Here is a 72,089-nt window from a genome sequence, read left to right as displayed (position 1 = left end):
CATCACATTTTTCCACAGAGAACAGAGGTGTTTTTTACAAAGTGCCTACCTGTGGATTATGGCCTCTAGCTGAGCCGGCACCTTTGGAAACCTAGCAAACCAGTGCATTTTTTAAAACCAGACACCTTGGGGAATCGAAGATGGGGTGACTTGTGGGGCTCTGACCAGGTTCTGTTACCCAGAATCCTTTGCAAACCTCAACATTGGGCCCAAAAAACGCTTTTTCCTCTCATTTCGGTGACAGAAAGTTCTGGAATCTGAAAGGAACCACAAATTTCCTTCCTCTCAGCGTTCCCCCAAGTCTCCCAATACAAGTGGTACCTCCCTTTTGTGGGTAGGCCTAGCACCCGCGAAAGGAAATGCCCCCAAAATACAACATGGACACATCACATTTTCACAAAGAAAACAGAGCAGTTTTTTACAAAGTGCCTAGCTGTGGATTTTGGCCTGTAGCTCAGCCGGCACCTAGGGAAACCTAGCACACCTTTGCAGTTTTCAAAACTAGACACCTAGGGGAATCCAAGATGGGGTGACTTGTGGGGCTCTGAAAAGGTTCTGTTACCCAGACTCTTTTGCAAACCTCAAAATCTGGCCAAAAAAACACCTTTTCCTCTCATTTCGGTGACAGAAAGTTCTGGCATCTGAGAGTAGCCACGAATTTCCTTCCACCCAGCGTTCCCCCAAGTCTCCCGATAAAAATGGTACGTCACTTTTGAGGGTAGTCCTAGCACCCGCGAAAGGAAATGGCCCAACACACAACGTGGACACATCACATTTTTCCACAGAAAACAGAGGTGTTTTTTACAAAGTGCCTAGCTGTGGATTTTGGCCTGTAGCTCAGCCGGCACCTAGGGAAACCTAGCACACCTTTGCAGTTTTCAAAACTAGACACCTAGGGGAATCCAAGATGGGGTGACTTGTGGGGCTCTGAAAAGGTTCTGTTACCCAGACTCTTTTGCAAACCTCAAAATCTGGCCAAAAAAACACCTTTTCCTCTCATTTCGGTGACAGAAAGTTCTGGCATCTGAGAGTAGCCACGAATTTCCTTCCACCCAGCGTTCCCCCAAGTCTCCCGATAAAAATGGTACGTCACTTTTGTGGGTAGTCCTAGCACCCGCGAAAGGAAATGGCCCAACACACAACGTGGACACATCACATTTTTCCACAGAAAACAGAGGTGTTTTTTACAAAGTGCCTACCTGTGGATTTTGGCCTGTAGATCATCCGGCAGCTTGGGAAACCTAGCAAACCTGCACAGTTTTGAAAACTAGACACCTAGGGGAATCTAATATGCGGTGACTTGTGGGGCTCTGATCAGGTTCTGTCACCCAGAAATCTTTGCAAACCACAAAATGTGGCCAAAAAACACTTTTTCCTCTCATTTCGATGACAGAAAGTTCTGGAATCTGAGAGGAGCCACAAATTTCCTTCCACTCAGCGTTCCCCCAAGTCTCCTGATAAAAATGGTACCTCACTTGTGTGGGTAGGCCTAGCACCTGCAAAAGGAAATGCCCCCAAAACACAACATGGACACATCACATATTTATGAAGAAAACAGAGCTGTTTTTTACAAAGTGCCTAGCTGTGGATTATGGCCTGTAGCTCAGCCGGAAACTAGGGAAACCTAGCAAACCTGCGCAGTTTTGAAAACTAGACACCTAGGGGAATCCAAGATGGGGTGACTTGTGGGGCTCTGATCTGGTTCTGATACCTAGAATCCTTTGCAAACCTCAAAATATGGCCATAAAAACACCTTTTCCTCTCATTTCGGTGACAGAAAGTTTTGGAATCTGAGAGGAGCCACAAATTTCCTTCTACTCAGCATTACCTCAAGTCTCCCAATAAAAATGGTACCTCACTTGTGTGGGTAGGCCTAGCGCCCGCATAAGGAAATGGCCCAAAACACAACGTGGACACATCACATTTTTCCACAGAGAACAGAGGTGTTTTTTACAAAGTGCCTACCTGTGGATTATGGCCTCTAGCTCAGCCGGCACCTTTGGAAACCTAGCAAACCAGTGCATTTTTTAAAACCAGACACCTTGGGGAATCGAAGATGGGGTGACTTGTGGGGCTCTGACCAGGTTCTGTTACCCAGAATCCTTTGCAAACCTCAACATTGGGCCCAAAAAACGCTTTTTCCTCTCATTTCTGTGACAGAAAGTTCTGGAATCTGAAAGGAACCACAAATTTCCTTCCTCTCAGCGTTCCCCCAAGTCTCCCAATACAAGTGGTACCTCCCTTTTGTGGGTAGGCCTAGCACCCGCGAAAGGAAATGCCCCCAAAATACAACATGGACACATCACATTTTCACAAAGAAAACAGAGCAGTTTTTTACAAAGTGCCTAGCTGTGGATTTTGGCCTGTAGCTCAGCCGGCACCTAGGGAAACCTAGCACACCTTTGCAGTTTTCAAAACTAGACACCTAGGGGAATCCAAGATGGGGTGACTTGTGGGGCTCTGAAAAGGTTCTGTTACCCAGACTCTTTTGCAAACCTCAAAATCTGGCCAAAAAAACACCTTTTCCTCTCATTTCGGTGACAGAAAGTTCTGGCATCTGAGAGTAGCCACGAATTTCCTTCCACCCAGCGTTCCCCCAAGTCTCCCGATAAAAATGGTACGTCACTTTTGTGGGTAGTCCTAGCACCCGCGAAAGGAAATGGCCCAACACACAACGTGGACACATCACATTTTTCCACAGAAAACAGAGGTGTTTTTTACAAAGTGCCTACCTGTGGATTTTGGCCTGTAGATCATCCGGCAGCTTGGGAAACCTAGCAAACCTGCACAGTTTTGAAAACTAGACACCTAGGGGAATCTAATATGCGGTGACTTGTGGGGCTCTGATCAGGTTCTGTCACCCAGAAATCTTTGCAAACCACAAAATGTGGCCAAAAAACACTTTTTCCTCTCATTTCGATGACAGAAAGTTCTGGAATCTGAGAGGAGCCACAAATTTCCTTCCACTCAGCGTTCCCCCAAGTCTCCTGATAAAAATGGTACCTCACTTGTGTGGGTAGGCCTAGCACCTGCAAAAGGAAATGCCCCCAAAACACAACATGGACACATCACATATTTATGAAGAAAACAGAGCTGTTTTTTACAAAGTGCCTAGCTGTGGATTATGGCCTGTAGCTCAGCCGGAAACTAGGGAAACCTAGCAAACCTGCGCAGTTTTGAAAACTAGACACCTAGGGGAATCCAAGATGGGGTGACTTGTGGGGCTCTGATCTGGTTCTGATACCTAGAATCCTTTGCAAACCTCAAAATATGGCCATAAAAACACCTTTTCCTCTCATTTCGGTGACAGAAAGTTTTGGAATCTGAGAGGAGCCACAAATTTCCTTCTACTCAGCATTACCTCAAGTCTCCCAATAAAAATGGTACCTCACTTGTGTGGGTAGGCCTAGCGCCCGCATAAGGAAATGGCCCAAAACACAACGTGGACACATCACATTTTTCCACAGAGAACAGAGGTGTTTTTTACAAAGTGCCTACCTGTGGATTATGGCCTCTAGCTCAGCCGGCACCTTTGGAAACCTAGCAAACCAGTGCATTTTTTAAAACCAGACACCTTGGGGAATCGAAGATGGGGTGACTTGTGGGGCTCTGACCAGGTTCTGTTACCCAGAATCCTTTGCAAACCTCAACATTGGGCCCAAAAAACGCTTTTTCCTCTCATTTCGGTGACAGAAAGTTCTGGAATCTGAAAGGAACCACAAATTTCCTTCCTCTCAGCGTTCCCCCAAGTCTCCCAATACAAGTGGTACCTCCCTTTTGTGGGTAGGCCTAGCACCCGCGAAAGGAAATGCCCCCAAAATACAACATGGACACATCACATTTTCACAAAGAAAACAGAGCTGTTTTTTACAAAGTGCCTAGCTGTGGATTTTGGCCTGTATCTCAGCCGGCACCTATGGAAACCTAGCACACCTCTGCAGTTTTCAAAACTAGACACCTAGGGGAATCCCAGATGGGGTGACTTGTGGGGCTCTGAAACGGTTCTGTTACCCAGACTCTTTTGCAAACCTCAAAATTTGGCCAAAAGAAACACCTTTTCCTCTCATTTCGGTGACAGAAAGTTCTGGCATCTGAGAGTAGCCACGAATTTCCTTCCACCCAGCGTTCCCCCAAGTCTCCCGATAAAAATGGTACTTCACTTTTGTGGGTAGTCCTAGCACCCGCGAAAGGAAATGGCCCAAAACACAACGTGGACACATCACATTTTTCCACAGAAAACAGAGGTGTTTTTTACAAAGTGCCTACCTGTGGATTTTGGCCTGTAAATCATCCGGCAGCCGCGGAAACCCAGCAAACCAGTGCATTTTTTTAAACTAGACACCTAGGGGAATCTAATATGGGATTACTTGTGGGGCTCTGACCAGGTTCTGTCACCCAGAATCCTTTGCAAACCTCACAATGTGGCCAAAAAACACTTTTTCCTCTCATTTCGGTGACAGAAAGTTCTGGAATCTGAGAGGAGCCACACATTTCCTTCCACTCAGCGTTCCCCCAAGTCTCCCAATAAAAATGGTACCTCACTTGTGTGGGTAGGCCTAGCACCCGCAAAAGGAAATGCCCCCAAAACAGAACATGGACACATCACATTTTCAAAAGGAAATAAGAGCTGTTTTTTTTACAAAGTGCCTAGCTGCGGATTTTGGCCTGTAGCTCAGCCGGCACCTATGGAAACCTAGCACACCTCTGCCGTTTTCAAAACTAGACACCTAGGGGAATCCAAGATGGGGTGACTTGTGGGGCTCTGAAAAGGTTCTGTTACCCAGACTCTTTTGCAAACCTCAAAATGTGGCCAAAAAAACACCTTTTCCTCTCATTTCGGTGACAGAACGTTCTGGCATATGAGAGTAGCCACGAATTTCCTTCCACCCAGCGTTCCCCCAAGTCTCCCGATAAAAATGGTACGTCACTTTTGTGGGTAGTCCTAGCACCCGTGAAAGGAAATGGCCCTAAACACAACGTGGACACATCACATTTTTCCACCGAAAACAAAGGTGTTTTTTACAAAGTGCCTACCTGTGGATTTTGGCTTGTAGATCATCCAGCAGCTGGGGAAACCTAGCAAACCAGTGCTTTTTTGAAAACTAGACACCTAGGGGAATCTAATATGGGATGACTTGTGGGGCTCTGACCAGGTTCTGTCACCCAGAATCCTTTGCAAACCTCACAATGTGGCCAAAAAACACTTTTTCCTCTGATTTCAGTGACAGAAAGTTCTGGAATCTGAGAGGAGCCACACATTTCCTTCCACTCAGCGTTCCCCCAAGTCTCCCAATAAAAATGGTACCTCACTTGTGTGGGTAGGCCTAGCACCCGCAAAAGGAAATGCACCCAAAACACAACATGGACACATCACATTTTTACAAAGAAAACAGAGCTGTTTTTTACAAGGTGCCTAGCTGTGGATTTTGGCCTGTAGCTCAGCAGGCACCTAGGGAAACCTAGAAAACCTGCATAGTTTTGAAAACTAGACACCTAGGGGAATCTAATATGCTTTGACTTGTGGGACTCTGATCATGTTCTGACACCCAGAATCCTTTGCAAACCTCAAAATTTGTCCAAACAAACACTTTTTCCTCTCATTTCGGTGACAGAAAGTTCTGGAATCTGAGAGGTGCCACAAATTTTCTTCCACTCAGCATTACCTCAAGTCTCCCAATAAAATGGTACCTCACTTGTGTGGGTAGGCCTACCGTCCGGGAAAGCAAATGGCCCAAAACACAACGTGGACACATCACATTTTTCTATAGGGAACAGAGGTGTTTTTTACAAAGTACCTACCTGTGGATTATGGAATCTAGCTCAGCTGGAACCTTTGGAAACCTAGCATACCAGTGCATTTTTTAAAACTAGACACCTTGGGGAATCGAAGATGGGGTGACTTGTGGGGCTCTGACCAGGCTCTGTTACCCAGAATCCATTGCAAACCTCAAAATTTGGCCCAAAAAACACTTTTCCCTCTCATTTCGGTGACAGAACGTTCTGGAATCTAAGAGGAGCCACAAATTTCCTTCCACTCAGCGTTCCCCCAAGTCTCCCAATACAAATGGTACCTCCATTTTGTGGGTAGGCCTAGCACCCGCGAAAGGAAATGCCCCCAAAACACAACATGAACACCTCACATTTTCACAAAGAAAACAGAGCTGTTTTTTACAGAGTGCCTAGCTGTGGATTTTGGCCTGTAGCTCAGCCGGGACCTAGGGAAACCTAGCACACCTATGCAGTTTTGAAAAGTAGACACCTAGGGGAATCCAAGATGGGGTGACTTGTTGGGCTTTGAAAAGGTTCTGTTACCCAGAGTCTTTTGAAAACCTCAAACTTTGTCCAAAAACACACTTTTTCCTCTCATTTCGGTGACAGATAGTTCTGGCATCTGAGAGTAGCCACGAATTTCCTTCCACCCAGCGTTTCCCCAAGTCTCCCGATAAAAATGGTACGTCACTTTTGTGGTTAGTCCTAGCGCCCGCGAAAGGAAATGGCCCAAAACACAACGTGGACACATCACATTTTTCCACAGAAAACAGAGGTGTTTTTTACAAAGTGCCTACCTGTGGATTTTGGCCTGTAGCTCATCCAGCAGATGGGGAAACCTAGCAAACCAGTGCATTTTTGAAAACTAGACACCTAGGGGAATCTAATATGGGGTGAATTGTGGGGCTCTGATCAGGTTCTGTTACCCAGAATCCTTTGCAAACCTCAAAATTTGGCCCAAAAAACACTTTTTCCGCTCATTTCAGTGACAGAAAGTTCTGGAATCTGAGAGGAGCCACAAATTTCCTTCCACTTAGCATTTCCCCAAGTCTCCCAATAAAAATGGTACCTCCCTTTTGTGGGTAAGCCTAGCACCCGCGAAAGGAAATGCCCCCAAAACACAACATGGACACATCACATTTTCACAAAGAAAACAGAGCAGTTTTTTACAAAGTGCCTAGCTGTGGATTTTGGCCTGTAGCTCAGCCGGCACCTAGGGAAACCTAGCACACCTTTGCAGTTTTCAAAACTAGACACCTAGGGGAATCCAAGATGGGGTGACTTGTGGGGCTCTGAAAAGGTTCTGTTACCCAGACTCTTTTGCAAACCTCAAAATCTGGCCAAAAAAACACCTTTTCCTCTCATTTCGGTGACAGAAAGTTCTGGCATCTGAGAGTAGCCACGAATTTCCTTCCACCCAGCGTTCCCCCAAGTCTCCCGATAAAAATGGTACGACACTTTTGTGGGTAGTCCTAGCACCCGCGAAAGGAAATGGCCCAACACACAACGTGGACACATCACATTTTTCCACAGAAAACAGAGGTGTTTTTTACAAAGTGCCTACCTGTGGATTTTGGCCTGTAGATCATCCGGCAGCTTGGGAAACCTAGCAAACCTGCACAGTTTTAAAAACTAGACACCTAGGGGAATCTAATATGCGGTGACTTGTGGGGCTCTGATCAGGTTCTGTCACCCAGAAATCTTTGCAAACCACAAAATGTGGCCAAAAAACACTTTTTCCTCTCATTTCGATGACAGAAAGTTCTGGAATCTGAGAGGAGCCACAAATTTCCTTCCACTCAGCGTTCCCCCAAGTCTCCTGATAAAAATGGTACCTCACTTGTGTGGGTAGGCCTAGCACCTGCAAAAGGAAATGCCCCCAAAACACAACATGGACACATCACATATTTATGAAGAAAACAGAGCTGTTTTTTACAAAGTGCCTAGCTGTGGATTATGGCCTGTAGCTCAGCCGGAAACTAGGGAAACCTAGCAAACCTGCGCAGTTTTGAAAACTAGACACCTAGGGGAATCCAAGATGGGGTGACTTGTGGGGCTCTGATCTGGTTCTGATACCTAGAATCCTTTGCAAACCTCAAAATATGGCCATAAAAACACCTTTTCCTCTCATTTCGGTGACAGAAAGTTCTGGAATCTGAGAGGAGCCACAAATTTCCTTCTACTCAGCATTACCTCAAGTCTCCCAATAAAAATGGTACCTCACTTGTGTGGGTAGGCCTAGCGCCCGCATAAGGAAATGGCCCAAAACACAACGTGGACACATCACATTTTTCCACAGAGAACAGAGGTGTTTTTTACAAAGTGCCTACCTGTGGATTATGGCCTCTAGCTCAGCCGGCACCTTTGGAAACCTAGCAAACCAGTGCATTTTTTAAAACCAGACACCTTGGGGAATCGAAGATGGGGTGACTTGTGGGGCTCTGACCAGGTTCTGTTACCCAGAATCCTTTGCAAACCTCAACATTTGGCCCAAAAAACGTTTTTTCCTCTCATTTCGGTGACAGAAAGTTCTGGAATCTGAAAGGAACCACAAATTTCCTTCCACTCAGCGTTCCCCCAAGTCTCCCAATACAAGTGGTACCTCCCTTTTGTGGGTAGGCCTAGCACCCGCGAAAGGAAATGCCCCCAAAATACAACATGGACACATCACATTTTCACAAAGAAAACAGAGCTGTTTTTTACAAAGTGCCTAGCTGTGGATTTTGGCCTGTAGCTCAGCCGGCACCTATGGAAACCTAGCACACCTCTGCAGTTTTCAAAACTAGACACCTAGGGGAATCCAAGATGGGGTGACTTGTGGGGCTCTGAAAAGGTTCTGTTACCCAGACTCTTTTGCAAACCTCAAAATTTGGCCAAAAGAAACACCTTTTCCTCTCATTTCGGTGACAGAAAGTTCTGGCATCTGAGAGTAGCCACGAATTTCCTTCCACCCAGCGTTCCCCCAAGTCTCCCGATAAAAATGGTACTTCACTTTTGTGGGTAGTCCTAGCACCCGCGAAAGGAAATGGCCCAAAACACAACGTGGACACATCACATTTTTCCACAGAAAACAGAGGTGTTTTTTACAAAGTGCCTACCTGTGGATTTTGGCCTGTAAATCATCCGGCAGCCGCGGAAACCCAGCAAACCAGAGCATTTTTTAAAACTAGACACCTAGGGGAATCTAATATGGGATTACTTGTGGGGCTCTGACCAGGTTCTGTCACCCAGAATCCTTTGCAAACCTCACAATGTGGCCAAAAAACACTTTTTCCTCTCATTTCGGTGACAGAAAGTTCTGGAATCTGAGAGGAGCCACACATTTCCTTCCACTCAGCGTTCCCCCAAGTCTCCCAATAAAAATGGTACCTCACTTGTGTGGGTAGGCCTAGCACCCGCAAAAGGAAATGCCCCCAAAACAGAACATGGACACATCACATTTTCAAAAGGAAATAAGAGCTGTTTTTTTTACAAAGTGCCTAGCTGCGGATTTTGGCCTGTAGCTCAGCCGGCACCTATGGAAACCTAGCACACCTCTGCCGTTTTCAAAACTAGACACCTAGGGGAATCCAAGATGGGGTGACTTGTGGGGCTCTGAAAAGGTTCTGTTACCCAGACTCTTTTGCAAACCTCAAAATGTGGCCAAAAAAACACCTTTTCCTCTCATTTCGGTGACAGAACGTTCTGGCATCTGAGAGTAGCCACGAATTTCCTTCCACCCAGCGTTCCCCCAAGTCTCCCGATAAAAATGGTACGTCACTTTTGTGGGTAGTCCTAGCACCCGTGAAAGGAAATGGCCCTAAACACAACGTGGACACATCACATTTTTCCACCGAAAACAGAGGTGTTTTTTACAAAGTGCCTACCTGTGGATTTTGGCTTGTAGATCATCTAGCAGCTGGGGAAAACTAGCAAACCAGTGCTTTTTTGAAAACTAGACACCTAGGGGAATCTAATATGGGATGACTTGTGGGGCTCTGACCAGGTTCTGTCACCCAGAATCCTTTGCAAACCTCACAATGTGGCCAAAAAACACTTTTTCCTCTGATTTCAGTGACAGAAAGTTCTGGAATCTGAGAGGAGCCACACATTTCCTTCCACTCAGCGTTCCCCCAAGTCTCCCAATAAAAATGGTACCTCACTTGTGTGGGTAGGCCTAGCACCCGCAAAAGGAAATGCACCCAAAACACAACATGGACACATCACATTTTTACAAAGAAAACAGAGGTGGGTGACGACGGAGAGCAAGATGGCGGCCGCGTAACGCAGCCGCGAAGCGTCTGCTCCGACCAAGGAAACCTCCCAGTGTTGCGGCAGCTCTCCCGTGGGTCGGAGCTTCCTTCGGCAGTCGCGCTTAGAGGAAAACAATGTAGCGGCATTTTAGCAACATTGTGCCGACTCGCGTTGCTTCACCTGCTCCCTCTTTTCTTGGGGATGACTGCCCCAGGACTCTCAGGAGGGGCGGCACAGGGGAAATATTGCGGGTGACATTGCTTTTTGAAGGACTGCTTCTCATGTGAGGATTGTTCAAGGCTACTTGGCTCTTGGTTTCTGCGGGGCCCCTTTTTTTTTTTTTTTCTTCCTGGGAGAAGTAAAACTACGTGGATTTGCTGACGGAGGCCAAAAGGATTGCAAAGTGTTTTCCCGGGATGCGGTCTGGACTGCTCCTGCTCCTACCTGAAGACAACTACAGGTCTGTGCTCACGGGTCCCAATTGGGGGCAATTTTCGACGTGGACTCAAAAAACGGTCAGAGTTTCTTTATTGTATTACAAGTATTTGACACTGGGCGTATATTATAATAACGCATTTTGCATTAAAAAGCAAAAAAAAAAGGTAAAAATGCCACCTAAGGGAGTGAAAAATGTGACTCTGTCTGGACGAGGCAAGCCGGTAAGAGTAAGCCTGTCGGCACGGCAGGGGGGGGGTACGGATATAAAACAAGGCTTAGGTGAGAAGGTTGTCTCCAAAAACAAGAGTGCTTCACTGGACAGGTATTTTGAGAAAGGGAAGGACATACTGGTGGGGGGCATAGATCCCCCCCCCGCCGCTGTGGAGGAGGCTGATCCTCTAGTAAACGAAGAGATGACGGCTATAGATGTGCCCCCCCCGCATAAAGGTGGGCAGAGTGATGCTGAAGATGTGGCAACTTTACAAAAACAAGCTACCGGGAGTCAGATGGAGCAGAGGGAGGGCGCACAAGGCGCTAGGTCATTATTACAGGTGGAGCGGAGGCCAGTGGGATTACGCGATAATGAGACAATACAAGGAGACAAGTTTTTCTCACTATCAGATCATTCAAGTTGGTCAAGCAACGAGCAGCTGGATTTGGAGGCGGATAAAACTTCTTCTGAATTCGAATCTGAGGTGTCCTCTTTGGCACTGGGAAAGGAATTACAGGAGAGTGGCAGGAGTGCCACTGTCAGGAAAAAACAGAGGAAGAGAAGTGAGCAAGTAGGACCTAATAAGCACTCCACTAACCCATTGGACACTAAGGGTCTTCAGGGGCTTCAGTGGGAGTATTCCAAGGATGATTTAACTCTATTTGATAATGGTGAAAAACAGCCTAATCCTGTGTCACTGGAAACCATATATCAAAGCATTATGGAACATCGAGAGGAATCTAAATTAGAGAGCCGTAGGACTCAAATGGCTTGCCGCAAGATGCAAATCCAAATTCGTCGAGTAGCTAAGACATGTTCAGAGTTTACTACACGGATGGAAGAAGCAGAGACCCGGATCTCGCGTCTGGAGGATGAGGCTGGAGCTCGCCAGTCATCTCGAGAAATGGTGGAGAAACAACTTGAGGACACTCAGTGGAAATTGACAGATTTAGAGGACAGAATGAGGAGGAATAATCTGCGCGTCCTGGGTGTACCAGAAGGACTTGAAGGATCAGATATACATAGCTTTATGGTCGCACTTCTTAAGGAAGCATTTCTGGACTTACACCAGTGGGACTGGGCCAAAGAGGTTCAAAGAGCCCATCGATTTCCTTTTAGTAAAATAGGACCAAAATCAGAAGGAGGAAGTGGTAGACCTAGAGCAATATTAATCTCTTTGCTTAATTATCAGGCAAGGCAGGCTATATACGACCGAGCTCGACCCAATGCTAGAAGTAAGGCTAAGGGATGTGAGTTTTTTGTGAGACCAGACTATTGCCATATTACTGTTGAAAAAAGGTGGAGGCTCCGGCAGTTAATTCAGCCACTTCAAAGTAAGGGGGCACAGGTTTTTTTATTAAATCCGGCTAAACTGAAAGTAGTAATGGAAAATAGGACTTACTTCTTCACGACAGAGGAGAAAGCAAGGGCTTTTTTGGGTGGACTTAACGGTCCGGTTCCCTAAGATAGATTTTCTGGATTGGGACATAGGGGTGGGGGTAAAGTAGAGAGGGTTAGGAGTTAAGCCCTGAGAAGTCGAGCCGGGGGTAAGATATTGTTTTGGCTGAAACAGGGTTAGATAGAGAGAGATAAAGACAAAGAAAGGGAGAAAAGGTAAAAGAAAAAAAAGAAAAAGAAAATCATGCACTGGGTAGGGACGGTCGGAGCGGAAGCTTTACCATCATTAGGGACAGTGAGATCCCATACTCTCCATAAATTGGGTGTAAGGGTAGGGGTAAGGGGTGTAGGGGGGTGGGGGGGGTGGTTGGTAGCAGGGTTGGGGTATAAGGGGTGGGAGGATGGGAGAGGGGGGAGAGGGGGGAGAGGGGTGGTGGGGAGTGGGGGGGGCACTAATATAGGTAGAAATGTTCAGAACAATTTAAAGAAGACATATCAAAAGAAGAGGATGTATAGGATTCAATATCAACAAGTTGGTTTCTTTAAGGGAGAAAGTATTGACGTGAGTTTGGTACATCAAACTGAGTGATATGGCAAATAGATTAAGGATTTGTACACTGAATATTTGCGGTCTAAATAGCCCCCAGAAAAGGAAAAGAGTGGCAGCTGGTCTTAAATTAATTAAATCAGATTTATATTGCTTGCAGGAAACACACATTGCATGGAGTAAGCGAGAGCTCATACGAGAGCTTGGGTTGACGCCCCTTGTTTGTACCAGACAGGAGGTTTCGACACGTGGGGTGACGATACTTGCCAGAAATAACAATGTACAAGTTTGTAGATCTCGAGCAAGTAACGATGGGCGGTGGGCTCTCTTAGAATTATCTGTGAATACATTTAAATTTACCCTCTGCACTATATATGGATCAGTTTTGGACGAGGCTGAGCCTCTGGATACGTTGAATATGGAACTAGTTGGATGACCCTTACCAATAATTATTTGTGGCGACTTAAATATTCATTTAGAGGTAGGTAGCAGGAGCATGGACACCCAGAGTTTATATCAGGGACGAAAGCCTAAAGTATGGAAAGCTCTAAGGAGGTTAGTAAGGGAACATGGGTTGAGAGATGTCTGGGAAAATATTAAAACTGTAGATCCAGGGTATACCTATTACTCGTTCCCACATGCTAAATTGGTAAGGTTGGATTATTTTTTCGTATCACAAAACTTAATCCATGGGGCTGAAATAGAATGCAAACCCAGATTCTTATCAGATCATAATCCATTAATATTGTCCATAACAATTAAGGGACCATCTAATTCGCGTCGTGTATGGACATTTGATAGGAAATTGTTGGTTGACCCAGGATATATATCCCATATGAAAGAGTGGATTCACCACTTTTTTGATATCAATAGGAATACGGCAGATCCGGGGATGGTATGGGATTCATTTAAAGCTGCAATGAGAGGTGAAACTCTTAGTTATAGTTTGGGAATACAGAAAATTAGGGGGAAGGAAATTGTAGAACTTCAAGAAAGATTAATAACAAAAGAGAGGGAATTAGCTAGTAAAATTACTAGTAGAGAAGACATTACTCTCACTCAGACCCAAATGGTGATTCTTAAGGCTAAAATAAATGCTTACTTGAATAAAACAGTGGCAGCCGTCTATCAAAGTCACCGATTGGAGTGTTATGAATATGGTGAATCCACAGGAAAAGTCTTAGCTAGACGGGTCAGACAAAAGGCAGTTAAACAGAATGTTTTGAATATAATTGATGGTAATGGGCGGAAACATACAGAGTTAGAAGGAATTCTAGAGGTTTTTAAGGGTTACTATCAGGAGCTGTATAGTGAAGATATAGTGTATTCTGAACAGCTACAAAAAAAGGTTAGTGAATTTCTGGGGGGATTAAAGAGTACAAGGCTCTCTTCTGAGGAACAAATTACATTAGATGCACCAATTCGTATTGATGAGATAATTGAGGCAGTAAGCTCCCTGGCAACAGGGAAAGCTGCTGGACCGGATGCAATACCACTTGAATTTTACAAGACCTTCCTGATAGACATTAAAAAGGATATGCATAGCATTTTTTGTATAGCGCAGGCAGGTCAGGCACCCTTATCGTGGGAATGTGCAAGTATTATAGTGCTAAAAAAAAAGGATAAATCAACAGAGGTCCCCAGTTCATACAGACCCATATCTTTGTTAAACGTAGATGGAAAGATTTATGCAAAGATTTTGGCCAGTAGATTGGCAAATGTGATAGTCAGGCTGGTTAGAAAACAACAACATGGGTTTATTCCGGGTAGAGATACAATAGATCATATAAGAAGAATAATAGCCATGTTTGATCTTGCAGAACTATATCAAACAAATTTAGGATTATTACTTTTGGATGCCGAGAAGGCATTTGATCGTGTATCGTGGAAGTTTCTATGGGAAGTCATGCGCTGGAAAGGTATAGGGAGTGGATATGTTACAGCTATAAAAACTTTATATGTAGCCCCAAAAGCTAGAATTTGCATTGCTGGTTTGGAATCAGATACTATCTTAATCTCTAGGGGGACTAGACAAGGGTGTCCATGTTCCCCCTTGCTCTTTGCTCTATATATTGATTCTTTCTTGCTGAGATTAGAAGAATGCAAAAATATTCAACCTCTATTATATCATGGAGAAACATATAAGGTGTTTGCATATGCTGATGATGTAGCTATAGTGACAAGCAACACGGAGGAAGCTATTAGGGCAATAGAAATAGAGGCAAGAGAGTTCGGAAAATACTCCGGATATAAGCTGAACTCAGATAAAACACAAATAGTATGTTCTGGGCACGTTTCACTAGTAGATAGACGATTGGTATCTGAAGCAGTGTATTTGGGGGTGAAGATTACATCAGTGGTTAATCGGTTGGTGGAAATTAATTTTATCCCATTATTAAATAGAATAAAGAGGGATTTAGACCGAATGCATAATTTGCACTTATCGCTAGAGGGTCGCTGCAATGTATTGAAAATGATGGTTCTGCCAAAAATCCTATATTTATTTCGGGCTATTCCCCTTGAGGTTGATAAAAAATGGCTTAAAAGATTGGAAAAGATGGGGAATAATTTTTTATGGGGGTATGCTAAAACGAGAAGGGCAATGAAGTATATGACACTTCCCAAAGATCGAGGCGGGTGGTCAGTCCCTAATTTTACACTGTATTACTACGCCTGTTGCCTTCAACATATGGATGAACTTATAAGGGGAAGTTTTAAGGGTAATGAAGAAGTAAAACCAACCCCTATTTATACTATGATGGCGGGTGGGGAGGCAAGTGGTTGGTTATCAAAATTTGAGGAACCAAGTTACTTTAAAAAAGTAAGATTTAAGCCTTTTTTGTCCGCCTTCAAGGTTTAGGCTCAGATAAAACGGAGTATGGGACTGGGAAAGATTACGGCTTATACACCAGTGAAATTTTCAGCTATCCCAAATCATATCTTTAGGGATCCCATACTAGATTTTTGGCGTTCTAGGGGAATAAATAAAGTCGGAGACTTGTATTGTAAATCCGGTTATAAATCATTTACGGATCTGCAGTCTCAATTTGGCTTACCTAAGACCCATTTTTTTAAATTTTTGCAAATACGAAATTTTTTACAGTCTCAGAAGTGTGTTACAGTACAGTTGTCGGAGATCCCGGTAGTTGAGGCTGTTAAAAATGGGGCAAAGATTGGCAAGTTATATAAGTTACTAACAGAGCTACAAGTAGATGATATGGCACAACAGAATGAGAAATGGATTGCACGATTTGGGGTGGCTGGAGAGTGGGTGGACCAATCCTTAGCCATGGCTGAGACAACATTTCTATCAGCTAATTTGAAAACCCAGCATTACAAAACACTGATGGACTTATATTATACTCCAGCAAAACTGAAAAAGTGGGGGATATCCTCTGGAAGCTGCAATCGATGTGGGGAAGTTGAAGCTGAGATAATGCATATGTTCTTTGTATGCCCAATGTTGCAGGGAATATTAAATGAGATAGAGGTATTCCTTAAGAAGATCACGCATTGCAATATTCAGGTTACTGTTATGCTGGTAGTATTGGGAGTCGTGAACTCACCTGAAAGTACGGAACCTGCACTGTATAAAATAAGGCGATTTTTATTTTTGTCCATGGCAATAAACCGCTTATGTATTGCTACAGATTGGCTCAAAAAAGAACCCCCCACGTTTGAGAATTGGCGCTCTAGATTACTTACCATCTATAATACTGAATTAAGTCTTTATAAGTTAAAGGGTCATAAGAGGAGACATAGAGGAGAACGAATGTGGGCACCACTGACTAGATGGTTGGAATATCAAGACACAGTTTAAAAAAAAAAAAAAAAAAAAAAAAAAAAAATGCTAATTGTTTCGATATGTGATATATATAACTGAGGTTTTTTTTAAAGGTCTTCTTTCTCCCGTTGTTTTGTTTACTTTACTTTCTTCGCACGGATATATTATGTCTTCTTCTTTTTTTTTCTCATGTAACCCCCTCCCTCCGACATATTAAAAAAAAAAAAAAAAATTAAAAAAAAGAAAACAGCTGTTTTTTACAAGGTGCCTAGCTGTGGATTTTGGCCTGTAGCTCAGCAGGCACCTAGGGAAACCTAGAAAACCTGCATAGTTTTGAAAACTAGACACCTAGGGGAATCTAATATGCTTTGACTTGTGGGACTCTGATCATGTTCTGGCACCCAGAATCCTTTGCAAACCTCAAAATTTGGCCAAACAAACACTTTTTCCTCTCATTTCGGTGACAGAAAGTTCTGGAATCTGAGAGGTGCCACAACTTTTCTTCCACTCAGCATTACCTCAAGTCTCCCAATAAAATGGTACCTCACTTGTGTGGGTAGGCCTACCGTCCGGGAAAGCAAATGGCCCAAAACACAACGTGGACACATCACATTTTTCTATAGGGAACAGAGGTGTTTTTTACAAAGTGCCTACCTGTGGATTATGGAATCTAGCTCAGCTGGAACCTTTGGAAACCTAGCATACCAGTGCATTTTTTAAAACTAGACACCTTGGGGAATCGAAGATGGGGTGACTTGTGGGGCTCTGACCAGGCTCTGTTACCCAGAATCCATTGCAAACCTCAAAATTTGGCCCAAAAAACACTTTTTCCTCTCATTTCGGTGACAGAACGTTCTGGAATCTAAGAGGAGCCACAAATTTCCTTCCACTCAGCGTTCCCCCAAGTCTCCCAATACAAATGGTACCTCCATTTTGTGGGTAGGCCTAGCACCCGCGAAAGGAAATGCCCCCAAAACACAACATGAACACCTCACATTTTCACAAAGAAAACAGAGCTGTTTTTTACAGAGTGCCTAGCTGTGGATTTTGGCCTGTAGCTCAGCCGGGACCTAGGGAAACCTAGCACACCTATGCAGTTTTGAAAAGTAGACACCTAGGGGAATCCAAGATGGGGTGACTTGTTGGGCTTTGAAAAGGTTCTGTTACCCAGACTCTTTTGCAAACCTCAAAATCTGGCCAAAAAATCACCTTTTCCTCTCATTTCAGTGACAGAAAGTTCTGGCATCTGAGAGTAGCTACGAATTTCCTTCCACCCAGCGTTCCCCCAAGTCTCCCGATAAAAATGGTACGTCACTTTTGTGGGTAGTCCTAGCACCCGCGAAAGGAAATGGCCCAACACACAACGTGGACACATCACATTTTTCCACAGAAAACAGAGGTGTTTTTTACAAAGTGCCTACCTGTGGATTTTGGCCTGTAGATCATCCGGCAGCTTGGGAAACCTAGCAAACCTGCACAGTTTTGAAAACTAGACACCTAGGGGAATCTAATATGCGGTGACTTGTGGGGCTCTGATCAGGTTCTGTCACCCAGAAATCTTTGCAAACCACAAAATGTGGCCAAAAAACACTTTTTCCTCTCATTTCGATGACAGAAAGTTCTGGAATCTGAGAGGAGCCACAAATTTCCTTCCACTCAGCGTTCCCCCAAGTCTCCTGATAAAAATGGTACCTCACTTGTGTGGGTAGGCCTAGCACCTGCAAAAGGAAATGCCCCCAAAACACAACATGGACACATCACATATTTATGAAGAAAACAGAGCTGTTTTTTACAAAGTGCCTAGCTGTGGATTATGGCCTGTAGCTCAGCGGGAAACTAGGGAAACCTAGCAAACCTGCGCAGTTTTGAAAACTAGACACCTGGGGGAATCCAAGATGGGGTGACTTGTGGGGCTCTGATCTGGTTCTGATACCTAGAATCCTTTGCAAACCTCAAAATATGGCCATAAAAACACCTTTTCCTTTCATTTCGGAGACAGAAAGTTCTGGAATCTGAGAGGAGCCACAAATTTCCTTCTACTCAGCATTACCTCAAGTCTCCCAATAAAAATGGTACCTCACTTGTGTGGGTAGGCCTAGCGCCCGCATAAGGAAATGGCCCAAAACACAACGTGGACACATCACATTTTTCCACAGAGAACAGAGGTGTTTTTTACAAAGTGCCTACCTGTGGATTATGGCCTCTAGCTCAGCCGGCACCTTTGGAAACCTAGCAAACCAGTGCATTTTTTAAAACCAGACACCTTGGGGAATCGAAGATGGGGTGACTTGTGGGGCTCTGACCAGGTTCTGTTACCCAGAATCCTTTGCAAACCTCAACATTTGGCCCAAAAAATGCTTTTTCCTCTCATTTCGGTGACAGAAAGTTCTGGAATCTGAAAGGAACCACAAATTTCCTTCCACTCAGCGTTCCCCCAAGTCTCCCAATACAAGTGGTACCTCCCTTTTGTGGGTAGGCCTAGCACCCGCGAAAGGAAATGCCCCCAAAATACAACATGGACACATCACATTTTCACAAAGAAAACAGAGCTGTTTTTTACAAAGTGCCTAGCTGTGGATTTTGGCCTGTAGCTCAGCCGGCACCTATGGAAACCTAGCACACCTCTGCAGTTTTCAAAACTAGACACCTAGGGGAATCCAAGATGGGGTGACTTGTGGGGCTCTGAAAAGGTTCTGTTACCCAGACTCTTTTGCAAACCTCAAAATTTGGCCAAAAGAAACACCTTTTCCTCTCATTTCGGTGACAGAAAGTACTGGCATCTGAGAGTAGCCACGAATTTCCTTCCACCCAGCGTTCCCCCAAGTCTCCCGATAAAAATGGTACTTCACTTTTGTGGGTAGTCCTAGCACCCACGAAAGGAAATGGCCCAAAACACAACGTGGACACATCACATTTTTCCACAGAAAACAGAGGTGTTTTTTACAAAGTGCCTACCTGTGGATTTTGGCCTGTAAATCATCCGGCAGCCGCGGAAACCCAGAAAACCAGTGCATTTTTTAAAACTAGACACCTAGGGGAATCTAATATGGGATGACTTGTGGGGCTCTGACCAGGTTCTGTCACCCAGAATCCTTTGCAAACCTCACAATGTGGCCAAAAAACACTTTTTCCTCTGATTTCAGTGACAGAAAGTTCTGGAATCTGAGAGGAGCCACACATTTCCTTCCACTCAGCGTTCCCCCAAGTCTCCCAATAAAAATGGTACCTCACTTGTGTGGGTAGGCCTAGCACCCGCAAAAGGAAATGCACCCAAAACACAACATGAACACCTCACATTTTCACAAAGAAAACAGAGCTGTTTTTTACAGAGTGCCTAGCTGTGGATTTTGGCCTGTAGCTCAGCCGGGACCTAGGGAAACCTAGCACACCTATGCAGTTTTGAAAAGTAGACACCTAGGGGAATCCAAGATGGGGTGACTTGTTGGGCTTTGAAAAGGTTCTGTTACCCAGACTCTTTTGCAAACCTCAAAATCTGGCCAAAAAATCACCTTTTCCTCTCATTTCAGTGACAGAAAGTTCTGGCATCTGAGAGTAGCTACGAATTTCCTTCCACCCAGCGTTCCCCCAAGTCTCCCGATAAAAATGGTACGTCACTTTTGTGGGTAGTCCTAGCACCCGCGAAAGGAAATGGCCCAACACACAACGTGGACACATCACATTTTTCCACAGAAAACAGAGGTGTTTTTTACAAAGTGCCTACCTGTGGATTTTGGCCTGTAGATCATCCGGCAGCTTGGGAAACCTAGCAAACCTGCACAGTTTTGAAAACTAGACACCTAGGGGAATCTAATATGCGGTGACTTGTGGGGCTCTGATCAGGTTCTGTCACCCAGAAATCTTTGCAAACCACAAAATGTGGCCAAAAAACACTTTTTCCTCTCATTTCGATGACAGAAAGTTCTGGAATCTGAGAGGAGCCACAAATTTCCTTCCACTCAGCGTTCCCCCAAGTCTCCTGATAAAAATGGTACCTCACTTGTGTGGGTAGGCCTAGCACCTGCAAAAGGAAATGCCCCCAAAACACAACATGGACACATCACATATTTATGAAGAAAACAGAGCTGTTTTTTACAAAGTGCCTAGCTGTGGATTATGGCCTGTAGCTCAGCGGGAAACTAGGGAAACCTAGCAAACCTGCGCAGTTTTGAAAACTAGACACCTGGGGGAATCCAAGATGGGGTGACTTGTGGGGCTCTGATCTGGTTCTGATACCTAGAATCCTTTGCAAACCTCAAAATATGGCCATAAAAACACCTTTTCCTTTCATTTCGGAGACAGAAAGTTCTGGAATCTGAGAGGAGCCACAAATTTCCTTCTACTCAGCATTACCTCAAGTCTCCCAATAAAAATGGTACCTCACTTGTGTGGGTAGGCCTAGCGCCCGCATAAGGAAATGGCCCAAAACACAACGTGGACACATCACATTTTTCCACAGAGAACAGAGGTGTTTTTTACAAAGTGCCTACCTGTGGATTATGGCCTCTAGCTCAGCCGGCACCTTTGGAAACCTAGCAAACCAGTGCATTTTTTAAAACCAGACACCTTGGGGAATCGAAGATGGGGTGACTTGTGGGGCTCTGACCAGGTTCTGTTACCCAGAATCCTTTGCAAACCTCAACATTTGGCCCAAAAAATGCTTTTTCCTCTCATTTCGGTGACAGAAAGTTCTGGAATCTGAAAGGAACCACAAATTTCCTTCCACTCAGCGTTCCCCCAAGTCTCCCAATACAAGTGGTACCTCCCTTTTGTGGGTAGGCCTAGCACCCGCGAAAGGAAATGCCCCCAAAATACAACATGGACACATCACATTTTCACAAAGAAAACAGAGCTGTTTTTTACAAAGTGCCTAGCTGTGGATTTTGGCCTGTAGCTCAGCCGGCACCTATGGAAACCTAGCACACCTCTGCAGTTTTCAAAACTAGACACCTAGGGGAATCCAAGATGGGGTGACTTGTGGGGCTCTGAAAAGGTTCTGTTACCCAGACTCTTTTGCAAACCTCAAAATTTGGCCAAAAGAAACACCTTTTCCTCTCATTTCGGTGACAGAAAGTACTGGCATCTGAGAGTAGCCACGAATTTCCTTCCACCCAGCGTTCCCCCAAGTCTCCCGATAAAAATGGTACTTCACTTTTGTGGGTAGTCCTAGCACCCACGAAAGGAAATGGCCCAAAACACAACGTGGACACATCACATTTTTCCACAGAAAACAGAGGTGTTTTTTACAAAGTGCCTACCTGTGGATTTTGGCCTGTAAATCATCCGGCAGCCGCGGAAACCCAGAAAACCAGTGCATTTTTTAAAACTAGACACCTAGGGGAATCTAATATGGGATGACTTGTGGGGCTCTGACCAGGTTCTGTCACCCAGAATCCTTTGCAAACCTCACAATGTGGCCAAAAAACACTTTTTCCTCTGATTTCAGTGACAGAAAGTTCTGGAATCTGAGAGGAGCCACACATTTCCTTCCACTCAGCGTTCCCCCAAGTCTCCCAATAAAAATGGTACCTCACTTGTGTGGGTAGGCCTAGCACCCGCAAAAGGAAATGCACCCAAAACACAACATGGACACATCACATTTTTACAAAGAAAACAGAGCTGTTTTTTACAAGGTGCCTAGCTGTGGATTTTGGCCTGTAGCTCAGCAGGCACCTAGGGAAACCTAGAAAACCTGCATAGTTTTGAAAACTAGACACCTAGGGGAATCTAATATGTTTTGACTTGTGGGACTCTGATCATGTTCTGGCACCCAGAATCCTTTGCAAACCTCAAAATTTGGCCAAACAAACACTTTTTCCTCTCATTTCGGTGACAGAAAGTTCTGGAATCTGAGAGGTGCCACAACTTTTCTTCCACTCAGCATTACCTCAAGTCTCCCAATAAAATGGTACCTCACTTGTGTGGGTAGGCCTACCGTCCGGGAAAGCAAATGGCCCAAAACACAACGTGGACACATCACATTTTTCTATAGGGAACAGAGGTGTTTTTTACAAAGTGCCTACCTGTGGATTATGGAATCTAGCTCAGCTGGAACCTTTGGAAACCTAGCATACCAGTGCATTTTTTAAAACTAGACACCTTGGGGAATCGAAGATGGGGTGACTTGTGGGGCTCTGACCAGGCTCTGTTACCCAGAATCCATTGCAAACCTCAAAATTTGGCCCAAAAAACACTTTTTCCTCTCATTTCGGTGACAGAACGTTCTGGAATCTAAGAGGAGCCACAAATTTCCTTCCACTCAGCGTTCCCCCAAGTCTCCCAATACAAATGGTACCTCCATTTTGTGGGTAGGCCTAGCACCCGCGAAAGGAAATGCCCCCAAAACACAACATGAACACCTCACATTTTCACAAAGAAAACAGAGCTGTTTTTTACAGAGTGCCTAGCTGTGGATTTTGGCCTGTAGCTCAGCCGGGACCTAGGGAAACCTAGCACACCTATGCAGTTTTGAAAAGTAGACACCTAGGGGAATCCAAGATGGGGTGACTTGTTGGGCTTTGAAAAGGTTCTGTTACCCAGAGTCTTTTGCAAACCTCAAACTTTGTCCAAAAACACACTTTTTCCTCTCATTTCGGTGACAGATAGTTCTGGCATCTGAGAGTAGCCACGAATTTCCTTCCACCCAGCGTTTCCCCAAGTCTCCCGATAAAAATGGTACGTCACTTTTGTGGGTAGTCCTAGCGCCCGCGAAAGGAAATGGCCCAAAACACAACGTGGACACATCACATTTTTCCACAGAAAACAGAGGTGTTTTTTACAAAGTGCCTACCTGTGGATTTTGGCCTGTAGATCATCCGGCAGCTGGGGAAACCTAGCAAACCAGTGCATTTTTGAAAACTAGACATCTAGGGGAATCTAATATGGGGTGACTTGTGGGGCTCTGGCCAGGTTCTGTCACCCAGAATCCTTTGCAAACCTCACAATGTGGCCAAAAAACAATTTTTTCCTCTCATTTCGGTGACAGAAAGTTCTGGAATCTGAGAGGAGCCACACATTTCCTTCCACTCAGCATTCCCCGAAGTCTCCCCAAAAAAATGGTACGTCACTTTTGTGGGTAGGCCTCGCAACAGCAAAAGGAAAAGCCCCCAAAACACAACATGGACACATCACATTTTCACAAAGAAATCAGAGCTGTTTTTTACAAAGTGCCTAGCTGTGGATTTTGGCCTGTAGCTCAGCAGGCACCTAGGGAAACCTAGCAAACCTGCACAGTTTTGGAAACTAGACACCTAGGGGAATCTAATATGCCGTGACTTGTGGGGCTCTGATCAGGTCCTGTCACCCAGAAACCTTTGCAAACCACAAAATGTGGCCAAAAAACACTTTTTCCGCTCATTTCGATGACAGAAAGTTCTGGAATGTGAGAGGAGCCACAAATTTCCTTCCACTCAGCGTTCCCCCAAGTCTCCCGATAAAAATGGTACCTCACGTGTGGGTAGGCCTAGCGCCCACAAAAGGAAGTGCCCCCAAAACACAACATGGACACATCACATTTTTACAAAGAAAACAGAGCTGTTTTTTACAAACTGCCTAACTGTGGATTTTGGCCAGTAGCTCAGCCGGAAACTACGGAAACCTAGCAAACCTGCGCAGTTTTGAAAACGAGACAATTAGGGGAATCCAAGACGGGGTGACTTGTGGGACTCTGATCTGGTTCTGATACCTAGAATCCTTTGCAAACCTCAAAATATGGCCAAAAAAACACTTTTTCCTCTCATTTCGGTGACAGAAAGCTCTGGCATCTGAGAGTAGCCACGAATTTCCTTCCAGCCAGCGTTCCCCGAAGTCTCCCGATAAAAATGGTACGTCACTTTTGTGGGTAGTCCTAGCTCCCGCAAAAGGAAATGGCCCAAAACACAACATGGACACATCACATTTTTCCACAGAAAACAGAGGTGTTTTTTACAAAGTGCCTACCTGTGGATTTTGGCCTGTAGCTCATCCAGTAGCTGGGGAAACCTAGCAAACCAGCGCATTTTTGAAAACTAGACACCTAGGGGAATCTAATATGAGGTGACTTGTGGGGCTCTGACCAGGTTCTGTCACCCAGAATCCTTTGCAAACCTCAAAATGTGGCCAAAAAACACTTTTACCTCTCATTTCGGTGACAGAAAGTTTTGGAATCTGAGAGGAGCCACAAATTTCCTTCCACTCAGCGTTCCCCCAAGTCTCCCGATAAAAATGGTACCTCACTTGTGTGGGTAGGCCTAGCAACTGCGAAAGAAAATAGCCCAAAACACAACGTGGACACATCACATTTTCACAAAGAAAACAGAACTGTTTTTTACAAACTGCCTATCTGTGGATTTTGGCCTGTAGCTCAGCCGGCAACTAGGGAAAACTAGTAAACCTGCGCAGTTTTTAAAACTAGACACCTAGGAGAATCCAAGATGGGGTGACTTGTTGGGCTCTGATCACGTTCTGATACCCAGAATCCTTTGCAAACCTCAAAATTTGCACCAAAAAACACGTTTTCCTCTCATTTCGGTGACAGAAAGTTTTGGAATCTGAGAGGAGCCTCAAATTTCCTTCCACTCAGCGTTCCCCCAAGTCTCCCAATAAAAATGGTACCTCACGTGTGGGTAGGCCTAGCGCCCGCAAAAGGAAATGGCCCAAAACACAACGTTGACCCATCACATTTTTCCACAGAAAACAGAGGTGTTTTTTACAAAGTGCCTACCTGTAGATTTTGGCCTCTAGCTCAGCCGGCACCTGCGGAAACCTAGCAAACCAGTGCATTTTTATAAACTAGACACCTTGGGGAATCGAAGATGGGGTGACTTGTGGGGCTCTGATCAGGTTCTGTTACCCAGAATCCTTTGCAAACCCAAAAATTTGGTCCAAAAAGCACTTTTTCCTCTCATTTCGGTGACAGAAAGTTCTGGAATCTGAGAGGAGACACAAATTTCCTTCTACTCAGCGTTCCCCCAAGTCTCCCAATAAAAATGGTACCTCACTTGTGTGGGTAGGCCTAGCACCCGCAAAAGGAAATGCCCCCAAAACACAACATGGACACATCACATTTTTACAAAGAAAACAGAGCTGTTTTTTTACAAAGTGCCTAGCTGTGGATTTTGGCCTGTAGCTCAGCCGGCAACTAGGGAAAACTAGCAAACCTGCGCAGTTTTTAAAACTAGACACCTAGGGGAATCCAAGATGGGGTGACTTGTGGGCTCTGATCTGGTTCTGATACCTAGAATCCTTTGCAAACCTCAAAATATGGCCATAAAAACTCTTTTTCCTCTCATTTCGGTGACAGAAAGTTCTGGAATCTGAGAGGAGCCACAAATTTCCTTCTACTCAGCATTACCTCAAGTCTCCCAATAAAAATGGTACCTCACTTGTGTGGGTAGGCCTAGCGCCCGCAAAAGGAAATGGCCCAAAACACAACGTGGACACATCACATTTTTCCACAGAGAACAGAGGTGTTTTTTACAAAGTACCTACCTGTGGATTTTGGCCTCTAGCTCAGCCGGCACCTTTGGAAACCCAGCAAACCAGTGCATTTTTTAAGACCAGACACCTTGGGGAATCGAAGATGGGGTGACTTGTGGGGCTCTGACCAGGTTCTGTTACCCAGAATCCTTTGCAAACCTCAAAATTTGGCCCAAAAAACTCTTTTTCCTCTCATTTCGGTGACAGAAAGTTCTGGAATCTGAAAGGAACCACAAATTTCCTTCCACTCAGCGTTCCCCAAGTCTCCCAATAAAAATGGTACCTCCCTTTTGTGGGTAGGCCTAGCACCTGCGAAAGGAAATGCCCTCAAAACACAACATGGACACATCACATTTTCAAAAGGAAATAAGAGCTGTTTTTTTTACAAAGTGCCTAGCTGCGGATTTTGGCCTGTAGCTCAGCCGGCACCTATGGAAACCTAGCACACCTCTGCCGTTTTCAAAACTAGACACCTAGGGGAATCCAAGATGGGGTGACTTGTGGGGCTCTGAAAAGGTTCTGTTACCCAGACTCTTTTGCAAACCTCAAAATTTGGCCAAAAAAACACCTTTTCCTCTCATTTCGGTGACAGAACCTTCTGGCATCTGAGAGTAGCCACGAATTTCCTTCCACCCAGCGTTCCCCCAAGTCTCCCGATAAAAATGGTACGTCACTTTTGTGGGTAGTCCTAGCACCCGTGAAAGGAAATGGCCCAAAACACAACGTGGACACATCACATTTTTCCACCGAAAACAGAGGTGTTTTTTACAAAGTGCCTACCTGTGGATTTTGGCCTGTAGATCATCCAGCAGCTGGGGAAACCTAGCAAACCAGTGCTTTTTTGAAAACTAGACACCTAGGGTATTCTAATATGGGATGACTTGTGGGGCTCTGACCAGGTTCTGTCACCCAGAATCCTTTGCAAACCTCACAATGTGGCCAAAAAACACTTTTTCCTCTGATTTCAGTGACAGAAAGTTCTGGAATCTGAGAGGAGCCACACATTTCCTTCCACTCAGCGTTCCCCCAAGTCTCCCAATAAAAATGGTACCTCACTTGTGTGGGTAGGCCTAGCACCCGCAAAAGGAAATGCCCCCAAAACACAACATGGACACATCACATTTTTACAAAGAAAACAGAGCTGTTTTTTAGAAGGTGCCTAGCTGTGGATTTTGGCCTGTAGCTCAGCCGGCAACTAGGGAAACCTAGCAAACCTGCAGAGTTTTTAAAACTAGACACCTAGGGGAATCCAAGATGGGGTGACTTGTGGGGCTCTGATCTGGTTCTGATACCTAGAATCCTTTGCAAACCTCAAAATATGGCCATAAAAACACTTTTTCATCTCATTTCTGTGACAGAAAGTTCTGGAATCTGAGAGGAGCCACAAATTTCCTTCTACTCAGCATTACCTCAAGTCTCCCAATAAAAATGGTACCTCACTTGTGTGGGTAGGCCTAGCGCCCGCAAAAGGAAATGGCCCAAAACACAACGTGTACACATCACATTTTTCCACAGAGAACAGAGGAGTTTTTTACAAAGTGCCTACCTGTGGATTTTGGCCTCTAGCTCAGCCGCCACCTTTGGAAACCTAGCAAACCAGTGCATTTTTTAAAACCAGACACCTTGGGGAATCGAAGATGGGGTGACTTGTGGGGCTCTGACCAGGTTCTGTTACCCAGAATCCTTTGCAAACCTCTAAATTTGGCCCAAAAAACACTTTTTCCTCTCTTTTCGGTGACAGAAAGTTCTGGAATCTGAAAGGAACCACAAATTTCCTTCCACTCAGCGTTCCCCAAGTCTCCCAATAAAAATGGTACCTCCCTTTTGTGGGTAGGCCTAGCACCCGCGAAAGGAAATGCCCTCAAAACAGAACATGGATACATCACATTTTCACAAGGAAATAAGAGCTGTTTTTTTACAAAGTTCCTAGCTGCGGATTTTGGCCTGTAGCTCAGCCGGCACCTATGGAAACCTAGCACACCTCTGCAGTTTTCAAAACTAGACACCTAGGGGAATCCAAGATGGGGTGACTTGTGGGGCTCTGAAAAGGTTCTGTTACCCAGACTCTTTTGCAAACCTCAAAATTTGGCCAAAAAAACACCTTTTCCTCTCATTTCGGTGTCAGAAAGTTCTAGCATCTGAGAGTAGCCACGAATTTCCTTCCACCCAGCGTTCCTCCAAGTCTCCTGATAAAAATGGTACGTCACTTTTGTGGGTAGTCCTAGCACCCGTGAAAGGAAATGGCCCAAAACACAACGTGGACACATCACCTTTTTCCACCGAAAACAGAGGTGTTTTTTACAAAGTGCCTACCTGTGGATTTTGGCTTGTAGATCATCCAGCAGCTGGGGAAACCTAGCAAACCAGTGCTTTTTTGAAAACTAGACACCTAGGGGAATCTAATATGGGATGACTTTTGGGGCTTTGACCAGGTTCTGTCACCAAGAATCCTTTGCAAACCTCACAATGTGGCCAAAAAACACTTTTTCCTCTGATTTCAGTGACAGAAAGTTCTGGAATCTGAGAGGAGCCACACATTTCCTTCCACTCAGCGTTCCCCCAAGTCTCCCAATAAAAATGGTTCCTCACTTGTGTGGGTAGGCCTAGCAGCCGCAAAAGGAAATGCCCCCAAAACACAACATGGACACATCACATTTTTACAAAGAAAACAGAGCTGTTTTTTACAAGGTGCCTAGCTGTGGATTTTGGCCTGTAGCTCAGCAGGCACCTAGGGAAACCTAGAAAACCTGCATAGTTTTGAAAACTAGACACCTAGGGGAATCTAATATGCGTTGACTTGTGGGGCTCTGATCATGTTCTGTCACCCAGAATCCTTTGCAAACCTCAAAATTTGGCCAAACAAACACTTTTTCCTCTCATTTCGGTGACAGAAAGTTCTGGTATCTGAGAGGTGCCACAAATTTTCTTCCACTCAGCATTACCTCAAGTCTCCCAATAAAATGGTACCTCACTTGTGTGGGTAGGCCTACCGTCCGGGAAAGCAAATGGCCCAAAACACAACGTGGACACATCACATTTTTCTATAGGGAACAGAGGTGTTTTTTTACAAAGTACCTACCTGTGGATTATGGAATCTAGCTCAGCTGGAACCTTTGGAAACCTAGCATACCAGTGCATTTTTTAAAACTAGACACCTTGGGGAATCGAAGATGGGGTGACTTGTGGGGCTCTGACCAGGCTCTGTTACCCAGAATCCATTGCAAACCTCAAAATTTGGCCCAAAAAACACTTTTTCCTCTCATTTCGGTGACAGAAAGTTCTGGAATCTAAGAGGAGCCACAAATTTCCTTCCACTCAGCGTTCCCCCAAGTCTCCCAATACAAATGGTACCTCCATTTTGTGGGTAGGCCTAGCACCCGCGAAAGAAAATGCCCCCAAAACACAACATGAACACCTCACATTTTCACAAAGAAAACAGAGCTGTTTTTTACAGAGTGCCTAGCTGTGGATTTTGGCCTGTAGCTCAGCCGGGACCTAGGGAAACCTAGCACACCTATGCAGTTTTGAAAAGTAGACACCTAGGGGAATCCAAGATGGGGTGACTTGTTGGGCTATGAAAAGGTTCTGTTACCCAGAGTCTTTTGCAAACCTCAAACTTTGGCCAAAAACACACTTTTTCCTCTCATTTCGGTGACAGATAGTTCTGGCATCTGAGAGTAGCCACGAATTTCCTTCCACCCAGCGTTTCCCCAAGTCTCCCGATGAAAATGGTACGTCACTTTTGTGGGTAGTCCTAGCGCCCGCGAAAGGAAATGGCCCAAAACACAACGTGGACACATCACATTTTTCCACAGAAAACAGAGGTGTTTTTTACAAAGTGCCTACCTGTGGATTTTGGCCTGTAGATCATCCGGCAGCTGGGGAAACCTAGCAAACCTGCACAGTTTTGGAAACTAGACACCTAGGGCAATCTAATATGCCGTGACTTGTGGGGCTCTGATCAGGTTCTGTCACCCAGAAACCTTTGCAAACCACAAAATGTGGCCAAAAAACACTTTTTCCTCTCATTTCGATGACAGAAAGTTCTGGAATCTGAGAGGAGCCACAAATTTCCTTCCACTCAGCGTTCCCCCAAGTCTCCCGATAAAAATGGTACCTTACGTGTGGGTAGGCCTAGCGCCCGCAAAAGGAAGTGCCCCCAAAACACAACATGGACACATCACATTTTTACAAAGAAAACAGAGCTGTTTTTTACAAACTGCCTAGCTGTGGATTTTGGCCAGTAGCTCAGCCGGAAACTACGGAAACCTAGCAAACCTGTGCAGTTTTGAAAACGAGACAATTAGGGGAATCCAAGACGGGGTGACTTGTGGGGCTCTGATCTGGTTCTGATACCTAGAATCCTTTGCAAACCTCAAAATATGGCCAAAAAAACACTTTTTCCTCTCATTTCGGTGACAGAAAGCTCTGGCATCTGAGAGTAGCCACGAATTTCCTTCCAGCCACCGTTCCCCGAAGTCTCCCGATAAAAATGGTACGTCACTTTTGTGGGTAGTCCTAGCTCCCGCAAACGGAAATGGCCCAAAACACAACATGGACACATCACATTTTTCCACAGAAAACAGAGGTGTTTTTTACAAAGTGCCTACCTGTGGATTTTAGCCTGTAGCTCATCCAGTAGCTGGGGAAACCTAGCAAACCAGCGCATTTTTGAAAACTAGACACCTAGGAGAATCTAATATGAGGTGACTTGTGGGGCTCTGACCAGGTTCTGTCACCCAGAATCCTTTGCAAACCTCAAAATGTGGCCAAAAAACATTTTTACCTCTCATTTCGATGACAGAAAGTTTTGGAATCTGAGAGGAGCCACAAATTTCCTTCCACTCAGCGTTCCCCCAAGTCTCCCGATAAAAATGGTACCTCACTTGTGTGGGTAGGCCTAGCAACTGCGAAAGAAAATGGCCCAAAACACAACGTGGACACATCACATTTTCACAAAGAAAACAGAACTGTTTTTTACAAAGTGCCTATCTGTGGATTTTGGCCTGTAGCTCAGCCGGCAACTAGGGAAAACTAGCAAACCTGCGCAGTTTTTAAAACTAGACACCTAGGGGAATCCAAGATGGGGTGACTTGTTGGGCTCTGATCACCTTCTGATACCCAGAATCCTTTGCAAACCTCAAAATTTGCCCCCAAAAAAATGTTTTCCTCTCATTTCGGTGACAGAAAGTTTTGGAATCTGAGAGGAGCCACAAATTTCCTTCCACTCAGCGTTCCCCCAAGTCTCCCAATAAAAATGGTACCTCACGTGTGGGTAGGCCTAGCGCCCGCAAAAGGAAATGGCCCAAAACACAACGTTGACCCATCACATTTTTCCACAGAAAACAGAGGAGTTTTTTACAAAGTGCCTACCTGTAGATTTTGGCCTCTAGCTCAGCCGGCACCTGCGGAAACCTAGCAAACCAGTGCATTTTTATAAACTAGACACCTTGGGGAATCGAAGATGGGGTGACTTGTGGGGCTCTGACCAGGTTCTGTTACCCAGAATCCTTTGCAAACCCAAAAATTTGGTCCAAAAAGCACTTTTTCCTCTCATTTCGGTGACAGAAAGTTCTGGAATCTGAGAGGAGCCACACATTTCCTTCCACTCAGCGTTCCCGCTAGTCTCCCAATAAAAATGGTACCTCACTTTTGTGGGTAGGCCTAGCACCTGCAAAAGGAAATGCCCCCAAAACACAACATGGACACATCACATTTTCACAAAGAAAACAGCTGTTTTTTACAAAGTGCCTAGCTGTGGATTTTGGCCTGTAGCTCAGTCGGCACCTAGGGAAACCTAGCAAACCTGTGCAGTTTTGCAAACTAGCCACCTAGGGGAATCCAAGATGGGGTGACTTGTGGGGCTCTGATCAGGTTCTGTTACCCAGAATCCTTTGCAAACCTCAAAATTTGGGCAAACTAACACTTTTTCCTCCCATTTCGGTGACAGAAAGTTCTGGCATCTGAGAGTAGCCATGAATTTCCTCCCACCCAGCGTTCCCCCAAGTCTCCCGATAAAAATGGTACATCACTTTTGTGGGCAGTCCTAGAGCCCGCGAAAGGAAATGGCCCAAAACACAACGTGGACACATCACATTTTTCGACAGAAAACAGAGGTGTTTTTTACAAAGTGCCTACCTGTGGATTTTGGCCTCTAGCTCATCCGGCAGCTGGGGAAACCTAGCAAACCAGTGCATTTTTGAAAACTAGACACCTAGGAGAATCTAATATGGGGTGACTTGTGGGGCTCTGACCAGTTTCTGTCACCCAGAATCCTTTGCAAACCTCACAATGTGGCCAAAAAACACTTTTTCCTCTCATTTCGGTGACAGAAAGTTCTGGAATCTGAGAGGAGCCACAAATTTCCTTCCACTCAGCGTTCCACCAAGTCTCCCAATAAAAATGGAAGCTCACTTTAGTGGGTAGGGCTAGCAACAGCAAAAGGAAATGCCCCCAAAACACAACATGGACACATCACATTTTCACAAAGAAAACAGAGCTGTTTTTTACAAAGTGCCTAGCTGTGGATTTTGGCCTGTAGCTCAGCAGGCACCTAGGGAAACCTAGCAAACCTGCACAGTTTTGAAAACTAGACACCTAGGGGAATCGAATATGCGGTGACTTGTGGGGCTCTGATCAGGTTCTGTCACCCAGAAACCTTTGCAAACCACAAAATGTGGCCAAAAAAACACTTTTTCCTCTCATTTTGATGACAGAAAGTTCTGGAATCTGAGAGGAGCCACAAATTTCCCTCCGCTCAGCGTTCCCCCAAGTCTCCCAATAACAATGGTACCTCACTTGTGTGGGTAGGCCTAGCACCCGCAAAAGGAAATGCCCCCAAAACACAACATGGACACATCACATTTTCACAAAGAAAACAGAGCTGTTTTTTACAAAGTGCCTAGCTGTGGATTTTGGCCTGTAGCTCAGCCGGCACCTAGGGAAACCTAGCACACATGTGCAGTTTTGAAAACTAGACACCTAGGGGAATCCAAGATGGGGTGACTTGTGCGGCTCTGAAAAGGTTCTGTTACCAAGAATCTTTTGCAAACCTCAAAATTTGGCCAAAAAACACTTTTTCCTCTCATTTCGGTGACAGAAAGTTCTGGAATTTGAGAGGAGCCACAAATTTCCTTCCACTCAGCGTTCCACCAAGTCTCCCAATAAAAATGGTAGCTCACTTTAGTGGGTAGGGCTAGCAACAGCAAAAGGAAATGCCCCCAAAACACAACATGGACACATCACATTTTCACAAAGAAAACAGAGCTGTTTTTTACAAAGTGCCTAGCTGTGGATTTTGGCCTGTAGCTCAGCAGGCACCTAGGGAAACCTAGCAAACCTGCACAGTTTTGAAAACTAGACACCTAGGGGAATCGAATATGCGGTGACTTGTGGGGCTCTGATCAGGTTCTGTCACCCAGAAACCTTTGCAAAGCACAAAATGTGGCCAAAAAACACTTTTTCCTCTCATTTCGATGACAGAAAGTTCTGGAATCTGAGAGGAGCCAAAAATTTCCTTCCACTCAGCGTTCCCCCAAGTCTCCCAATAAAAATGGTACCTCACTTGTGTGGGTAGGCCTAGCACCCGCAAAAGGAAATGCCCCCAAAACACAACATGGACACATCACATTTTTACAAAGAAAACACAGCTGTTTTTTACAAAGTGCCTAGCTGTGGATTTTGGCCTGTAGCTCAGCCGGCAACTAGGGAAACCTAGCAAACCTGCGCAGTTTTGAAAACTAGACACCTAGGGGAATCCAAGATGGGGTGACTTGTGGGGCTTTGATCAGGTTCTGATACCTAGAATCCTTTGCAAACCTCAAAATATGGCCAAAAAAACACTTTTTCTTCTCATTTCGGTGACAGAAAGTTCTGGAATCTGAGAGGAGCCACAAATTTCCTTCTACTCAGCACTAGCTCAAGTCTCCCAATAAAAATGGTACCTCACTTGTGTGGGTATGCCTAGCGCCCGCAAAAGGAAATGGCCCAAAACACAACGTGGACACATCACATTTTTCCACAGAAAACACAGGTGTTTTTTACAAAGTGCCTACCTGTAGATTTTGGCCTCTAGCTCATCCGGCACCTAGGGAAACCTAGCAAACCAGTCTATTTTTTAAAACTAGACACCTTGGGAATCGAAGATGCGGTGACTTGTGGGGCTCTGACCAGGTTCTGTTACCCAGAATCCTTTGCAAACCCAAAAATTTGGTCCAAAAAGCACTTTTTCCTCTCATTTCGGTGACAGAAAGTTCTGGAATCTGAGAGGAGCCACACATTTCCTTCCACTCAGCGTTCCCGCTAGTCTCCCAATAAAAATGGTACCTCACTTTTGTGGGTAGGCCTAGCACCTGCAAAAGGAAATGCCCCCAAAACACAACATGGACACATCACATTTTCACAAAGAAAACAGCTGTTTTTTACAAAGTGCCTAGCTGTGGATTTTGGCCTGTAGCTCAGTCGGCACCTAGGGAAACCTAGCAAACCTGCACAGTTTTGAAAACTAGACACCTAGGGGAATCCAAGATGGGGTGACTTGTGGGGCTCTGATCAGGTTCTGTTACCGAGAATCCTTTGCAAACCTCAAAATTTGGCCAAAAAAACACTTTTTACTCTCATTTCGGTGACAGAAAGTTTTGGAATCTGAGAGTAGCCACGAATTTCCTTTCAGCCAGCGTTCCCCGAAGTCTCCCGATAAAAATGGTACGTCACTTTTGTGGGTAGTCCTAGCGCCCGCGAAAGGAAATGGCCCAAAACACAACGTGGACACATCACATTTTTCCACAGAAAACAGAGGTGTTTTTTTACAAAGTGCCTAACTGTGGATTTTGGCCTGTAGCTCATCCAGCAGCTGGGGAAACCTAGCAAACCAGCGCATTTTTGAAAACTAGACACCTAGGGGAATTTAATATAAGGTGACTTGTGGAGCTCTGACCAGGTTCTGTCACCCAGAATCCTTTGCAAACCTCAAAATGTGGCCAAAAAACACTTTTACCTCTCATTTCGGTGACAGAAAGTTTTGGGATCTGAGAGGAACAACAAATTTCCTTCCACTCAGCGTTCCCCCAAGTATCCCAATAAAAATGGTACCTCACTTTTGTGGGTAGGCCTAGCACCTGCGAAACAAAATGCCCCAAAACACAACATGGACACATCAAATTTTCAAAACAAAACAGAGCTATTTTTTACAAAGTGCCTAGCTGTGGATTTTGGGCTGTAGCTCAGCCGGCACCTAGGGAAACTTAGCAAACCTGTGCAGTTTTGAAAACTAGACACCTAGGGGAATTTAATATGAGGTGACTTGTGGGGCTCTGATCAGGTTCTGTTACCGAGAATCCTTTGCAAACCTCAAAATTTGGCCAAAAAAACACTTTTTACTCTCATTTCGGTGACAGAAAGTTTTGGAATCTGAGAGTAGCCACGAATTTCTTTTCAGCCAGCGTTCCCAGAAGTCTCCAGATAAAAATGGTACGTCACTTTTGTGGGTAGTCCTAGCGCCCGCGAAAGGAAATGGCCCAAAACACAACGTGGACACATCACATTTTTCCACAGAAAACAGAGGTGTTTTTTACAAAGTGCCTAACTGTGGATTTTGGCCTGTAGATCATCCAGCAGCTGGGGAAACCTAGCAAACCAGCGCATTTTTCAAAACTAGACACCTAGGGGAATTTAATATGAGGTGACTTGTGGAGCTCTGACCAGGTTCTGTCACCCAGAATCCTTTGCAAACCTCAAAATGTGGCCAAAAAACACTTTTACCTCTCATTTCGGTGACAGAAAGTTTTGGGATCTGAGAGGAACAACAAATTTCCTTCCACTCAGCGTTCCCCCAAGTATCCCAATAAAAATGGTACCTCACTTTTGTGGGTAGGCCTAGCACCTGCGAAACAAAATGCCCCAAAACACAACATGGACACATCAAATTTTCAAAACAAAACAGAGCTATTTTTTACAAAGTGCCTAGCTGTGGATTTTGGCCTGTAGCTCAGCCAGCACCTAGGGAAACTTAGCAAACCTGTGCAGTTTTGAAAACTAGACACCTAGGGGAATTTAATATGAGGTGACTTGTGGGGCTCTGACCAGGTTCTGTTACCCAGAATCCTTTGCAAACCCCAAAATTTGGACCAAAAAAACACTTTTTCCTCTCATTTCGGTGACAGAAAGTTCTGGAATCTGAGAGGAGCCACAAATTTCCTTCCACTCAGCATTAACTCAAGTCTCCCGATAAAAATGGTACCTCACTTATGTGGGTAGGCCTAGCAACTGCGAAAGGAAATAGCCCAAAACACAACATGGACACATCACATTTTCACAAAGAAAACAGAGCTGTTTTTTACAAAGTACCTAGCTGTGGATTTTGGCTTGTAGCTCAGCCGGCAACTAGGGAAACCTAGCAAACCTGCGTAGTTTTTAAAACTAGACACCTAGGGGAATCCAAGATGGGGTGACTTGTGGGGCTCTGATCAGGTTCTGATACCCAGAATCCTTTGCAAACCTCAAAATTTGCCTAAAAAAACACTTTTTCCTCTCATTTCGGTGACAGAAAGTTCTGGAATCTGAGAAGAGCCACAAATTTCCTTCCACTCAGCATTACCTCAAGTCTCCCAATAAAAATCGTACCTCACTTGTGTGGGTAGGCCTAGCGCCCGCAAAAGGAAATGGCCCAAAACACAACGTTGACCCATCACATTTTTCCACAGAAAACAGAGGTGTTTTTTACAAAGTGCCTACCTGTAGATTTTGGCCTCTAGCTCAGCCGGCACCTGCGGAAACCTAGCAAACCAGTGCATTTTTTAAAACTAGACACCTTGGGGAATCCAAGATGGGGTGACTTGTGTGGCTCTGATCAGGTTCTGTTACCCAGAATCCTTTGCAAACCCCAAAATCTGGTCCAAAAAGCACTTTTTCCTCTCATTTCGGTGACAGAAAGTTCTGGAATCTGAGATGAGCCACAAATTTCCTTCCACTCAGCGTTCCCGCTAGTCTCCCATAAAAATGGTACCTCACTTTTGTGGGTAGGCCTAGCACCTGCAAAAGGAAATGTCCCCAAAACACAACATGGACACATCACATTTTCACAAAGAAAACAGCTGTTTTTTACAAAGTGCCTAGCTGTGGATTTTGGCCTGTAGCTCAGTCAGCACCTAGGGAAACCTAGCAAACCTGTGCAGTTTTGAAAACTAGACACCTAGGGGAATCCAAGATGGGGTGACTTGTGGGGCTCTGATCAGGTTCTGTTACCCAGAATCCTTTGCAAACCTCAAAATTTGGCCAAACAAACACTTTTTCCTCTCATTTCGGTGACAGAAAGTTCTGGCATCTGAGAGTAGCCACAAATTTCCTCGCACCCAGCGTTCCCCCAAGTCTCCCGATAAAAATGGTACGTCACTTTTGTGGGTAGTCCTAGCGCCCGCGAAAGGAAATGGCCCAAAACACAACGTGGACACATCACATTTTTCCACAGAAAACAGAGGTGTTTTTTACAAAGTGCCTACCTGTGGATTTTGGCCTGTAGCTCATCCGGCAGCTGGGGAAACCTAGCAAACCAGTGCATTTTTTAAAACTAGACACCTAGGGAAATCTAATATGGGGTGACTTGTGGGGCTCTGACCAGGTTCTGTCACCCAGAATCCTTTGCAAACCTCACAATGTGGCCAAAAAACACTTTTTCCTCTCATTTCGGTGACAGAAAGTTCTGGAATCTGAGAGAAGCCACAAATTTCCTTCCACTCAGAGTTCCATTAAGTCTCCCAATAAAAATGGTACCTCAGTTTTGTGGGTAGGACTAGCAATAGCAAAAGGAAATGCCCCCAAAACACAACATGGACACATCACATTTTCACAAAGAAAACAGAGCTGTTTTTTACAAAGTGCCTAGCTGTGGATTTTGGCCTGTAGCTCAGGAGGCACCTAGGGAAACCTAGAAAACCTGAATAGTTTTGAAAACTAGACACCTAGGGGAATCTAATATACGGTGACTTGTGGGGCTCTGATCATGTTCTGTCACCCAGAATCCTTTGCAAACCTCAAAATTTGGCCAAACAAACACTTTTTCCTCTCATTTCGGTGACAGAAAGTTCTGGAATCTGAGAGGTGCCACAAATTTTCTTCCACTCAGCATTACCTCAAGTCTCCCAATAAAATGGTACCTCACTTGTGTGGGTAGGCCTAGCGCCCGCAAAAGCAAATGGCCCAAAACACAACGTGGACACATCACATTTTTCCACAGAGAACAGAGGTGTTTTTTACAAAGTACCTACCTGTGGATTTTGGCCTCTAGCTCAGCCGGTACCTTTGGAAACCTAGCAAACCAGTGCATTTTTTTAAACTAGACACCTTTGGGAATCGAAGATGGGGTGACTTATGGGGCTCTTTCCAGGCTCTGTTACCCAGAATCCTTTGCAAACCTCAAAATTTGGCCCAAAAAGCACTTTTTCCTCTCATTTCGGTGACAACAAGTTCTGGAATCTGAGAGGAGCCACAAATTTCCTTCCACTCAGCGTTCCCCCAAGTCTCCCAATAAAAATGGTACCTCACTTTTGCGGGTAGGCCTAGCACCCGCGAAAGGAAATGACCCAAAACACAAGGTGGACACATCACATTTTTCCACAGAAAACAGAGGTGTTTTTTACAAAGTGCCTACCTGTGGATTTTGGCCTCTAGCTCATCCGGCAGCTGGGGAAACCTAGCAAACCAGTGCATTTTTGAAAACTAGACACCTAGGGGAATCTAATATGGGGTGACTTGTGGGGCTCTGACCTGTTTCTGTCACCCTGAATCCTTTGCAAACCTCACAATGTGGCCAAAAAACACTTTTTTCTCTCATTTCGGTGACAGAAAGTTCTGGAATCTGAGAGGAGCCACAAATTACCTTCCACTCAGCGTTCCACCAAGTCTCCCAATAAAAATGGTACCTCACTTTAGTGGGTAGGGCTAGCAACAGCAAAAGGAAATGCCCCCAAAACACAACATGGACACATCACATTTTCACAAAGAAAACAGAGCTGTTTTTTACAAAGTGCCTAGCTGTGGATTTTGGCCTGTAGCTCGGCAGGCACCTAGGGAAACCTAGCAAACCTGCACAGTTTTGAAATCTAGACACCTAGGGGAATCTATTATGCGGTGACTTGTGGGGCTCTGATCAGGTTCTGTCACCCAGAAACCTTTGCAAACCACAAAATGTGGCCAAAAAACACTTTTTCCTGTCATTTCGATGACAGAAAGTTCTGGAATCTGAGAGGAGCCACAAATTTCCTTCCACTCAGCATTCCCCCAAGTCTCCCAATAAAAATGGTACCTCACTTGTGTGGGTAGGCCTAGCAACTGCGAAAGAAAATAGCCCAAAACACAACGTAGACACATCACATTTTCACAAAGAAAACAGAGCTGTTTTTTACAAAGTGCCTAGCTGTGGATTTTGGCCTGTAGCTCAGCCGGCAACTAGGGAAACCTAGCAAACCTGCGCAGTTTTTAAAACTAGACACCTAGGGGAATCCAAGATGGGGTGACTTGTGGGGCTCTGATCAGGTTCTGATACCCAGAATCCTTTGCAAACCTCAAAATTTGCCCAAAAAAACACTTTTTCCTCTCATTTCGGTGACAGAAAGTTCTGGAATCTGAGAAGAGCCACAAATTTCCTTCCACTCAGCATTACCTCAAGTCTCCCAATAAAAATCGTACCTCACTTGTGTGGGTAGGCCTAGCGCCCGCAAAAGGAAATGGCCCAAAACACAACGTTGACCCATCACATTTATCCACAGAAAACAGAGGTGTTTTTTACAAAGTGCCTACCTGTAGATTTTGGCCTCTAGCTCATCCGGCAGCTGGGGAAACCTAGCAAACCAGTGCATTTTTAAAAACTAGACACCTAGGGAAATCTAATATGGGGTGACTTGTGGGGCTCTGACCAGGTTCTGTCACCCAGAATCCTTTGCAAACCTCACAATGTGGCCAAAAAACACTTTTTCCTCTCATTTCGGTGACAGAAAGTTCTGGAATCTGAGAGGAGCCACAAATTTCCATCCACTCAGAGTTCCATTAAATCTCCCAATAAAAATGGTACCTCACTTTTGTGGGTAGGACTAGCAATAGCAAAAGGAAATGCCCCCAAAACACAACATGGACACATCACATTTTCACAAAGAAAACAGAGCTGTTTTTTACAAAGTGCCTAGCTGTGGATTTTGGCCTGTAGCTCAGCAGGCACCTAGGGAAACCCAGAAAACCTGAATAGTTTTGAAAACTAAACACCTAGGGGAATCTAATATGCGGTGAGTTGTGGGGCTCTGATCATGTTCTGTCACCCAGAATCCTTTGCAAACCTCAAAATTGGGCCAAACAAACACTTTTTCCTCTCATTTCGGTGACAGAAAGTTCTGGAATCTGAGAGGTGCTCAAATTTTCTTCCACTCAGCATTACCTCAAGTCTCCCAATAAAATGGTACCTCACTTGTGTGGGTAGGCCTAGCGCCCGCGAAAGCAAATGGACCAAAACACAACGTGGACACATCACATTTTTCCACAGAAAACAGAGGTGTTTTTTACAAAGTGCCTACCTGTGGATTTTGGCCTCTAGCTCATCCGGTACCTTTGGAAACCTAGCATACCAGTGCATTTTTCAAAACTAGACACCTTGGGGAATCGAAGATGGGGTGACTTATGGGGCTCTGACCAGGCTCTGTTACCCAGAATCCTTTGCAAACCTCAAAATTTGTCCCAAAAAACACTTTTTCCTCTCATTTCGGTGACAGAAAGTTCTGGAATCTGAAAGGACTAACAAATTTCCTTCCACTCAGCGTTCCCCCAAGTCTCCCAATAAAAATGGTACCTCCCTTTTGTGGGTAGGCCTAGCACCCGCGAAAGGAAATACCCCCAAAACACAACATGAACACATCACATTTTCACAAAAAAAACAGAGCTGTTTTTTACAAAGTGCCTAGCTGTGGATTTTGGCCTGTAGCTCAGCCGCCACCTAAGGAAACCTAGCACACCTATGCAGTTTTGAAAAGTAGACACCTAGGGGAATCCAAGATGGCGTGACTTGTTGGGCTATGAAAAGGTTCTGTTACCCAGACTCTTTTGCAAACCTCAAAATTTGGCCAAAAAAACACTTTTTCCTCTCATTTCGGTGACAGATAGTTCTGGCATCTGAGAGTAGCCACAAATTTCCTTCCACCCAGCGTTCCCCCAATTCTCCCGATAAAAATGGTACGTCACTTTTGTGGCTAGTCCTAGCGCCCACGATAGGAAATGGCCCAAAACACAACGTGGACACATCACATTTTTCCACAGAAAACAGAGGTGTTTTTTACAAAGTGCCTACCTGTGGATTTTGGCCTCTAGCTCATCCGGTACCTTTGGAAACCTAGCATACCAGTGCATTTTTCAAAACTAGACACCTTGGGGAATCGAAGATGGGGTGACTTATGGGGCTCTGACCAGGCTCTGTTACCCAGAATCCTTTGCAAACCTCAAAATTTGGCCCAAAAAACACTTTTTCCTCTCATTTCGGTGACAGAAAGTTCTGGAATCTGAGAGGAGCCACAAATTTCCTTCCACTCAGCGTTCCCCCAAGTCTCCCAATAAAAATGGTACCTTCCTTTTGTGGGTAGGCCTAGCACCCGCAAAAGGAAATGCCCCCAAAACACAACATGAACACATCACATTTTCACAAAGAAAACAGAGCTGTTTTTTACCAAGTGCCTACCTGTAGATTTTGGCCTCTAGCTCAGCCGGCACCTGGGGAAACCTAGCAAACCAGTGCATTTTTTAAAACTAGACACCTTGGGGAATCGAAGATGGGGTGACTTGTGGGGCTCTGACCAGGTTCTGTTACCCAGAATCCTTTGCAAACCTCACAATTTGGACCAAAAAACACTTTTTCCTCTCATTTCGGTGACAGAAAGTTCTGGAATCTGAGAGGAGCCACAAATATCCTTCCACTCAGCGTTCCCCCAAGTCTCCCAATGAAAATGGTACCTCCCTTTTGTGGGTAGGCCTAGCACCCGCGAAAGGAAATGCCCCCAAAACACAACATGGACACATTACATTTTCACAAAGAAAACAGAGCTGTTTTTTACAAAGTGCCTAGCTGTGGATTTTGGCCTGTAGCTCTCAGGCACCTAGGGAAACCTAGCACACCTGTGCAGTTTTGAAAACTAGACACCTAGGGGAATCCAAGATGGGGTGACTTGTGGGGCTCTGAAAAGGTTCTGTTACCCAGACTCTTTTGCAAACCTCAAAATTTGGCCAAAAAAACACCTTTTCCTCTCATTTTGGTGACAGAAAGTTCTGGCATCTGAGAGTAGCCACGAATTTCCTTCCACCCAGCGTTTCCCCCAATTCTCCCAATAAAAATGGTACGTCACTTTTGTGGGTAGTCCTAGTGCCCGCGAAAGGAAATGGCCCAAAACACAACGTGAACACATCACATTTTTCCACAGAAAACAGAGGTGTTTTTTACAAAGTGCCTACCTGTGGATTTTGGCCTGTAGCTCAACCGGCAGCTGGGGAAACCTAGCAAACCAGTGCATTTTTTAAAACTAGACACCTAGGGAAATCTAATATGGGGTGACTTGTGGGGCTCTGACCACGTTCTGTCACCCAGAATCCTTTGCAAACCTCACAATGTGGCCAAGAAAACACTTTCTCCTCTCATTTTGGTGACAGAAAGTTCTGGAATCTGAGAGGAGCCACACATTTCCTTCCACTCAGCGTTCCACCAAGTCTCCCAATAAAAATGGTACCTCACTTTTGTGGGTAGGCCTAGCAACAGAAAAAGGAAATGCCCCCAAAACACAACATGGACACATCACATTTTCACAAAGAAAACAGAGCTGTTTTTTACAAAGTGCCTAGCTGTGGATTTTGGCCAGTAGCTCAGCAGGCACCTAGGGAAACCTAGCAAACCTGCACAGTTTTGAAAACTAGACACCTAGGGGAATCTAATATGCAGTGACTTGTGGGGCTCTGATCAGGTTCTTTCACCCAGAAACCATTGCAAACCACAAAATGTGGCCAAAAACACTTTTTCCTCTCATTTCGATGACAGAAAATACTGGAATCTGAGAGGAGCCACAAATTTCCTTCCACTCAGCGTTCCCCCAAGTCTCCCAGAAAAATGGTACCTCACGTGTGGGTAGGCCTAGCACCCCCAAAAGGAAATGCCCCCAAAACACAACATGGACACATCACATTTTTACAAAGAAAACAGAGCTGTTTTTTACAAAGTGCCTAGCTGTGGATTGTGGCCTGTAGCTCAGCCGGCAACTAGGGAAACCTAGCAAACCTGTGCAGTTTTGAAAACTAGACACCTAGGGGAATCCAAGCTGGGGTGACTTGTGGGGCTCTGATCAGGTTCTGATACCCAGAATACTTTGCAAACCTCAAAAGTTGGCCAAAAAAATACTTTTTCCTCTCATTTCGATGACAGAAAGTTCTGGAATCTGAGAGGAGCCACAAATTTCCTTCCACTCAGCATTACCTCAAGTCTCCCAATAAAAATGGTACCTCACTTGTGTGGGTAGGCCTAGCGCCCGCAAAAGGAAATGGCCCAAAACACAACGTGGACACATCACATTTTTCCACAGAAAACAGAGGTGTTTTTTACAAAGTGCCTTCCTGTGGATTTTGGCCTGTAGATCATCCGGCATCTGGCGAAACCTAGCATACCAGTGCATTTTTCAAAATTAGACACCTAGGGGAATCTAATATGGGGTGACTTGTGGGGCTCTAACCAGGTTCTGTCACCCAGAATCCTTTGCAAACCTCACAATGTGGCCAAAAAAACACTTTTTCCTCTCATTTTGGTGACAGAAAGTTCTGGAATCTGAGAGGAGCCACACATTTCCTTCCACTCAGAGTTCCTCCAAGTCTCCCAATAAAAATGGTACGTCACTTTTGTGGGTAGGCCTAGCAACAGAAAAAGGAAATGCCCCCAAAACACAACATGGACACATCACATTTTCACAAAGAAAACAGAGCTGTTTTTTACAAAGTGCCTAGCTGTGGATTTTGGCCTGTAGCTCAGCAGGCACCTAGGGAAACCTAGCAAACCTGCACAGTTTTGAAAACTAGACACCTAGGGGAATCTAATATGCGGTGACTTGTGGGGCTCTGATCAGGTTCTGTCACCCAGAAACCTTTGCAAACCACAAAATGTGGCCAAAAATCACTTTTTCCTGTCATTTCGATGACAGAAAGTTCTGGAATCTGAGAGGAGCCACAAATTTCCTTCCACTCAGCGTTCCACCAAGTCTCCCAATAAAATTGGTACCTCACTTGTGTGGGTAGGCCCAGCACCCGCAAAAGGAAATGTCCCCAAAACACAACATGGACACATCACATTTTTCCACAGAAAACAGAGGTGTTTTTTACAAAGTGCCTACCTGTGGATTTTGGCTTGTAGATCATCCGCCAGCTGGGGGAACCTAGCAAACCAGTCCATTTTTTAAAACTAGACACTTAGGGGAATCCAAAATGGGGTGAATTGTGGGGCTCTGATCAGGTTCTGATACCTAGAATCCTTTGCAAACCTCAAAATATGGCCAAAAAACACTTTTTCCTCTCATTTCGGTGACAGAAAGTTCTGGAATCTGAGAGGAGCCACAAATTTCCTTCCACTCAGCATTAACTCAAGTCTCCCAATAAAAATGGTACCTCACTTGTGTGGGTAGGCCTAGCGCCCGCAAAAGGACATGGCCCAAAACACAACGTTGACACATCACATTTTTCCACAGAAAACACAGGTGTTTTTTACTAAGTGCCTACCTGTAGATTTTGGCCTCTAGCTCCGCCGGCACCTGGGGAAACCTAGCAAACCAGTGCATTTTTTAAAACTAGACACCTTGGGGAATCGAAGATGGGGTGACTTGTGGGGCTCTGACCAGGTTCTGTTACCCAGAATCCTTTGCAAACCTCACAATTTGGACCAAAAAACACCTTTTCCTCTCATTTCGGTGACAGAAAGTTCTGGAATCTGAGAGGAGCCACAAATTTCCTTCCACTCAGCGTTCCCCCAAGTCTCCCAATGAAAATGGTACCTCCCTTTTGTGGGTAGGCCTAGCACCCGCGAAAGGAAATACCCCCAAAACACAACATGGGAACATCACATTTTCACAAAGAAAACAGAGCTGTTTTTTACAAAGTGCCTAGCTGTGGATTTTGGCCTGTAGCTCAGCCGGCACCTAGGGAAACCTAGAACACCTGTGCAGTTTTGAAAACTAGACACCTAGGGGAATCCAAGATGGGGTGACTTGTGGGGCTCTGAAAAGATTCTGTTTCCCAGACTCTTTTGCAAACCTCAAAATTTGGCCAAAAAAACACTTGTTCCTCTCCTTTCGGTGACAGAAAGTTCTGGCAATTGAGAGTAGCCACGAATTTCCTCCCACCCAGTGTTCCCCCAATTCTCCCGTTAAAAATGGTACGTCACTTTTGTGGGTAGTCCTAGCGCCCGCGAAAGGAAATGGCCCAAAACACAACATGGACACATCACATTTTTCCACAGAAAACAGAGGTGTTTTTTACAAAGTGCCTACCTGTGGATTTTGGCCTGTAGCTCATCCGGCAGCTGGGGAAACCTAGCAAACCAGTGCATTCTTGAAAACTAGACACCTAGGGAAATCTAATATGGGGTGACTTGTGGGGCTCTGACCAGGTTCTGTGACCCAGAATCCTTTGCAAACCTCACAATGTGGCCAAAAAACACTTTTTCCTCTCATTTCGGTGACAGAAATTTCTGGAATCTGAGAGGAGCCACAAATTTCCTTCCACTCAGCGTTCCACCAAGTCTCCCATAAAAATGGTACCTCACGTGTGGGTAGGCCTAGCACCCCCAAAAGGAAATGCCCCCAAAACACAACATGGACACATCACATTTTTAGAAAGAAACAGAGCTGTTTTTTACAAAGTGCCTAGCTTTGGATTTTGGCCTGTAGCTCAGCCGGCAACTAGGGAAACCTAGCAAACCTGCGCAGTTTTGAAAACTAGACACCTAGGGGAATCCAAGTTGGGGTGACTTGTGGGGCTCTGATCAGGTTCTGATACCCAGAATACTTTGCAAACCTCAAACGTTGTCCAAAAAAACACTTTTTCCTCTCATTTCGGTGACAGAAAGTTCTGGAATCTGAGAGGAGCCACAAATTTCCTTCCACTCAGCATTACCTCAAGTCTCCCAATAAAAATGGTACCTCACTTGTTTGGGTAGGCCTAGTGCCCGCAAAAGGAAATGGCCCAAAACACAACGATGACACATCACATTTTTCAACAGAAAACACAGGTGTTTTTTACAAAGTGCCTACCTGTTGATTTTGGCCTCTAGCTCAGCCGGCACCTGGGGAAACCTAGCAAACCAGTGTATTTTTTAAAACTAGACACCTTGGGGAATCGAAAATGGTGTGACTTGTGGGGCTCTGACCAGGTTCTGTTACCCAGAATCCTTTGTAAACCTCAAAATTTGGCAAAAAAAACACTTTTTCCTCTCATTTCGGTGACAGAAAGTTCTGGAATCTGAGAGGAGCCACAAATTTCCTTCCACTCAGCGTTCCCCCAAGTCTCCCAATGAAAATGGTACCTCCCTTTTGTGGGTAGGCCTAGCACCCGCGAAAGGAAATGACTGAAAACACAAAATGGACACATTACATTTTCACAAAGAAAACAGAGCTGTTTTTTACAAAGTGCCTAGCTGTGGATTTTGGCCTGTAGCTCAGCCGGCACCTAGGGAAACCTAGCACACCTGTGCAGTTTTGAAAACTAGACACCTAGAGGAATCCAAGATGGGGTGACTTGTGGGGCTCTGAAAAGGTTCTGTTACCCAGACTCTTTTGCAAACCTCAAAATTTGGCCAAAAAAACACTTTTTCCTCTCATTTCGGGGACAGAAAGTTCTGGCATCTGAGAGTAGCCACGAATTTCCTCCCACCCAGCGTTCCCCCAATTCTCCCGATAAAAATGGTATGTCACTTTTGTGGGTAGTCCTAGCGCCCGCGAAAGGAAATGGCCAAAAACACAACGTGGACACATCACATTTTTCCACATAAAACAGTGGTGTTTTTTACAAAGTGCCTATCTGTGGATTTTGGCCTGTAGCTCATCCGGCAGCTGGGGAAACCTAGCAAACCAGTGCATTCTTGAAAACTAGACACCTAGGGAAATCTAATATGGGGTGACTTGAGGGGCTCTGACCAGGTTCTGTCACCCAGAATCCTTTGCAAACCTCACAATGCGTCCAAAAAACACTTTTTCTTCTCATTTCGGTGACAGAAAGTTCTGGAATCTGAGAGGAGCCACAAATTTCCTTCCACTCAGCGTTCCACCAAGTCTCCCAATAAAAATGGTACCTCACTTTTGTGGGTAGGACTGGCAACAGCAAAAGAAAATGCCCCCAAAACACAACATGGACACATCTCATTTTTCCACAGAAAACAGAGGTGTTTTTTACAAAGTGCCTACCTGTGGATTTTGGCCTGTAGCTCATCCGGCAGCTGGGGAAACCTAGCAAACCAGTGCATTTTTGAAAACTAGACACCTAGGGAAATCTAATATGGGGTGACTTGTGGGGCTCTGACCAGGTTCTGTCACCCAGAATCCTTTGCAAACCTCACAATGTGGCCAAAAAACACTTTTTCTTCTCATTTCGGTGACAGAAAGTTCTGGAATCTGAGAGGAGCCACAAATTTCCTTCCACTCAGCGTTCCACCAAGTCTCCCAATAAAAATGGGACCTCACTTTTGTGGGTAGGACTAGCAACAGCAAAAGAAAATGCCCCCAAAACACAACATGGACACATCACATTTTCACAAAGAAAACAGAGCTGTTTTTTACAAAGTGCCTAGCTGTGTATTTTGGCCTATAGCTCAGCAGGCACCTAGGGAAACCTAGCAAACCTGCACAGTTTTGAAAACTAGACACCAAGGGGAATCTAATATGCTGTGACTTGTGGGGCTCCGATCTGGTTCTGTCACCCAGAAACCTTTGCAAACCACAAAATGTGGCCAAAAAACACTTTTTCCTCTCATTTCGATGACATAAAGTTCTGGAATCTGAGAGGAGCCACAAATTTCCTTCCACTCAGCGTTCCCCCAAGTCTCCCGATAAAAATGGCACCTCACTTGTGTGAGTAGGCCTAGCACCCGCAAAAGGAAATGCCCCCAAAACACAACATGGACACATCACATTTTAACAAAGAAAACAGAGCTGTTTTTTACAAAGTGCCTAGCTGTGGATTTTGGCCTGTAGCTCAGCAGGCACCTAGGGAAACCTAGCAAACCTGCACTGTTTTGAAAACTAGACACCTAGGGGAATCTAATATGCCGTGACTTGTGATGCTCTGATCAGGTTCTGTCACTCAGAAACCTTTGCAAACCACAAAATGTGGCCAAAAAACACTTTTTCCTCTCATTTCGATGACAGAAAGTTCTGGAATCTGAGAGGAGCCACAAATTTCCTTCCACTCAGCGTCCCGCAAGTCTCCCGATAAAAATGGTACCTCACTTGTGTGGTTAGGCCTAGCACCGGCAAATGGAAATGCCCCCAAAACACAACATGGACACATCACATTTTAACAAAGAAAACAGAGCTGTTTTTTACAAAATGCCTACCTGTGGATTTTGGCCTGTAGCTCATCCGGCAGCTGGGGAAACCTAGCAAACCAGTGCTTTTTTGAAAACTAGACACCTAGGGAAATCTAATATGGGGTGACTTGTGGGGCTCTGACCAGGTTCTGTCACCCAGAATCCTTTGCAAACCTCACAATGTGGCCAAAAACCACTTTTTCTTCTCATTTCGGTGACAGAAAGTTCTGGAATCTGAGAGGAGCCACAAATTTCCTTCCACTCAGCGTTCCACCAAGTCTCCCAATAAAAATGGGACCTCACTTTTGTGGGTAGGACTAGCAACAGCAAAAGAAAATGCCCCCAAAACACAACATGGACACATCACATTTTCACAAAGAAAACAGAGCTGTTTTTTACAAAGTGCCTAGCTGTGTATTTTGGCCTGTAGCTCAGCAGGCACCTAGGGAAACCTAGCAAACCTGCACAGTTTTGAAAACTAGACACCAAGGGGAATCTAATATGCTGTGACTTGTGGGGCTCCGATCAGGTTCTGTCACCCAGAAACCTTTGCAAACCACAAAATGTGGCCAAAAAACACTTTTTCCTCTCATTTCGATGACATAAAGTTCTGGAATCTGAGAGGAGCCACAAATTTCCTTCCACTCAGCGTTCCCCCAAGTCTCCCGATAAAAATGGCACCTCACTTGTGTGAGTAGGCCTAGCACCCGCAAAAGGAAATGCCCCCAAAACACAACATGGACACATCACATTTTAACAAAGAAAACAGAGCTGTTTTTTACAAAGTGCCTAGCTGTGGATTTTGGCCTGTAGCTCAGCAGGCACCTAGGGAAACCTAGCAAACCTGCACTGTTTTGAAAACTAGACACCTAGGGGAATCTAATATGCCGTGACTCGTGGGGCTCTGATCAGGTTCTGTCACTCAGAAACCTTTGCAAACCACAAAATGTGGCCAAAAAACACTTTTTCCTCTCATTTCGATGACAGAAAGTTCTGGAATCTGAGAGGAGCCACAAATTTCCTTCCACTCAGCGTTCCCGCAAGTCTCCCGATAAAAATGGTACCTCACTTGTGTGGTTAGGCCTAGCACCGGCAAATGGAAATGCCCCCAAAACACAACATGGACACATCACATTTTAACAAAGAAAACAGAGCTGTTTTTTACAAAGTGCCTAGCTGTGGATTTTGGCCTGTAGCTCAGCCGGCAACTAGGGAAACCTAGCAAACCAGTGCATTTTTTTAAACTAGACACCTAGGGAAATCTAATATGGGGTGACTTGTGGGGCTCTGACCAGGTTCTGTCACCCAGAATCCTTTGCAAACCTCACAATGTGGCCAAAAAACACTTTTTCCTCTAATTTCGGTGACAGAAAGTTCTGGAATCTGAGAGGAGCCACAATTTTCTTCCACTCAGCGTTCCACCAAGTCTCCCAATAAAAATGGTACCTCACTTTTGTGGGTAGGACTAGCAACAGCCAAAGGAAATGCCCCCAAAACCCAACATGGACACATCACATTTTTCCACAGAGAATAGAGGTGTTTTTTACAAAGTACCTACCTGTGGATTTTGGCCTCTAGCTCAGCTGGTACCTTTGGAAATCTAGCAAACCAGTGCATTTTTTAAAACTAGACACCTTGGGGACTCGAAGATGGGGTCACTTGTGGGGCTCTGACCAGGTTCTGTTACCCAGTATCCTTTGCAAACCTCAAAATTTGGCCCAAAAAAACACTTTTTCCTCTCATTTCGGTGACAGAAAGTTCTGGAATCTGAGAGAAGCCACAAATTTCCTTCCACTCAGCGTTCCCCCAAGTCTCCCAATAAAAATGGTACTTCCCTTTTGTGGGTAGGCCTAGCACCCGCAAAAGGAAATGCCCCCAAAACACAACATGAACACATCACATTTTCACAAAGAAAACAGGGCTGTTTTTAACAAAGTGTCTAGCTGTGGATTTTGGCCTGTAGCTCAGCCGGCACCTAGGGAAACCTAGCACACCTGTGCAGTTTTGAAAACTAGACACCTAGGGGAATCCAAGATGCGGTGACTTGTGAGGCTCTGAAAAGGTTCTGTTACCCAGACTCTTTTGCAAACCTCAAAATTTGGCCAACAAAACACTTTTTCCTCTAATTTCAGTGACAGAAAGTTCTGGCATCTGAGAGTAGCCACAAATTTCCTTCCACCCAGCGTTCCCCCAAGTATCCCGATAAAAATGCTACATCAATTTTGTGGGTAGTCCTAGCGCCCGCGAAAGGAAATGGCCCAAAACACAACGTGGACACATCACATTTTTCCACAGAAAACAGAGGTGTTTTTTACAAAGTGTCTACCTGTGGATTTTGGCCTCTAGCTCATCCGGCAGCTGGGGAAACCTAGCAAACCAGTGCATTTTTTAAAACTAGACACCTAGGGGAATCTAATATGAGGTAACTTGTGGGGCTCCGACCACGTTCTGTCACCCAGACTCCTTTGCAAACCTCACAATGTGGCCAAAAAACACTTCTTCCTCTCATATCGGTGACAGAAAGTTCTGGAATCTGAGAGGAGCCACTAATTTCTTCCACCCAGCGTTCCAACAAGTATCCCTATAAAAATGGTACCTCACTTTAGTGGGTAGGCCTAGCAGCAGCAAAAGAAAATGCCCCCAAAAGACAACATGGACACATCACATTTTCACAAAGAAAACAGAGCTGTTTTTTGCAAAGTGCCTAGCTGTGGATTTTGGCCTGTAGCTCAGCAGGCACCTAGGGAAACCTAGCAAACCTGCACAGTTTTAAAAACTAGACACCTAGGGGAATCTAATATGCGGTGACTTGTTGGGCTCTGATCATGTTCTGTCACCCAGAAACCTTTGCAAACCACAAAATGTGGCCAAAAAACACTTTTTCCTCTCATTTCGATGACAGAAAGTTCTGGAATCTGAGAGGAGCCACAAATTTCCTTCCACTCAGCGTTCCCCCAAGTCTCCCGATAAAAATGGTACCTCACTTGTGTGGGTAGGCCTAGCACCCGCAAAAGGAAATGCCCCCAAAACACAACATGGACACATCACATTTTAACAAAGAAAACAGAGCTGTTTTTTACAAAGTGCCTAGCTGTGGATTTTGGCCTGTAGCTCAGCCGGCAACTAGGGAAACCTAGCAAACCTGCGCAGTTTTGAAAACTAGACACCTAGGGGAATCCAAGATGGGGTGACTTGGGGGCTCTGATCTGTATCTGATACCCAGAATCCTTTGCAAACCTCACAATGTGGCCAAAAAACACTTTTTCCTCTCATTTCGGTGACAGAAAGTTCTGGAATCTGAGAGGAGCCACAAATGTCCTTCCACTCAGCGTTCCCCCAAGTCTCCCAATAAAAATGGTACTTCCCTTTTGTGGGTAGGACTAGAACCCGCGAAAGGAAATGCCCCCAAAACACAACATGAACACATCACATTTTCACAAAGAAAACAGAGCTGTTTTTTACAAAGTGCCTAGCTGTGGATTTTGGCCTGTAGCTCAGCTGGCAACTAGGGAAACCTAGCACACCTGTGCAGTTTTGAAAACTAGACACCTAGGGGAATCCAAGATGGGGTGACTTGTGGGGCTCTGAAAAGGTTCTGTTACCCAGACTCTTTTGCAAACCTCAAAATGTGGCCAAAAAAACACTTTTTCCTCTCATTTCAGTGACAGAAAGTTCTGGCATCTGAGAGTAGCCACGAATTTCCTTCCACCCAGCGTTCCCCCAAGTCTCCCGATAAAAATGATACATCACTTTTGTGGGTAGTCCTAGCGCCCGCGAAAGGAAATGGCCCAAAACACAACGTGGACACATCACATTTTTCCACAGAAAACAGAGGTGTTTTTTACAAAGTGCCTACCTGTGGATTTTGGCGTCTAGCTCATCCGGTAGCTGGGGAAACCTAGCAAACCAGTGCATTTTTAAAAACTAGACACCTAGGGGAATCAAATATGAGGTAACTTGAGGGGCTCTGACCAGGTTCTGTCACCCAGAATCCTTTGCAAACCTCACAATGTGGCCAAAAAACACTTTTTCCTCTCATTTCGGTGACAGAAAGTTCTGGAATCTGACAGGAGCCACAAATTTCCTTCCACTCAGCGTTCCACCAAGTCTCCCAATAAAAATGGTACCTCACTTTAGTGGGTAGGCCTAGCAACAGCAAAAGGAAATGCCCCCAAAACACAACATGGACACATCACATTTTCACAAAGAAAACAGAGCTGTTTTTTACAAAGTGCCTAGCTGTGGATTTTGGCCTGTAGCTCAGCAGGCACCTAGGGAAACCTAGCAAACCTGCACAGTTTTGAAAACTAGACACCTAGGGGAATCTAATATGCAGTGACTTGTGGGGCTCTGATCAGGTTCTGTCACCCAGAAACCTTTGCAAACCACAAAATGTGGCCAAAAAACACTTTTTCCTCTCATTTCGATGACAGAAAGGTCTGGAATCTGAGAGGAGCTACAAATTTCCTTCCACTCAGCGTTCCCCCAAGTCTCCCGATAAAAATGGTACCTCACTTGTGTGGGTAGGCCAAGCACCCGCAAAAGGAAATGCCCCCAAAACACAACATGGTCACATCACATTTTAACAAAGAAAACAGAGCTGTTTTTTACAAAGTGCCTAGCTGTGGATTTTGGCCTCTAGCTCATCCGGCAGCTGGGGAAACCTAGCAAACGAGTGCATTTTAGAAAACTAGACACCTAGGGGAATCTAATATGAGGTAACTTGTGGGGCTCCGACCAGGTTCTGTCACCCATAATCCTTTGCAAACCTCACAATGTGGCCAAAAAACACTTTTTCCTCTCATATCGGTGACAGAAAGTTCTGGAATCTGAGAGGAGCCACTAATTTCTTCCACTCAGCGTTCCACCAAGTCTCCCAATAAAAATGGTACCTCACTTTAGTGGGTAGGCCTAGCAACAGCAAAAGAAAATGCCCCCAAAACACAACATGGACACATCACATTTTCACAAAGAAAACAGAGCTGTTTTTTACAAAGTGCCTAGCTGTGGATTTTGGCCTGTAGCTCAGCAGGCACCTAGGGAAACCTAGCAAACCTGCACAGTTTTGAGAACTAGACACCTAGGGGAATCTAATATGCGGTGACTTGTGGGGCTCTGATCAGGATCTGTCACCCAGAAACCTTTACAAACCACAAAATGTGGCCAAAAAACACTTTTTCCTCTCATTTCGATGACAGAAAGTTCTGGAATCTGAGAGGAGCCACAAATTTCCTTCCACTCAGCGTTCTCCCAAGTCTCCCAATAAAAATGGTACCTCCCTTTTGTGGGTAGGCCTAGCACCCGCGAAAGGAAATACCCCCAAAACACAACATGAACACATTACATTTTCACAAAGAAAACAGAGCTGTTTTTTACAAAGTGCCTAGCTGTGGATTTTTGCCTGTAGCTCAGCCGGCACCTAGGGAAACCTAGCACACCTGTACAGTTTTGAAAACTAGACACCTAGGGGAATCTAATATGGGGTGACTTGTGGGGCTCTGACCAGGTTCTGTCATCCAGAATCCTTTGCAAACCTCACAATGTGGCCAAAAAACACTTTTTCCTCTCATTTCGGTGACAGAAAGTTCTGGAATCTGAGAGGAGCCACAAATTTCCTTCCACTCAGCATTCCCTCTAGTCTCCAGATAAAAATGGTACCTCACTTGTGTGGGTAGGCCTAGCGCCCGCAAAAGGAAAACGCCCAAAACACAGCGTGGACACATCACATTTTCACAAAGAAAACAGAGCTGTTTTTTACAAAGTACTTACCTGTGGATTTTGGCATCTAGCTCAGCAGGAACCTGGGGAAACCTAGCAAACCAGTGCATTTTTTAAAACTAGACACCTTGGAGAATCGAAGATCGGGTGACTTGTGGGGCTCTGACCAGGTTCTGTTACCCAGAATCTGTTGCAAACCTCAAAATGTGGCCCAAAAAACACTTTTTCCTCTCATTTCGGTGACAGAAAGTTCTGGAATCTGAGAGGAGCCACAACTTTCTTCCACTCAGCGTTCACCCATGTCTCCCAATAAAAATGGTACCTCACTTTTGTTGGTAGGCCTAGTGCCCGTGAAAGGAAATGTCCCAAAACACAACATGGACACAACACATTTTCCCAAAGAAAACAGAGCTGATTTTTACGAAGTGCCAAGTTGTGGATTTTGGCCTCTAGCTCAGCAGGAACCTGGGGAAACCTAGCAAACCAGTGCATTTTTAAAAACTAAACACCTTAGGGAATCGAAGATGGGGTGACTTGTGAGGGTCTGACCAGGTTCTGTTACCCAGAATCCTTTGCAAACCTCAAAATGTGGCCAAAAAAACACTTTTTCCTCTCATTTTGGTGACAGAAAGTTCTGGAATCTGAGAGGACCAACAAATTTCCTTCCACCCAGCGTTCCCCTAAGTCACCCAATAAAAATGGTACCTCACTTTTGTTGGTAGGCCTAGTGCCCGTGAAAGGAAATGTCCCAAAACACAACGTGGACACATCACATTTTTCCACAGAACACAGAGGTGTTTTTTACAAAGTGTCTGCCTGTGGATTTTGGCCTCTAGCTCAGCCGGCACCTGTGGAAACCTAGCAAACCAGTGCATTTTTTAAAACTAGACAGCTTGAGGAATCGAAAATGGGGTGACTTGTGGGGCTCTGACCAGGTTCTGTTACCCAGAATCCTTTGCAAACCTTAAAATTTGGCCCAAAAAACACTTTTTCCTCTCATTTCGGTGTCAGAAAGTTCTGGAATGTGAGAGGAGCCACAAATTTCCTTCCACTCAGCATTCCCCCAAGTTTCCCAATAAAAATGGTAACTCCCTTTTGTGGGTAGGCCTAGCGCCCACGAAAGGAAATGCCCCCAAAACACAACATGGACACGTCACATTTTCACATAGAAAACAGAGCTGTTTTTTACAAAGTGCCTAGCTGTGGATTTTGGCCTGTAGCTCAGCCCGCACCTAGGGAAACCTAGCAAACCTGCACAGTTTTTAAAACTAGAAACCTAGGGGAATCCAAGATAGGGTGACTTGTGGGGCTCTGATCAGGTTCTGTTACCCAGAATCCTTTGCAAACCTCAAAATTAGGCCAAAAAAACACTTTTTCCTCGCATTTCGGTGACAGAAAGTTCTGGAATCTGAGAGGAGCCACCAATTTCCTTCCACTCAGCATTCCCTCTAGTCTCCAGATAAAAATGGTACCTCACTTGTGTGGGTAGGCCTAGCGCCCGCAAAAGGAAAACGCCCAAAACACAGCGTGGACACATCACATTTTCACAAAGAAAACAGAGCTGTTTTTTACAAAGTACTTACCTGTGGATTTTGGCATCTAGCTCAGCCGGCACCTGGGGAAATCTAGCAAACCAGTGCATTTTTTAAAACTAGACACCTTGGAGAATCGAAGATCGGGTGACTTGTGGGGCTCTGACCAGGTTCTGTTACCCAGAATCTGTTGCAAACCTCAAAATGTGGCCCAAAAAACACTTTTTCCTCTCATTTCGGTGACAGAAAGTTCTGGAATCTGAGAGGAGCCACAACTTTCTTCCACTCAGCGTTCACCCATGTCTCCCAATAAAAATGGTACCTCACTTTTGTTGGTAGGCCTAGTGCCCGTGAAAGGAAATGTCCCAAAACACAACATGGACACAACACATTTTCCCAAAGAAAACAGAGCTGTTTTTTACGAAGTGCCTAGTTGTGGATTTTGGCCTCTAGCTCAGCAGGAACCTGGGGAAACCTAGCAAACGAGTGCATTTTTAAAAACTAAACACCTTAGGGAATCGAAGATGGGGTGACTTGTGAGGGTCTGACCAGGTTCTGTTACCCAGAATCCATTGCAAACCTCAAAATGTGGCCAAAAAAACACTTTTTCCTCTCATTTTGGTGACAGAAAGTTCTGGAATCTGAGAGGACCAACAAATTTCCTTCCACCCAGCGTTCCCCTAAGTCACCCAATAAAAATGGTACCTCACTTTTGTTGGTAGGCCTAGTGCCCGTGAAAGGAAATGTCCCAAAACACAACATGGACACAACACATTTTCCCAAAGAAAACAGAGCTGTTTTTTACGAAGTGCCTTGTTGTGGATTTTGGCATCTAGCTCAGCAGGAACCTGGGGAAACCTAGCAAACCAGTGCATTTTTAAAAACTAAACACCTTAGGGAATCGAAGATGGGGTGACTTGTGAGGGTCTGACCAGGTTCTGTTACCCAGAATCCTTTGCAAACCTCAAAATGTGGCCAAAAAAACACTTTTTCCTCTCATTTCGGTGACAGAAAGTTCTGGAATCTGTGAGGAGCCACAAATTTCCTTCCACTCAGCGTTCCCCCAAGTCTCCCAATAAAAATGGTACCTCACTTTTGTGGTTAGGCCTAGCACCCGCGAAAGGAAATGCCCCCAAAACACAACATGGACACATCACATTTTCACAAAGAAAACAGAGGTGTTTTTTACAAAGTGCCTAGCTGTGGATTTTGGCCTGTAGCTCAGCCGGCACATAGGGAAACCTAGCACACCTGTGCACTTTTGAAAACTAGACACCTAGGGGAATCTAATATGGGTGACTTGTGGGGCTCTGACCAGGTTCTGTCACCCAGAATCCTTTGCAAACCTCACAATGTGGCCAAAAAACACTTTTTCCTCTCATTTCGGTGACAGAAAGTTCTGGAATCTGAGAGGAGCCACAAATTTCCTTCCACTCAGCGTTCCCGCAAGTCTCCCAATAAAAATGGTACCTCACTTTTGTGGGTAGGCCTACCACCTGCAAAAGGAAATGCCACCAAAACACAACATGGACACATCACATTTTCACAAAGAAAACAGCTGTTTTTTACAAAGTGCCTAGCTGTGGATTTTGGCCTGTAGCTCAGTCGGCACCTAGGGAAACCTAGCAAACCTGCGCAGTTTTGAAAACTAGACACCTAGGGGAATCCAAGATGGGGTGACTTGTGGGGCTCTGATCAGGTTCTGTCACCCAGAATCCTTTGCAAACCTCAAAATGTGGCCAAAAAACACTTTTTCCTCTCATTTCGGTGACAGAAAGTTCAGGAATCTATGAGGAGCCACAAATTTCCTTCCACTCAGCGTTCCCCCAAGTCTCCCAATAAAAATAGTACCTCACTTTTGTGGTTAGGCCTAGCACCCGCGAAAGGAAATGCCCCCAAAACACAACATGGACACATCACATTTTCACAAAGAAAACAGAGGTGTTTTTTACAAAGTGCCTAGCTGTGGATTTTGGCCTTTAACTCAGCCGGCAACTAGGGAAAACTAGCAAACCTGCCCAGTTTTGAAAACTAGACACCTAGGGGAATCCAAGATGGGGTGACTTTTGGGGCTCTGATCAGGTTATGTTACCCAGAATCCATTGCAAACCTCAAAGTTTGGCCAAACAAACACTTTTTCCTCTCATTTCGGTGACAGAAAGTTCTGGAATCTGAAAGGTGCCACAAATTTGATTCCACTCAGCATTACCTCAAGTCTCCCGATAAAATGGTACCTCACTTGTGTGGGTAGGCCTAGCGCCCGCGAAAGCAAATGGCCCAAAACACAACGTGGACACATCACTTTTTTCCACAGAGAACAGAAGTGTTTTTTACAAAGTACCTTCTCTTTGGATTTTGGCCTCTAGCTCAGTCGGTACCTTTAGAAACCTAGCAAACCAGTGCATTGTTTAAAACTAGACACCTTGGGGAATCGAAGATGTGGTGACTTGTGGAGCTCTGACCAGGTTCTGTTACCCAGAATCCTTTGCAAACCTCAAAATTTGGCCCACAAAAAATTTTTTACTCTCATTTCGGTGACAGAAATTTCTGGAATCTGAGAGGAGCCACAAATTTCCTTCCACTCAGCGTTCCCCCAAGTCTCCCGATAAAAATGGTACCTCACATGTGGGTAGGCGTAGCGCCCGCAAAAGGAAATGGCCCAAAACACAACGTTGACACATCATATTTTTCCACAGAAAACACAGGTGTTTGTTACAAAGTACCTACCTGTAGATTTTGGCCTCTAGCTATGCCGGCACCTGGGGTAACCTAGCAAACCAGTGCATTTTTTTAAACTAGACACCTAGGGGAATCGAAGATGGGTGACTTGTGGGGCTCTGACCAGGTTCTGTTACCCAGAATCCTTTGCAAACACCAAAATTGGGCGCAAAAAAACTTTTTCCTCTCATTTCGGTGACAGAAAGTTCTGGAATCGGAGAGGAGCCACACATTTCCTTCCACTCAGCGTTCCCGCAAGTCTCCCAATAAAAATGGTACCTCACTTTTGTGGGTAGGCCTAGCACCTGCAAAAGGAAATGCCACCAAAACACAACATGGACACATCACATTTTCACAAAGAAAACAGCTGTTTTTTACAAAGTGCCTAGCTGTGGATTTTGGCCTGTAGCTCAGTCGACACCTAGGGAAACCTAGAAAACCTGCGCAGTTTTGAAAACTAGACAACTAGGGGAATCCAAGATGGGGTGACTTGTGGGGCTCTGATCAGGTTCTGTTACCTAGAATCGTTTGCAAACCTCAAAATTTGGCCCAAAAACACTTTTTCCTCTCATTTCGGTGACAGAAAGTTCTGGAATCTATGAGGAGCCACAAATTTCCTTCCACTCAGCGTTCCCCCAAGTCTCCCAATAAAAATGGTACCTCACTTTTGTGGTTAGGCCTAGCACCCGCGAAAGGAAATGCCCCCAAAACACAACATGGACACATCACATTTTCACAAAGAAAACAGAGGTGTATTTTACAAAGTGCCTAGCTGTGGATTTTGGCCTTTAACTCAGCCGGCAACTAGGGAAAACTAGCAAACCTGCGCAGTTTTGAAAACTAGACACCTAGGGGAATCCAAGATGGGGTGACATGTGGGGCTCTGATCAGGTTCTGTTACCCAGAATCCATTGCATCCATTGTTGTGTTTTGGGGGCATTTCCTGTTGCGGGTGCTAGGCCTACCCACAAAAGGGAGGCACCATTTTTATTGGGAAACGTGGGGGAATGCTGAGTGGATGGAAATTTGCGCCTCCTCTCAGATTACAGTACTTTCTGTCATCGAAAAGAGAGGAAAAAGTGTTTTTTGAGCCAAATTATGAGGTTTGCTAAGGATTCTGGGTAACTGAACCTGGTCAGAGCCCCACAATTCACCCTATCTTGGATTCCACAAGGTGTCTAGTTTTCAAAAATGCACTGGTTTGCTAGGTTTCCCCAGGTGCCGGCTGAGCTAGAGGCCAAAATCCACAGGTAGGCACTTTGTAAAAACACCTCTGTTTACTGTGGAAAAATGTGATGTGTCCACGTTGTGTTTTGGGCTATTTCCTTTCGCAGTTGCAAGGCCTACACACACAAGTGAGGTACCATTTTTATCGGGAGACTTGAGGTAGTGCTGAGTGGAAGGAAATTTGTGGCTCCTCTCAGATTCCAGAAGTTTCTGTCACCGAAATAAGAGGAAAAAGTGTTTTTTGGGGCCAAATTTTGAGGTTTGCAAAGGATTCTGGGTAACAGAACCTGATCAGAGCCCCACAAGTCACCCCATCTTGGATTCCCCTAGGTGTCTAGTTTTCAAAACTGCCCAGGTTTGCTACAGCTGTTTTCTTTGTGAAAATCTGATGTGTCCTTGTTGTGTTTTGGGGGCATTTCCTTTTGCAGGTGCTAGGCCTACCCACAAAAGTGAGGTACCATTTTTATTGGGAGACTTGCGGGAACGCTGAGTGGAAAGAAATTTGTGGCTCCTCTCAGATTCCAGAACTTTCTATCACCGAAATGAGAGGAAAAAGTGTTTTTTGGGCCAAATGGGGTTCGCAAAGGATTCTGGGTAACAGAACCTGGTCAGAGCCCCACAAGTCACCCCATCTTCGATTCCCCAAGGTGTCTAGTTTTAAAAAATGCACTGGTTTGCTAGGTTTCCACAGGTGCCGGCTGAGCTAGAGGCCAAAATCTACAGGTAGGCACTTTGTAAAAAACACCTGTGTTTTCTGATGAAAAATGTGATGTGTCCACGTTGTGTTTTGGGCCATTTCCTTTTGCGGGCGCTAGGCCTACCCACACAAGTGAGGTACCATTTTTATTGGGAGACTTGAGGTAATGCTGAGTAGAAGGAAATTTGTGGCTCCTCTCAGATTCCAGAACTTTCTGTCACCGAAATGAGAGGAAAAAGTGTTTTTTTGGCCATATTTTGAGGTTTGCAAAGGATTCTAGGTATCAGAACCTGATCAGAGCCCAACAAGTCACCCCATCTTGGATTCCCCTAGGTGTCTAGTTTTCAAAACTGCGCAGGTGTGCTAGGTTTCCCTAGTTGCCGGCTGAGCTACAGGCCAAAATCCACAGCTAGGCACTTTGTAAAAAACAGCTCTGTTTTCTTTGTAAAAATGTGATGTGTCCATGTTGTGTTTTGGTTGCATTTCCTTTAGCGGGTGCTAGGCCTACCCACACAAGTGAGGTACCATTTTTATCGGGAGACTTGGGGGAACGCTGAGTGGAAGAAAATTTGTGGCTCCTCTCAGATTCCAGAACTTTCTGTCATCGAAATGAGAGCAAAAAGTGTTTTTTGGCCACATTTTGTGGTTTTCAAAGGTTTCTGGGTGACAGAACCTGATCAGAGCCCCACAAGTCACCGCATATTAGATTCCCCTAGTTGTCTAATTTTCAAAACTGTGCAGATTTGCTAGGTTTCCCTAGGTGCCTGCTGAGCTACAGGCCAAAATCCACAGCTAGGCACTTTGTAAAAACAGCTCTGTTTTCTTTGTGAAAATGTGATGTGTCCATGTTGTGTGTTGGGGGCATTTCCTTTTGCTGTTGCTAGCCCTACCCACCTAGGGAAACCTAGCAAACCTGCGCAGTTTTGAAAACTAGACACCTAGGGGAATACAAGATGGGGTGACTTGTGGGGCTCTGATCAGGTTCTGTTACCCAGAATCCTTTGCAAACCTCAAAATGTGGCCAAAAAAGCAAGTTTTCCTTGCATTTCGGTGACAGAAAGTTCTGGAATCTGAGAGGAGCCACAAATTTCCTCCCACTCAGCATTACTCAAGTCTCCCGATAAAAATGGTACCACACTTGTGTGGGTAGGCCTAGCACCCGTGAAAGGAAATAGCCCAAAACACAACGTGGACACATCAAATTTTTCCACAGAACACAGAGGTGTTTTTTACAAAGTGTCTGCCTGTGGATTTTGGCCTCTAGCTCAGCCGGCACCTGTGGAAACCTAGCAAACCAGTGCATTTTTTAAAACTAGACACCTTGAGGAATCGAAAATGGGGTGACTTGTGGGGCTCTGACCAGGTTCTGTTACCCAGAATCCTTTGCAAACCTTAAAATTTGGCCCAAAAAACACTTTTTCCTCTCATTTCGGTGTCAGAAAGTTCTGGAATGTGAGAGGAACCACAAATTTCCTTCCACTCAGCATTCCCCCAAGTTTCCCAATAAAAATGGTAACTCCCTTTTGTGGGTAGGCCTAGCGCCCACGAAAGGAAATGCCTCCAAAACACAACATGGACACGTCACATTTTCACATAGAAAACAGAGCTGTTTTTTACAAAGTGCCTAGCTGTGGATTTTGGCCTGTAGCTCAGCCCGCACCTAGGGAAACCTAGCAAACCTGCACAGTTTTTAAAACTAGAAACCTAGGGGAATCCAAGATAGGGTGACTTGTGGGGCTCTGATCAGGTTCAGTTACCCAGAATCCTTTGCAAACCTCAAAATTAGGCCAAAAAAACACTTTTTCCTCGCATTTCGGTGACAGAAAGTTCTGGAATCTGAGAGGAGCCACCAATTTCCTTCCACTCAGCATTCCCTCTAGTCTCCAGATAAAAATGGTACCTCACTTGTGTGGGTAGGCCTAGCGCCCGCAAAAGGAAAACGCCCAAAACACAGCGTGGACACATCACATTTTCACAAAGAAAACAGAGCTGTTTTTTACAAAGTACTTACCTGTGGATTTTGGCATCTAGCTCAGCCGGCACCTGGGGAAATCTAACAAACCAGTGCATTTTTTAAAACTAGACACCTTGGAGAATCGAAGATCGGGTGACTTGTGGGGCTCTGACCAGGTTCTGTTACCCAGAATCTGTTGCAAACCTCAAAATGTGGCCCAAAAAACACTTTTTCCTCTCATTTCGGTGACAGAAAGTTCTGGAATCTGAGAGGAGCCACAACTTTCTTCCACTCAGCGTTCACCCATGTCTCCCAATAAAAATGGTACCTCACTTTTGTTGGTAGGCCTAGTGCCCGTGAAAGGAAATGTCCCAAAACACAACATGGACACAACACATTTTCCCAAAGAAAACAGAGCTGTTTTTTACGAAGTGCCTAGTTGTGGATTTTGGCCTCTAGCTCAGCAGGAACCTGGGGAAACCTAGCAAACCAGTGCATTTTTAAAAACTAAACACCTTAGGGAATCGAAGATGGGGTGACTTGTGAGGGTCTGACCAGGTTCTGTTACCCAGAATCCTTTGCAAACCTCAAAATGTGGCCAAAAAAACACTTTTTCCTCTCATTTTGGTGACAGAAAGTTCTGGAATCTGAGAGGACCAACAAATTTCCTTCCACCCAGCGTTCCCCTAAGTCACCCAATAAAAATGGTACCTCACTTTTTTTTGTAGCCCTAGCGCCCGTGAAAGGAAATGCCCCAAAACACAACATGGACGCATCACATTTTCACAAAGAAAACAGAGGTGTTTTTTACAAAGTACCTACCTGTGGATTTTGGCCTCTAGCTCAGCCGGCACCTGTGGAAACCTAGCAAACCAGTGCATTTTTGAAAACTAGACACCTTGAGGAATCGAAAATGGGGTGACTTGTGGGGCTCTGACCAGGTTCTGTTACCCAGAATCCTTTGCAAACCTTAAAATTTGGCCCAAAAAACACTTTTTCCTCTCATTTCGGTGTCAGAAAGTTCTGGAATCTGAGAGGAGCCACAAATGTCCTTCCACTCAGCATTCCCCCAAGTTTCCCAATAAAAATGGTACCTCCCTTTTGTGGGTAGGCCTAGCGCCCACGAAAGGAAATGCCCCCAAAACACAACATGGACACATCACATTTTCACATAGAAAACAGAGCTGTTTTTTACAAAGTGCCTAGCTGTGGATTTTGGCCTGTAGCTCAGCCCGCACCTAGGGAAACCTAGCAAACCTGCACAGTTTTTAAAACTAGAAACCTAGGGGAATCCAAGATAGGGTGACTTGTGGGGCTCTGATCAGGTTCTGTTACCCAGAATCCTTTGCAAACCTCAAAATTAGGCCAAAAAAACACTTTTCCCTCGCATTTCGGTGACAGAAAGTTCTGGAATCTGAGAGGAGCCACCAATTTCCTTCCACTCAGCATTCCCTCTAGTCTCCAGATAAAAATGGTACCTCATTTGTGTGGGTAGGCCTACGCCCGCAAAAGGAAAACGCCCAAAACACAGCGTGGACACATCACATTTTCACAAAGAAAACAGAGCTGTTTTTTACACAGTACTTACCTGTGGATTTTGGCATCTAGCTCAGCCGGCACCTGGGGAAATCTAGCAAACCAGTGCATTTTTTAAAACTAGACACCTTGGAGAATCGAAGATCGGGTGACTTGTGGGGCTCTGACCAGGTTCTGTTACCCAGAATCTGTTGCAAACCTCAAAATGTGGCCCAAAAAACACTTTTTCCTCTCATTTCGGTGACAGAAAGTTCTGGAATCTGAGAGGAGCCACAACTTTCTTCCACTCAGCGTTCACCCATGTCTCCCAATAAAAATGGTACCTCACTTTTGTTGGTAGGCCTAGTGCCCGTGAAAGGAAATGTCCCAAAACACAACATGGACACAACACATTTTCCCAAAGAAAACAGAGCTGTTTTTTACGAAGTGCCTAGTTGTGGATTTTGGCCTCTAGCTCAGCAGGAACCTGGGGAAACCTAGCAAACCAGTGCATTTTTGAAAACTAGACACCTTAGGGAATCGAAGATGGTCGTGACTTGTGAGGGTCTGACCAGGTTCTGTTACCCAGAATCCTTTGCAAACCTCAAAATGTGGCCAAAAAAACACTTTTTCCTCTCATTTTGGTGACAGAAAGTTCTGGAATCTGAGAGGACCTACAAATTTCCTTCCACCCAGCGTTCCCCTAAGTCACCCATTAAAAATGGTACCTCACTTTTTTTTGTAGCCCTAGCGCCCGTGAAAGGAAATGCCCCAAAACACAACATGGACGCATCACATTTTCACAAAGAAAACAGAGGTGTTTTTTACAAAGTACCTACCTGTGGATTTTGGCCTCTAGCTCAGCCGGCACCTGGGGAAACCTCGCAAACCAGTGCATTTTTGAAAACTAGACACCTTGGGGAATCGAAGATGGGGTGACTTGTGGGGCTCTGACCAGGTTCTGTTACCCAGAATTCTTTGCAAACCTCAGAATTTGGCCAAATAAACACATTTTCCTCTCATTTCGGTGACAGAAAGTTCTGGAATCTGAGAAGAGCTACAAATTTCCTTCCACCCAGCGTTCCCCTAAGTCTCCCAATAAAAATGGTACCTCACTTTTGTGGGTAGGCATAGCGCCCGCGAAAGGAAATGCCCACAAAACACAACATGGACACATCACATTTTCACATAGAAAACAGAGCTGTTTTTTACAAAGTGCCTAGCTGTGGATTTTGGCCTCTAGCTCAGCCGGCACCTAGGGAAACCTAGCAAACCTGCGCAGTTTTGAAAACTAGATACCTAGCGGAATCCAAGATGGGGTGACTTGTGGGGCTCTGATCAGGTTCTGTTACCCAGAATCCTTTGAAACCTCAAAATGTGGCCCAAAAAACTAGTTTTCATCGCATTTCGGTGACAGAAAGTTCTGGAATCTGAGAGGAGCCACACATTTCCTTCCACTCAGCATTACTCAAGTCTCCCGATAAAAATGGTACCTCACTTGTGTGGGTAGGCCTAGCACCCGCGAAAGGAAATAGCCCAAAACACAACGTGGACACATCACATTTTTCCACAGAAAACAGAGGTGTTTTTTACAAAGTGTCTGCTGTGGATTTTGGCCTCTAGCTCAGCCAGCACCTGGGGAAACCGAGCAAACCAGTGCATTTTTGAAAACTAGACACCTTGAGGAATCGAAGATGGGGTGACTTGGGGGGCTCTGACCAGGTTCTGTTACCCAGAATCCTTTGAAAACCTCAAAATTTGGCCCAAAAAACACTTTTTCCTCTCATTTCGGTGACAGAAAGTTCTGGAATCGGAGAGGAGCCACAAATTTCCTTCCTCTCAGCGTTCCCCCAAGTCTACCAATAAAAATGGTACCTCGCTTTTGTGGGTAGGCCTAGTGCTGGCAAAAGGAAATGCCCCCAAAACACAATATGGACACATCACATTTTCACTTAGAAAACAGAGCTGTTTTTTACAAAGTGCCTAGCTGTGGTTTTTGGCCTGTAGCTCAGCCGGCACCTAAGGAAACCTAGCAAACCTGCTCAGTTTTGAAAACTAGACACCTAGGGGAATCCAAGATGGGTTGACTTGTGGGGCTCTGATCAGGTTCTGTTACCCAGAATCCTTTGCAAACCTCAACATTTTGCCAAAAAAACACTTTTTCCTCTCATTTCAGTGACAGAAAGTTCTGGAATCTGAGAGGAGCTACAAATTTCCTTCCACCCAGCGTTCCCTCAAGTCTCCCAATAAAAATGGTACCATACTGCCCGCAAAAGAAAATGCCCCAAAACACTATCTGGACACATCGAAATTACCAAAAACAAAACTACCTGCTTTTGCGGGGGGCACCTGCGTTTTTGGTCCTGGGCTCAGCAGCCATCTAAGGAAAACCTACCAAACCCAGACATTTCTGAAAACTAGACACCCTAGGGAGTCCAGCGAGGTATGACTTGCGTGGATCCCACAATGTTTTCATACCCAGAATCCTCTGCAAACCTCAAATTTAGCTAAAAAATCGAATTTTTCCAACATTTCTGTATGGGATTACCGCACTGGAACAAAGTTCATACCACTCAATGTTCCCCCCAGTCTCCCAGGAAAAATGAGACCTCATTTGTGTAGGTGGCCCAAGTGATTGTGAAAGGGAAGAGCCACAAACATGTCGATATTGAGGGGGAACCAAAGGGGTTCCAAAAGGGCAGTGTGCAAAAAAACATTTTTAGGTTGACAAGTGCAGCAGAATTTTTATTCGTATAGATGAGACAATGCTGGGTGGTAGGAATTTTGTGGATTCCTGCAGACTCCGGAAGGTTTCATCACAAAAACTTAGGAAAAATGTGTGATTTCCAGCCAATTTAGAGGTTTGCAGGGCATTGTGGGTACGAAAATGGTACAGGTGCATGTGAAACACACCACCCTGGAATCACCCATATGTTTAGTTTTCAGATGTGTGTAGGTCTTGTGGATTTTTCTACATGGCAGCGTCCCAAAGTCCATAAAGTGTAGCCCTCACCATTCCAAGTGGGACGATTTTGAGAGTTAGCCAAGCTCTCATGGGCCAAATGTAAATCCAAAACTAAAAATAATCAAATGTCTTCTTGCTTGCTGTGGGATTAGATGTTTTAGAGTACGAGGAGAGCTGAAAGACTGTTACTTCCTTCAGTTGGGGTGGGGGCATAACCAGGCCCATACTGGTTGGTAGCCACCACCCCAATAGTTTTTTTTGTTTTCAATTCCCTGGCATCTAGTAGACTTTCTGCCTCCCCGGGGTGTGAATCAGGGGTAATTGCCCCATCTGCCAACTTTGGCCCCATTTATTTGGGTTGGGGGTATAGCCATACCCCCACCCTCTTATTTTAGAAAAAAAAAACTTCCCTGGTCTCTGGTGGGCTTTCTGCCCCCCCCATGGGGGCGGATGGGCCTTCCAAAAATAGGCCCATCTTTCCCCAAAGGGGGCAGATATGGCCAACAGTAATGTGCCCCCATGGGGAGCGACCCTTACCCAAGGGGCTGCCCCCCTAAAGAAAACACACACATACACACGCAGCAATCCCTGGTGCCTAAGTGGTTTCTGCCACCCTGGGGGGCAGATTGGCCTAACAAAAATAGGCCAATCTGCCCCCAAGGGCGGCAAAAATGGTCTAAATACAATTTGCCCCCCCAGGGGAGCGACCCTTGCCTAAGAGGTCGCTCCCCACCTCTAAAAAGCAAAACAAAAAAACAAAAACAAAAAAAAGATTTCCCTGGCGCCTAGATGTTTCTGCCCCCCCCACCCCGGTGCAGATCAGCCTAATAACAATAGGCCGATCTGCCCCAGGGGGGGCAGAAATGGCCTAAAATAAATTCCCTTCCCCCCGGGGAGTGACCCTTGCCTAACAAAAATCAGCCAATCAGCCACCAAGGGAGGCAGAAATGGTCTAAATACAATTTTCCCCCCAGGGGAGAGACCCTTGCCTACTGGGTCGATCCCCATCTCTAAAAAAACTAACAAAAGAAAAACATTAAAAAAAATATCCCTGGCACCTAGAGGTTTCTGCCCCGCCGAGGGCAGATCAGCCTAACAACAATGGCCTAAAATAAACCTGCCCCCGGGAGTGACCCTTGCCTAAGGGGTCGCTCTCCTTGCGTGAAATTTGCATTAAAAAAACTCCCTAGTGTCTAGTGGTTTCTGCCACCCATGGGGGCAGATTGGCCCCATAAAAATAGGCCAATCTGCCCCCAAGGGGAGCAGAAATGGCGTAAATATAATTTGCCTCCTAGGGTAGCGACCCTTGCCTAACAAGTCGCTCCCCATCTCTAAAAAACAGAGAAAAAAAAAATTAAACAAAAAAAAGATCTCTGGTGTCTAGAGGTTTCTGCCCCCCCCCCGGAGGCAGATCGGCCTAATAATGTTCTGATCTGCCCCCGGGGGGCAGAAAAGGCCCTGAAAAAAAATGCCCCCCTTTGATCGACCCTTGCCTAAGGGTTTGCTCCTCTTGCGTGAAATTGGCACAAAAAAAAAGAGGGGCATAAATGGTCTAAATACAATTTGCCCTCCAGGGGAGCGACCCTTGCCTAACAAGTCGCTCCCCATCTCTAAAAAAACAAACAAAAACAAAAAAAAACAATTATCCCTGGCGCCTAGAGGTTTATGCCCCCCCGGGGGCAGATCGGCCTCACAACAATAGGCCGATCTGCCCCCGGGGGGGGGGCAGAAATGGCCTAAAATAAATTTGCCCCCCCCGGGAGTGACTCTTACCTAAGGGGTCGCTCCACTTGGGTGAAATTTGCATTAAAAAAAAACCTCCCTGGTGTCTTGTGGTTTCTGCCCCCATTGGGGGCAGATTGGTCTCATAAAAATAGGCCAATCTGCCCCCCAAGGGTGGCAGATTTGGCCTAAATATAATTTGCCCCCTAGGGGAGTGACCCTTGCCTAAGGCGCTGACGTCACAGGGGTGGGGGGGTAGGAGGGTTGTCGGGGTGGAAGGGCTCCCCCTTCCATCCCTGCCTTGGGGGGGTGGGAGGGAAGACCACAGAGGGAGCGCTAGCTCTGTGTCCAGGACATAATGGTTACATCCTCGGCACACGAGCACTGTGCGCAGGACGTAACCATTACGTCCGCGGCACAGAAGGGGTTAATGTAACCAAGCTGCTACTGTGCTCAGTCTTCACCATGTACACCATTGTACAGAGAGAGCCCACTACCTTTTGATACCCAAGGAGCCCATTAGGTGGACAAGCCCTTGCTACACCCATCCTTTGTCATGTATTTAAACCTCCCTGGAAATGTAGCTCCCGGCATGCAGGAGTTGAATACTTTCATCTGTTTCCCTGCCTGCACATCTGTGGGCAATGAAAGAAATGAAAACTCTTTTTCCAGCAAGCAGGAGTATTATGGCAGTGTTTTCTTTTGCTCGGCTGTATCAGACACAATTCACGCCAAGAAAAAGCAAACAGCTATTTACTGATGGTGGGCACCTTAGGAGAAAGCAGGAGGGGTGAGGTGGCAGTCCCCAGGACTGTGAATGACTCAAGGAAGGGGAGAGGTGTGTACCCCCCTCCTTTGTTTAGCATGGGCCTGGCCCCAGGGAGGTAGTGGTCCCAGGGGCTGCATATGGCCCTGGAGGGGGGCCATATGGCCCCCTCCTTCATTTTAAGTAAGTTATTGGCCCCAGGGAGGTGGTGGTTCCCTGGGCCCTGAGGTCTGCATGGATTCCTTCATCAATATTCAATATAGCCCCAGGGATGTGGTGGTCCCCCGGGTCTAGGGTGGTCCATGCAGGCTCTGCATATTTATAAAATGTACACCTGGGAGGTGGTTGTCCCCAGGGCTTTTAAGAGCTCTGAGAAGGGAGCGCCTTGTGCCTTCCTCCTTATCTTTAAAACTGACTATGCCTCTGGGACCTAAAATTAATAGAATTTCACAGTATATTTAAAAACAAATGCTTTTTTTTGCCTTCTTGGGGGGTCCCAGAAGGTCCCCCTGCACCAAGGCCAGAGGGGTAGGGTATTTGAATTCTACCCCTTTTTCTTTTTTTCCATTTATGTTGGGGATTATGTGAGGATTAATATACTGGAAACTGATTTGGTGGCAGATGAAGGTTGGCTTTATTACAACACTGTAAGACTAGCAACAAGGAGAAGAGAGTAAAAGTAGTGAAGACAACAAGAATTTAATGTTGTTTACGATTCCAATGCAAAGAACAATTTTACACCCAAGTCAAAATTTGCCCCTCTGCTCTCCTATGACTTTATAGATGTATTTCATGAGACTATAGTGGCTGATCTTACAAAATTCAGATCTCACACCACGAGATCCAAACTAAATATCAGCTGGGCACAGAGAAAAGCTAAAGAATCATTGACAAATGGTACTGATATTGAAATATGACCAACTGATAAAGGGTTGCAACTTGATGGTGATGCCTATTGGTTTGTACAATAATGAAGCATTGAGACAACTAAATGGACCAGGATACTATATTGGAATTACTCAGGCTGAATATAAGGAGACAATAGTACAATGTTGTGATCTGGATGGCCAAAGGGCTGAATGAGGTAGAAATGTATCAGTATTTGAAGAACAACCATCCCAAATTTTCATTCATATACCTGCTACCTAAAATTCACAAGTCATTAGACAACCCCCCAGGCAGAACCATAGTGTCCTCAAAAGGGAGCCTGTTAGAAAACACTTCACGGTATATTGATATCTTTCTCAGATCCTTTGTGAATGTCTTGCCATCACATATAAAGGGCACTAAGGTTTTCTCAAGTGCATTGACAGCTTTCTTTGGGAGGAGTAGTATCTCTATATGACTTTAGATATCAAGTTTTGTATACATATGCTAACGCGTCCCTTTATGACTAATTTACTCACTTTGGGACTCATTTTAGGCCAATGAATCTTTTGACACTGATTGAAGACACCTTAGGACGAGATAGCTAATCAATATGTCAATAATGTCATCAATATTTATTAAAACAATGTAATTCACCTTAGTCAATGACATTTAATAAGACTCAGAAACCACCATGACTTTTCAGTCATGAATAACCACACCAGTTTAGTATGAATTTTGTGATATTTATTCCCTATTGATTACAATTCTACTAGTAAGTTTATTAGTCTCAAAACCAAGAAACACATTAGCATAGTCACAATATGGCAACTCTGATAAGATTTCATCAAAGCAAGGATCACAAACATTAGAATATAACATGGCCTCAGCATAGGTTATCTTTAGCAGAGTATCATCATAAGGCTATTCAACAAAGCATAGATTCAGTTGTTTGTCTATTTGCGTCAGTTTAGTGAAGCCCTCTCCTAGCCTTGAATTAGCATTGGCATGTTGGGCTTCATGCAAAACAATTTAGTAACACCAATTTGGAAAACATCTAACTATGGTCCCTGTCAAAATAAGCAGTCGGTACGTAGAAAGGAAAAGCAAACTGACAATCACAATTTCATTGTCATATAGTTACCCTCCAGTTATTGGGTCAGCACTCAGGTTCGGTCTTCGTCCTCAGGACATCAGTTAGTTCGCCATCAGGAATTTAGCTCCAGTAAAAGGGGGCACTTCCCTCATAAGGAGGTAAAGTGTATACGGGCAATCTAAGGGCAAGGATGGTTCTAAGTAAAATTAGCAGGTCACTAAGTAAAGTGACAAAGTCTCTGCATCATTGCAAATCGCATCAGCATCTCCCCTAACTCTCTCCTATCCCTCCTGTTCTAATTTACTTCCTGGTGTCAAGGGTTTTTATCCCCTTTTCGTTGTACATTCCCCTAAAATCTGGTTGGACAAGGTGTTGCACAATACTATCTTTAACCAATTAACTTCACATTAGCTCATCGAATTTGTCACCCCATAACAGTTCTCACGTATTTTATTGGTCCTTATGATTGATATCTTTAGCGGGTGGAATGTCCGGTATGATTTCATAGTCTTGTGGTCCTTTGAACATCTTCGGTCAGTGGCTCCATTGTCTGTACCGGTTCAGGCAACCTTGTACCGACGACTGGTCTACAGTGTTGCATTCAGCTAAAATGTTTCTATAGGCAAGTCGAATTTCATGAGAACAGATCTACTACAGTTACATTCATCTTCTAGTTTGGAGAAAAAACAAGAGTTCAAGTCCTTCAGCAAGTCAGCACACTGCACGTTAGAAAAACACATTTAATATGAGAGTCAGACAGCTAGGCCTCGACTCATGCTAACTAAGGCCTAATAATTTATTAGCAAAACTCTTACATGTCTATTATTTTGAGTGTAAAATCATATCATAACATATCATTTCAAAATGATTAGTCAGTTTCATTAGTCTCCGTATATGTTGGCGACCACTCCC

The sequence above is a fragment of the Pleurodeles waltl genome, chromosome 9 (genome assembly GCF_031143425.1).
Source record: "Pleurodeles waltl isolate 20211129_DDA chromosome 9, aPleWal1.hap1.20221129, whole genome shotgun sequence".
NCBI classification, from domain to species: Eukaryota; Metazoa; Chordata; class Amphibia; order Caudata; family Salamandridae; genus Pleurodeles; species Pleurodeles waltl.
The sequence above is the reverse complement of the archived record's forward strand: the minus strand, read 5'-3'. Positions refer to the sequence as shown.